Source organism: Falco rusticolus, chromosome 12, assembly GCF_015220075.1.
Source record: "Falco rusticolus isolate bFalRus1 chromosome 12, bFalRus1.pri, whole genome shotgun sequence".
NCBI lineage: Eukaryota > Metazoa > Chordata > Aves > Falconiformes > Falconidae > Falco > Falco rusticolus.
Window position 1 is genome coordinate 19734819 of NC_051198.1, and position 72089 is coordinate 19806907.

The 72089-nt window shown below is 39.7% G+C and overlaps 1 protein-coding gene and 1 non-coding gene across 4 annotated transcripts; one reads left to right on the forward strand and one right to left on the reverse strand.

Annotated features, from left to right (window-relative positions):
* Window positions 1–8679: 8679 nt before the first annotated feature.
* On the reverse strand, window positions 8680–8773 carry TRNAI-UAU. Its single transcript has 2 exons — window positions 8736–8773; window positions 8680–8715 (listed from the first exon to the last, which is right to left on the reverse strand). It is a non-coding gene; the product is annotated as a tRNA-Ile (tRNA).
* Window positions 8774–14675: 5902 nt separating this feature from the next.
* On the forward strand, window positions 14676–50550 carry HAAO (3-hydroxyanthranilate 3,4-dioxygenase). 3 transcript variants are annotated; one of them, XM_037406078.1, is made up of 11 exons: window positions 14678–14890; window positions 16278–16316; window positions 19021–19099; window positions 28153–28236; window positions 29877–29983; window positions 32879–32968; window positions 33729–33772; window positions 45292–45437; window positions 46584–46652; window positions 47803–47885; window positions 49276–50550. In XM_037406078.1, exons 1-11 carry the CDS (start codon window positions 14811–14813, stop codon window positions 49352–49354), a joined length of 900 nt encoding a protein of 299 aa, XP_037261975.1. In that variant the 5' UTR covers window positions 14678–14810; the 3' UTR covers window positions 49355–50550. The 3 variants fall into 3 exon arrangements, with proteins under 3 accessions (XP_037261977.1, XP_037261975.1, XP_037261976.1); XM_037406080.1 differs by lacking the exon at window positions 46584–46652 and having other exon boundaries at window positions 14676–14890; XM_037406079.1 differs by lacking the exon at window positions 16278–16316 and having other exon boundaries at window positions 14681–14890.
* The last annotated feature ends 21539 nt before the right edge of the window (window positions 50551–72089 follow it).

Genomic DNA, 72089 nt, shown 5'->3' on the forward strand with positions numbered 1-72089 from the left:
GTTATAATTTTCTTTCAGGATATGGCTCGTTAGTCTCCAATGCGTATTGTTCACATCTACTCTAAGACTATTACTTAGCCAATGCATGTACAATTGAATGTAAATGCGTTGTTCTTATTTCAACTATATCCAAACCACAATTGTTATTGGAAACTTCTGGTCTAAGTTACTTTCCAAATTGACCCTTAAAGCCCTTTCTTATATTGTCCAGCAGTCATTTAACGGAGTGAGATACAGGAATTTTCACCCCATTATCCCATGGATTAACTTCCAGAGAAAACAAACAATTTAATAAGTAGAAATATTCTGTATAAAAATTAAATACAGTCCAATTTATATTTCAAACCAGCATTCACTGGAGACATAAAGGAATTGCAGTTTTCTAATTATCACACTGCACATAGAAGCAATCTTAAAGCAACAGCTCACCATGGGTCACACCTGATCAGTGCTGCTAGCCATCCTGCTCAACTCCTGGCTCTACAGAGGTCACACAGCAATACCCCTCCTCATTGGGAAAAGCCTGGTATGCATTAAGCTAAGGCAATCTAAGCTCCAAGAGCTACTAAAAGATGCCCAGGCTAGAGAATTTACTGTGATAATGGTTCCTTCTATTATTTGCATTTCACTCATGGAAGGGACCTATTGATTTCTGAAGGTCCTCCTCATTCCAAATGAAGGAAACTGAAACCAGATCACTCAGTCACAGTGCTAGCCAAACACATCTGTTGGGACTACCTTGGTTCCATGTTTTAGCAGAAGGTAAAAATTTTATCGTATCAAATGACATGTAAGAATATTGCTAGGTGGCTCTCTAGGTACAGGGTAGAAGACAAGCACTGCCTAATGTCAGCAGACAAAGCTATCAATTTCTATACTAAATAAAATGCAAAGCGAAAGATGAGAAAAACAATTTAGTATAAAGAAGTTCTCCCAGTGCAGGATGCATCTAGCTCAATGACCGCAAAAAAAAAAAAAAAAGTTTTTAAAAGTCAAGTCACAGACATTTATTAGATCATCTACCAAAGCAGCACTATGCTGACTATATCCTCCAACCCAGCAGCCGCAGAACAGAAAGTCCCCTCCAAAATGGTGCCTGCCAAGTGCAGCAGTCTTCACACGATTTACTGGTCAGTACACATAAATACATACAAAGGAGGTGATTATGCCCTTCTAATTTCAGTTGTCATCCAGGAGGATCATTTCCACAGTTTTAGCAATGAATGTTCCAAACCGTTGCTGTTCTTCCCAGCAATTGTATTTTGTGGTTCTACTTCCATTTCCTTTACTATGTATGCATAAGCAGGAGGCCTCTCTTTGGCCTGAATTATTTACCCTGTAATTTGTGCTTCTGTTTTCAACTAGTATTTACTGCTGAATCACGCCAAAAATCACACATACTGAATATTGCAGTGGGTCATACTTTAAAGCCCCATGAATTTTCTGGTTTTCTCACAGCCAGACATAAGCTTCCCATTACTCTGGGCCAACCTTTATCCTCTTATGGAACATCAAGCAAGTTCACTGACATCCGTGAAAATGCACCCGTTTGTATTACACATTAATACTACATTTCAAAACCAGCCACCTCAGTTTTGATTCCTTGACAGTTTGGCTTTTACTTTCAGAGGTATTTAGATGACAGAGGATACTCCTGCAAGAATACTTCAAAAAACATTACATTTGCAATAAGAGGTCTATTTGATAGCTATCCTTTACAACATCCAGATGCTTAAAAGCAGGCAGACAAACATCAGCATCAGACAGGCATCCCTAAACAGCTCTGAAAATCTGTCTAAGTATTGAAAGAATCCTGTCAAAAGGCTACAGTTATTAGGAACCTAAAGGCAATGGCGCAAGTACCCTAATTCTGTATTAACAAATTTGCCTTCCAACACAAAGGCACACCATAGCACTCCTAGTAACCCCCATGAAACACAAGCCTACAACTTCAGGAAAAAAATGGATTTTCAAAGGTGCTGTATCTAAAAAACTTAAATAATGACACAGCCACACTGAACATTTCCTTTATCATGATAAATAGTGGTGAGCATATTTTTGGCTACATTACGCTACAGGCACAGAATAGCTAAATGAGAAGGACAGACACCATCAGATACACCCATCGGTCACAACAGTGTTTTAAACAGATGTAGGCTACTATAGGCCCTGCAAACAGTTCAATATTACACTCAAATCTTCACGTTAATAGGGTCTAAAATACAAGTGCAAGCACCTCTAAATCTCAATAGATTTGAATGTAGGCATTTTTTTACTGGCATTGATTTAAAGGGGTCACAGCCACCAAGCTGAACTGTCTTTGCAAGTCCAAAGAAGGGACAAGTACTCCTGGATTCAGGGCTGGAACCAACAAAGGACTTGGCCACTGAGTTGGCCCAAGCTGCTACCACCCTGCAGCCATTCACATCCACACAGCCCCTCCTGAGCTGCCTCAGGAAGGGGGTCCTCAACCTTTTTAACCAGGGGGCCGGTGCGCGGATGAAGCGGCAGGCAGTCATCTGCGGCTGCTTGGTTCCCCCCCCCAACCCCCAGCAGAGGGGTTCTGTAAATACGGGGGGGCAGACTGATGACCCTGGGGGGCTGCATCCGGCCCGTGGGCCATAGTTTGAGGACCCCTGATTTAGAGGAATGCGCTTGCAGCTGCACCGAGACAAGGTGGCTGGTGTGGGCCCTGCATTTCGGTGTGAAACCCTTGAAGCGCTTGACCAAAGCAGGAGACAAGTTGAGCCCTTCAGGAGGCAGTTGGGAGTGTGGGGAAGGAGGCACCTGAATGGCTGCTTCCTGCCTTCTGTGAAGCCACGCCAGCTCCAAGGCAGCCCTCTGCTGAGGCTGAGCCCCTCCATGAAGGGGAAGGTGGCACTGAAGCAAGGTCAGTGGAGAGAGATGCAAAGTGGCCCAGAGCGCTCTAAATTTAAAGGCGCTCAATACAGACACCACCCCTCACCTTGGCCAAAACCACCCTCCAACCCAGCATCAGCTTCCTAGAAAACTCACCTAAACCCCTTAAGCGAGCATATTTTCACTTCTAAGACATTTTCAGTTTGCCACAACAACGTACAAGTTTTTGTGAAAGTGACAGCCATTTTCTAGGAAGCAACTCACTGACAAAGCTACGCAAATAGTGGTATTAACTGCTTTTTAATATTAAATGGCTTTCGTACCTGCTGGCAAAAGTCTGATGTGACTTTCCTTAAAGACATATGTATATCCTTCTTTAAACTCTTCTTTCGAACAGGATGTAAATAGTTATTGAAATTAACATATATAGTTAGCCAACTCTCATCCCCATTTCAATAGGTAGGATACATGAAAAAATAGATGCAAACAGTGAAGTCAACTGACTCTTGAGACCTTGCAAATAATTTTGGATGTTCACATTCATGCTCTTCACAAAACCAGTAAACCATCTAAGTCTCTAAGTTACACCATACAGCCACATGACCTGCAGCACAATGGCCCCTTCAGAATTTCATACTCTTTTCAGAGGACAAACATTTAAGAATTGTTGCTTTGTCCTCCCCCTATTCTTCACATGTATAACTTCACAGTAAAGTTCTAGAAGTATTTCTTAGCACTGCTGTAAGTCTGCTATCCCATGTGTAAAGAGCTCTCAACAAAAGCAGTCAGTACAGGCTCAGATGCATCCTTCAAAGAAGCATCCCTCCTGCAAAATGTTTAATTACAGGCTCTTTGACTATCCCCTGCCATTTCAGCCACTTCCCCAGCTTGTTCCTTCTCTGAGTCTGCTATAGTTTGTTTTGCTGTGTTTTGAGCCTTTTCCAAGGTTTCAAATATTTGTGCTGCACCAAAACTATTTGAAGAAACCAAGAGTCTTTTTCCACCTTAAAAGCAGAGCCTAACACAGCAAACTCAGCATAAGCAAGAAAATTAAACGGGCACAAAACCCAGTACTGATTGTCCATTTCCTTCCTCTTCCAAACCAGAAAGCTGAGCTCTCTAGCCCTCCCAACACCAGCTCAAATCCCTAGAGAGACCCAGAGGTATCTTATATTGCCACACTAAAGTAACCACTCAAAACACAGAGAAGAAAAGCCTGCCTCTTGAGATCATTCTGCTCAAGCAAACTGTACGGGCCAATTTGCTTTCTATAGCAACTCCATCTTAGGTTGGTTCAACTGGCTAACACTTAGTCATTTGTTTTTCACTGCCCTAGGCATCACATTCATATAGCTATAGCCAGACGACCCGATTTTTTAAATTTTTCTTTAAAGCTTCCTTACCTATGTTCTTCTACATGTTCCCTCCTCCTTTTCTTTGTCTCCCTACCCTTTCTCTTCTTCTTGTTCCCCCCTTGTAAAATACCCTTCCCCAGTTTCAGAAAGCAATGCACGAATTCTTTGTGAGCTTGCTTTTCTACCAATCTTTTGAGTTCTTCTCACTTCTCCTGTCAACCTGCGTTCCAGCCCTTCTCTTCAGCAACCAAGCTTCCATGTGACCATCTGACTTTTTTTTTTTTTTTTTTTAAATCTTCCTCCCCACCCTTACCTTACCTTGCTCCCCACAAAAGTAGTGTACTTCTATTTGGTTTAAGAAAGTCCTTCCACACAGTTTACAAGCACCTACATTTTGTTCCTTTCATCCCAGCTGCTGCTTCCAAGCCTACTATCTCCATAGCATGGGCACCCTCAGTGGGAAGCAGCTGCCTGGACTTCGGGCAGCACTGCACAAAATCCTCTCACACCAGCTATTCTTTAAAAAAAAAAATAATAAAAAAAATAAAAATCAAGAGAATCTAAGCCAGGCCTGCTATGCTGGCACTTTGACACAGTACTGAATTAATACAGACTTCGAAAACATAATACACCCCGACCACCTCTGTTACTCCAAACACGACTATTCAATAAATTTTAATTTCAAAAAGGTCCTCAAAAGGGGAAGGAAGAACCCAAAACAAAACCCAAACGCATCTATACCTCCATGGACTTTGTTTTCTAAGCAACCCTTGGAATTTTTGCCTATTGTTCTCTGCTGTGCACAACGGAGCATTTAGCAAGTGGTTTCTATTTTTAGGATGTCTGGGAATGCTTTGCTTTGGTTTTTCTTTCTCGCTTTGTGGGACCACAGTGCCATCTATTGGAGAAAATATGAAGAGCAGACCCTTAGCTGCTATTTACTATTTGTAAAGACTTAAAACATTTATTACTTCGGTTTCAAAACAGTTAGGTGGGCTAAGACTTTATCACAGGCTTTCATATGCATTTCTTCGGATATGCAAGCCCCAGTATTACTGAAACTTTCAGTCTAATACATTCAAAGAAACTTAAGCAAACACTTAAGAGCCTCACAAACACTGAAACTGTACTAACATGCCAGAAACAAGAGCTACCATTTCCAGAAATAAACATTAGAAAGGGCTGTCCTGCATGAACCCGTCTTTGCTTCTCCTAGATCCTGCATCTCCCATTCCAGTGGGACTCCCTGTTTGAGCAAGATCATGTAAACAGAGTCTGCTCCCTAACCTAATTATTATTAATTCTCCAAGGTCAGGCAATAGCTAGATGTTTGTAAATTCTCCTTCCAGTAAAAAGAATCATGTGTGTAAAGTTTCTCTGCATCTATAAGCAACCCTTCATTCTTTCCACAGTCAGTGGAAACTCAGAACAGCCAGAATAAGCTTGTACAGTACATACAGTCTATACTCAACACTAAGCAAAGAACACAAGTTTTATGAAGAGGAGCCTTTTTTAAAATGGACCCTGTGAGGATTTCAAAGGAATTAGGGAGACATAGGCCTGCAGGCATGTCATCCCCACCAGGAAAACTAATAGAGAGAGAAAGAACATGGCACAGGCTAAAAGAGGCAGACCCATAAATAAACCAGGCAGTACAGAAGACTCATCATACAGAAACCTCCCGAGTGCACTTCCAGGAGCACTTACAGCCTGCCCAAGCCCCTTGCAAGCTGACAACAGTCCCCTAGCCACTACCTGCAAGGGCAGCAATGAACACCCAGCTCAGAGAGGGGAGCATGAGGTCTGGCAGTTGGTTTTCAAAAGGAAAACGAGGCACAGGTGAACCACATTATCATTTGGGGAAGAGGCAGAAGGGGGAAGGAGGGACTACCTCCCTCTAGATCACATTAGCACAGCTGGTACTTTGCTTCACTCACACACAGCTCTTTTCTAATTATGTCATCTGCATACATTAAAGACTTAGGAAAGAAGATAGCACTCACACGGTCATCGAGAGGTCTCCATAATCGTAGAAAGGTATCTTTACATGTATTGATACATGTACATATATATGTGTGTTTACACATATCTTTAAGCCACTAGCAACTAGCATTAAAGCATTAGCCAACAACTCAGGACCAAAAAGCCCAACATAATGGACCTTAGCAGAAAAAAAAAACCTCACCTAACTTTTTTTTCATATGCCTGTAAGACACGTAATGTTGAGGAAGAAGTTGCAGATACAAGCAGCAGCTTGGGACACCCCACACTTCAGCCCCTCAGAGCTGGTGAGGCCATGATGGCAGCACCATGGCTGCCCCAGGTCAGCACAGCACTCGTACACAGGAGAAATTCTGCAGAGGCCCAAGCCTGGTCTCCCTTCCCCAGGCACAGCTGCACCCCCAGGGGCACTTGGGCTCACCTCATCCCCACAGCAGCCTCCCAGCGAAGGAAATAAAACAGACTCACAAACCTCCGCCCCAACATGGCGCCCTCCCTCCTCAGGGCCTCCCCAGTGTCAGCCCCACAGCAGCCCCCTACGGGGACGGGGCAGGAGGCCCCTGCGCCACCCCGGTGCCCGCAGCCACAGCGAGCTGCGCAGGGCTGTTTCTTCTTATTTCGCAGCCCTGCTTCCCTGTCAGGAAGCCCTCATGTTATAGCAGCAATGCACCTTATTTTGTAAATACCCATTAGATAAATAACATTCTTGCACTGAGCAGGGATATCTAGTAAATCCCCACAAATTGTTCTGATTTATCACAATTTTCAGTGTGAAATCCCCATCTCAGAACGTGTTTCCCTCTGGTGTCAGGCATAGGAGTCAGTCAGGAGCTAAGGGCTCTGCTGCAAGGATGCAAAAAAGTGACGCTTCAAATGGTGATTTGTTTTTTATTCTTTCTTTCACCAGAGGCATGACAAAAATCATCTTGGAGTGAGAGTAAAAGCTCAGGTAGACCAGAGAGATGCAGAAGGCCATGGCACCACACAGTGCACACCACCTGTCCCGGCTGCTCTATGGCACTACAGAGGCAAGGAGCAAAAAAGCCATGAAGGCAACAAGCAACACCTGCTTCATCTGCCTCATATTTGGCAAAAAATTGCACAATCGCTCCCCCAGCATGCCAAGACAGGACTCCAAATACAAAACTAGGGGTTCCTCCTTGTCCAGGGAGCACAGGAGCCACTGCCTGTGCCTGGAGTCACACAGGGGATGGGGGAGAAGAAGCAGCACCATCTCCACTCAGGTTCTGAAAAGAGTGGTTTCTGACCAGGGAATGGAGTGCCTCTCCCTCTGCTAGGTGGTTTTTTTGGTTTTTTTTCCCCCAGTTAGACAAGAGCAGCATTTTTTTTTCTGTCATATTTTCAGCACCTCTGCAAATATTCCTCTGTACTGCTCAGCACTGGCACATGGTACTACTTATGAAGGAGAAAACACAGAACTCACTGCAAGCAAAGGATGAATTTTATTTACCCTTCCATATATTACAAATCTCTCCTGTTGATTTAGAGTTCCTTACATCAATATGGCGCATGTGTCAGGCGCGACCGCACATCACTGAAATCAATGAAGTTAATGTGAAATTCAGAGGGGACAAAGCGGTAACTAGAATGGGGAAGCAGTGATACTTTAAAACTTTGAAGTGGCCCATCAGGGAGTTAATACCTGTGGTACAGAGCCCAACAGGCTGATTTGGGTGATAAAGGCATCTCTGGCTGCATGAACTTGAGGGTCCCACGGATGTATCTCGCTAGTAACTTTTTGATATAAATTGTACTGTGAAAGCAGCACACTAGGCCTTAACACAGAAATGAGTTTGCAAGATCTGGGCCTAAATATTCAGGCAGTGTCCCCCACACTTCTCTTCCAGGAAGCTGCCCTTTCCCCACGGCTCTGCCGCCTGTCAGGTAACGAAAAGAATTCTGAAATTATTTGGATTATTTTCCTTCCTGCCACGGCCCACGCATTTGTGAAGCATTACCGAGGTAATGAGCAGTTACAAAGGGCATCACTGCCAAAGGTGGCAAGGTAAGGGGGGAGATTGTGTCACCCTCCAGCGGTACTGACCGCACAGTCAGTATTTACAAGCACGCTGTTTGAAACAACAAAGCACAGAACAATCCCCATGTTCTGCAAGTTACACAAGCAGCTCCTATGTGGAAGGCGCTCCCTGCCGCACTGACAGGCCGCGCTGACCATGGCGGGCCCCCTCAGCGCCGACCGCGGCCCCCCGCTCACAGCCCCACCGGCCGCCGATGGGCGGCCCCACGCACGCCCCCCTTCCCTCCCCCACCCCACGGCCAGCAGCCCGCCCGGGCCGAGGCGCGCCCCCGCTGCCGGCAGGGTGCACGCGTGGGAGCCCACGCTGCCGCCACGGCTGCATAATTTTTCCGTGAAGTTTTTTCTTTCTGCCGGCGGAGCGCGGTCAAGTCCCAAAAAAGCCCGTTTTCCCTCCAAAAAGCTCTGTGCTCCAGGTGAGGCTCGAACTCACAACCTCGGCATTGCTCGGCTTTGTACTGCTGTATAAGTACCGCGCGCTAACCGATTGCGCCACTGGAGCCCTGACACCAACTCCTCCCGAACGGTTTATCAAGGACTCGCCCGGCCCCGGCGGGGGAAGGGCGGCACGCCCGCCTGCGCCCCGCGCTGGGCAGCGGCCCTGGGCCGCCCCAGTTTTCTGCCGGGGCGGCGCTCTCGTCATTAACGCCCGCGTTAACCACAGCGCGGAGAGGGGAAAAGGGTGTCGGCGGGCGCTTGCGCACCCCCAGGGCGGGCGGCGCCCGCAAGCACGGCAGGCAGGGGCGCCCTGGCCGGGACAAAGCCCTCCCGCCCGCTGCCTCCCCAGGCATGGCGGGCAGCGCGGCGGGCCCGCGGCGGCGGGGAGTGCCCGGCCCCTCCGCTGCGCGGGCGGGGCCAGCGGCGCGGGCGGGGCAGGGAGCGCGGCCCGGAGGCGGCGGGGGGCCGCACCGCCCCCTGCGCTCCCCCCGGCCGGCGGCGGGGCGGGCGGGGCAGCGGGCTGTGCCGCGGCCTGCGCCCCCGGCCGCGCACGGGGCCCGCCGCCGGCTGCAGCGGCCTCTGCGTGGCCTGCTGCGGAGACCAGCCAGGGCGGGGCGGGACCGGGCCTCCGGGCGGCCCTCGGCAAGAGGCGGCGGCCCCCGCTCGGCGAGGCTCATCCGCACACCACGTTTACAGCGGCGGGGAGACAGGCAGTCGCCTGTCGTGCTCGGGTCCGAGCCTGGGGAAAAAGTAACTCGTTAGTGCCAATAAACGGTTGTCATTAGTGCCAATAAACGGTTCTCTCTAGCTGGCCGTGAGCCCTAGGGCTTTGTGGGCTGATTGCCGCTCCACCGCCATGGTGAGCCACACAAGGGATGCCCTGGCACCTTCAAAACAAGCAGTACAGGTTTAAAGGAACCATATACAACCATTTTTGCATGATGGTTAAAAGAAATAACCAAGAACATTTAGGTTTATCCTGGGTGGATAACTCATCAAGGGCTTACTTCACTTTAGTACAAGAACTTTACTATGGAGCATCTGTAATACAAAGATGTCACATATATAGGGTCTAAACTGCTTGTTTCAATACCTGAAGGTTTTGTCTTGCTTATTCCTGAAATTCATGGATGGAATCAGCTGCTGTAATGCGAAAATCCTGAATAGATCTAAAAGGCTAACGTTACTTTATATACAGAAACTACACTGTGGATATGATATATTTCCATGCTTCAAAACAGCTGCTAGGAGAAAACACACAGCCTAACACACTTATTGAAGTATACTGCTAATATGGATTTATTCTGCAGTCAGGTCTGCCTTTATGTGGCAGGAAGATGGTAAACATAACTGGCATCAGCACATATATCAACCCAAGCAGTGCTCCAACAGCTACATGGTTCAGACGGAGACGCTTTCTTTTCCACCCATGCTTAGGCATTGTCACCATATTTACTTTCCTAGACAGCTTTGTTGGGTTACCAACATAAGTACTAGAAAGCGTTTTCCTTTCTACAGCTACTTTACAGTGGGGCAAAGCAAAAAGCCCTGGGCATTGCATTACAGGGCAGGTGGCTGTAGAGAGTGCTACACAGCGCTTTGGGTTTCTACAGCCTCTAAAAATGAACTGTTGGTGGCCCAGCAGCAGGTGACAGGCACTCAGCCAGTTTTAAGTAAATAGCACTGATCTTCCAGCTACTTTTGGCAGCTTGAGTGGCAGCTATGTGTGACTTCATTACCTCCACCCCCCACCTCTGATCCATAAATGAGCTGAAACCTTTTGAGACCATTTTGGATGGAGATGAGGCACTTCTCACTTGTCAAGAAAGTTGTTATGCTGTTGGTATACTGTAGGCATTACTTGGAATATATTTCAGTGATATACACCATTGGCAGGTGAAGTAACATTCAGTTGCTGTATCTGACCATTGATGAAGGTGGCTGGCATGGAGAAAAAGAAAAAAAGTTCATTTCCTAAAGGAATTTTCCATTATCTCATAGGTTTAGTTAGCATACCAGAAAACAGCAGCTGCCTTCATTACCCTTAGCAGGGCATCATTACCCTAGAAAATGAGATATTCTGTACCATGTAAAGATTGCCGTGAACACAATTTCATCCAAACAAGTGGTTTTTTTGGAAATACAAGAACAATGGGAAGAACCAAAGCTGAAGCTGTGAATGTACAGACAAGCTCTTTATTGCAAATTTAACCTTAGACTCAGCCAAGACAGAGGACTCAGTGAGTCTAATTTTGGTGTTCATATAGATGATAATCACTGCTTGTTGTATTTTAATCAGCCTCTGCATAAAAACAACAGTGGTAATGGTGAAGATTCTAGTAGTCTTCATGGGATCTTTAACTCTTCTGTTGTGCTTTGTAGTTCACTTGCTTCTTATGTTGGTCCCCACAGAGACTGAGGCCCTTGATAATATGTTTCTGATATAGCAGGAAAATTGGCCACATGAATTAGTTTTTGGGCACATAAACTGTACTTGGGTTCAAGTAGTAGGTTTGTTACTGATTGGGTTTTTTGTTTTCAGCAACTATATAGAGTTTGTTAACATAAATAATTCTTCATTTTTTCAAAAGTACTTCATTTGTATTTGTTCTGAAAGTACAAACAGAAAAAGCATAGAATTGACCAAAAATAGGAAGCATGTTCAACCAAGTGAAGTGGATTATTTCATTATATCTATGTCTTCGTTTTTCCATTTCGTCACAATATTAAAAAAAAAAAACAAACAAAAAACCCACGGAAGTTAAAGTTTCCTAATGCTGCAGAATGCTTGCTTCCTGCTGCTTGCAGAATCTCCAGATTATCACTTCATTGTAGATCTTTAAAAATAAAGAATAATCTTTAACACCAATGTAGATAAATTGCTCTCTGTATTGCACAGGGATGGAAAAGCAAAGTTGAAATGATACTAAAAGGATTTTATTCTCAAATTGCTGGTGAATGCAGACCTCTCCTAGTGAAGATTTTTAAGAATACTTCTTAGTGCTAAGTATGAAAAACCCAAGGCTTAAGAGCCAATTTGCACTATGCTGTTTGCTTTCAAGAGTAGAATGAGCAGAGTGGAGCAAGTAGCATCCATGCTTGCTGGCTTTGTGGCCTGTTTCCCTCTTGCCTTCCCGGGAGCTCTAAACCATTCTAGGTCTTTATTATCAGTTCTTTAGGTGAAAAAAAATAACATAGTAATGGAAAAATGACTAAATATCACTTTAACACAGATAAAAATCCTGCCCAACAAACCTGAATCACTCTTCTAAACAGAAACACAGTAATTTAGCTTATGTGCTTTTTGTTAACATACCCTGTTTGCTGGACACCAGCTAGTAAATATAAATCTCTAATAGGTCTGATGGTTGGTGAAGGTAGGAAAATAGAATAGGTACTGTCCTAAACTCATTTTTCCACACTACCACTTTTTTCGTGCATGGTTAATGCAAAATGTGGATTTTTGTGTAGCAGTTTTGTGCTTCAGTAGTCTTGCACTTCTCTGGCAGCAAAAGCTGACAAATTGAGTCCTTACCTTTGTGTAAAGGGAAGGATCTGAACCAAAAGCAAGAGCAGACACTCCAGCTGCTGGAACAGGCTTTGATGGATGTGAAGAGTCATTGCAAAGTAGACTAGCAGGAAAAATTCAGGCCCCAGTCAGGTCACGAGACTTACGTATTTACTTGAGTCTTACAGAGAATGCAATGCTGGCTCTTTTCCTTGCCTCTCAAATACACTTCACAGAAATAGGGTTTCGTGGCCCAGTACTTCCAGGTCATGCAGACCATTTCTTAGCTCACCTAGAAAAAAAAAAAAAAAAAAAAAAAAAAAAAGCAATGTTCCATTATACCTGTTATACACATGGAGAGGCCATTAACTATATTCTGTATTTTTGAAAACCTATTGATTTCAGAAGGTTGCAGAAAATTCTACCCTGTGATAATAACATCAGCTTCATAATAATGGTGAATTTTATAAGTGAACTTCATTTGTTTCCTCCCTGAGTAGGTCTAGCTATTGGGTTTTCATACCTCCCTCTAACCATAAAATGGATTTATGAGCCTGCAACGGAGACACTTTTCTCTGCAGGTAATAGTACCTTGTATTCTGCCTAGTGGAAAAAAGTGGAGACTAAGGATTAGAGTAGGGGTTGTGAACAACAGCCCTGCAGTTAAAACTGGCACATTAATATTGAGGTGAGCAAGGCTTGGCTCTATCAGTTCCAGGGTCTGTGCTTTTTCCTACTGTGGCTTTGTACAATCTCTTGGGTTTCATGCCCGGCAAATCGGAGTCCTGCTCTGCAATACACGCTACTAATGATGAGGTAGAGCTCAAAACCACAAACTGTGGTCATTAAAATAGAGTGTCTTCTATTCTCCTGGTTCTGCCAGGCTGGGTCACAATTCCCCTAAGGGAAAATGCATTTTGAGCAGAAGATCTCTTTCCTTCATAGCTAAATAGTGTGCCAGCAGCCTACAGTACAAAAAGCACTGAAATATTCCTGTCTGTAGGTTCAAAACAAGGCCTAATGACTTTGCTATGCACTGGTGTCTCACCACAGCCATTCTGATGGTAGAAATTTGGTGTCCTAAATAAATAATGTGGATTTTTTTATAATTCAGAGAAATAATAATTATTCTGGCCTTATTTCAGAGGAAATGATTGCCATTCCCATTGTGATTGTACTAATATAGCGGAACTGTAATCCACATGTGGATCTTTTTATCCCATAATAAATGGATTTTCTTTTACCAATTATGCAATTAAACTAAACTGCAAAGAAGTGATAGAGATGAAGGTAAAACAGAGTCACCCTTACTGGAATAAGAGCATGGTATTAGTTCAAACTCACACTGCATTGCTTTTTTCCATTGGAAATTTATAATGGTATAAGGTAAAGAACTCCCAAAGTTGTACTGTTCCAGCATGCTGACTCTTCAGTCCAGCAGCTGCACTGCTTATATGAGCAAGCCATGGAGGATGTACCAGTCACTTTTAAACAAACCATATTATAACTCTATACCCATAAGCATTCATCCACTAAGCATAGTGTAGATACAAGCAAAAGACTAAGCTATGTCAAGAGCAACTGGAAATGCTAAAATTTTGTAATGTCTTGGGGGTTTTTTGATTACCACCCATTTCATGTATTTTAGGTCTGAAAATAAATGTTTACACATTTGCTTGTTAAAAAAATGGAAGTGGCAGGGAACAGAATGAGCAATCCTGTAGGAACTATGTAGATGTTGATCAGAAACTAATGAGGGAATAAAGACTAATATGGATCTGGAAATCCTGGAAGTTGTCAGTTTCTTGTTTGCATAATTTGACGACAATATGCTGCGCTTTCCCAAAAGGCATCACTGCAGCAGGTTCAGCTCTGCAGCAAGCCCTGCTACAACATTGGCAAAGAGTGGCTCAAATTAAAACGAGCATTTATGGAGAGCTGCTTTGGGTTTTACAAATGCAAGAGACATCTTTATTTTTGTTATTTGGCAGAAGAAGATGGCAATATTTTTAAACACACACCCCCAAAAATTCAGCCTAAGGAGGTTGAGGGGAGGTGGTGAAGAGGAAATGGGCCTCTTTTATGAAGCCTGCAATACCTATATATAGTAATACATGTATATTTTTTTATATATTATATGTAACTAAACTTTGAGCAACTGTTCTCAACTTGCATTTAGCTTTGAAACCTGATTCTGTGTTAGACTTAAAGGGTGTGGATGCCCATGTCTTGCCCATTTTCCTAACTCTCAGTTTGCCTATGCAACAAGGCAGTTTTTGTGGAGAGGTACCGGACACACGGTAGTTGATGCAGTAAAGAGAAATAAGAAACCTCCTGTGGGCAGAATCAGTCTCTGATGAGAACAGATATTTAAAAACACAAGTCAATTATTAGCTAAGCTGCTGAAGCATTAGTACTCGTTACGCAGTAACCTTTGGCTGATGGACCTGTCCCTTTGACACTGAAGCCTGGAGACACCTCTTCTACCAACCAATCCCCTGGGCTCTGGGGATGGAATCGCACGCAGTTTGCTCATGGGAAGAGCAACTCTGCGAACTAATATCTCTGTCAGAACTTTCATAGCTGGTGGACCATGGAGCTTCTTGTAAATGTAAGAAAATGGATAGAAGAAAACAAAACTGCGTTTTTGCCACCTGTGTGTAATAAGCTTATGTAAGTAAATGAAGGTTACGATTTTTTACCCAGTTCTTAGATATATAAATATTTCTAGCTATAAGAGGAAGCTGCTAAAATGTGTACATGGTAAAGATTAGTAAGGAACTGTAGTTCCTCTCAGACTGCAGGCAGGCAGAGTGCTGTTTCAAAGAACAGAAAGTGACTGAAATCTGTTTTGCAGTAACACAGCAGAAGCTGTAAAAATCAACTTAAATGTAAGATATTTGCCTTAACTCAAAGTCTCTTGTAGGCAATTAGACAGGGTTACGGGAATTTGTGTCAGGCCCTGTGACAATAAACTCACAGAAATCAAAGGAGATGGCATCATATCCACAAATTATAAGATTTAGCTAACAGATTGAGTGCTACCAAATTACAACCTGAAACAGGTGTCAGAGCTTCTGAGAGTCATTCCAGCATTGCAGAGGAACCATAGCTGCAGGAGTGCTCAAAAACCTAAAAAAACCCAACTAGCAGGACATATCGCTGAAAGATAAGGAGAAAGGAGTGGCAGGGACACTGGTGGAGCAGGTTTCCAGGGCACTTCCAAAGCTGTCAGGGCAGGATAGGGAGGCTGAAGAGGCAGCTTAAATCTGTTAACCATATTCTGAATGAGAAGCTAATATAAGAAAAAAGTGTGGGCGTTATACAGTTGTACAGCATGCACATTTTCACTGTGAAAGCTTGTGAACAAATTCCAGTGTAAATAACCCAATATGTGGTACCTTCTAGTCGCAGTATTAGCAAGGATGTCTTTTGTCAGTGAAGCTGAGGACAATATATTTTGCCTAAAACTCTATATACAGGCAGCTTTAGTGAGAAAGGATTCTCTTTAAAGAGTGATATAAGCACAGTTTTTATTTAGAAAATAAAAAGCATTTTTCTTGCTTTTAATTAAAAAAAACCCAACCAACTTCACAATTTTAATCATTAAAAAAGTATCAAAGCATATACCTCTTGCCCTACCCTGAAGTGCTACCTCTAATCAAAAGCCAAATGGGCAGCACTGTAGCAGAGATATTCATTTCCATTTACAGGTGCAAGAGTTACTTTTCAAAGTAATGGTTGCAAGACAAAGATATGGTAAAGGGCATGTCCTGACTGAGATATCTGTGTTGAAACCACAGTTGTATGTTTAACTGAGAAATTATGAAACTTGAATCACTTACAGTAGTTTCGTAGTGGGAGAGAATGAGGAAAGTGTCTTCTTATAAGTGTTTTCATTTATTTTGTTTTCAAAATGGATTTAGGAAGCATTTTGTAAAACATATCCATTTCTAAGACTTACCAACTATGGTGATAAAATTTTACCATTTTGCGTATATGGAATATTCATGGTTTTTTTTCTCATCAGTAAGATGACCCTTTTTTGTTATTATTGCAGTGTTCCCTATGCCTGCCAGCAGTTCTGTGTAATCCCGAGGTAACTCTGGAACATGACATCTATCATAGGTCTTCCCTATAAACTTTGCAAGAAGCCACAGTGAAACAAGGAACTTTTTTTGTGATAAAAATTGCATAGATATAAAAAAAAAGTAATCCATTTTTCCAATGTAGCTTCAGCCTATGAAGGAAAGGAAAGCCATCTACTATAGGGATTCTAGGTCTCTAACCACCTGCTCTGTGTGCTACCTAAATGTTTTCAGGGTCTTCCAATAAGTTTTTAGGCGATTTTCCAAGAAATTACTAATAGATATACAACATCTTTTCAAAAGCTTGATCCTTTACATGCTCAATAGAGATCTATAAGTCAATCTTCTCACTACTTTCTACATCACTGTAAGGCAACCACCTCAAAACATTTAAGTAACTTACAATCTTATATTTCAAGAGAAAATTAATGGTTAAAATCTAGGTCTTACAGCAAATCAGTAGGACTCCTGGTGTCTAAATTTATTATGGCTTTCAAGATTTTATTTAGTTGTATTCCATACACTGGAGAAGATCAAAAGTTTCGAATACCTATTTGGGATTTCAAAACAAAACCTCAGTTCCTGAAGCACTACTTGTTTAGATTTTTACCAAAGTCAAGAAAAGGATACAATGTAAGAGCTGCAAGTTAATTAGATGTATCTTAATGACACTACCTTGCAAATTTAAATGCTTTTTAACCTCAACAATGAGCAATTAGTGCAAAATCAGAACTCTTGACATAGCTGGTTTTTACAGGGTAGCTATGGCAGTTTTAAAGCCCTTTTTTGAGTTCAGAATATGATACTTACCATAGGGAGACCTGACAGTTATCATGGAGTATTTGATTCTTCATGGTCTTGAGACGTTTTTAAAAGGTTGCCTGCTGGTACCATTTTCTTTATGTGGTTAAAAAGAGAAATGTAAGAGTATATAAAACTTAAGAGGCCATTGATTAGCACCTCATTCTAAAAATAGTACAACCAAGTCATTCTCACACCCCTGAAACCTTTATGATACTCTTAACTGCATTTTGGCAGTCTTAACTGAAACTGCTTTCTGTTCTTATGATTTTTCTTCTTAACTTAATGCAACTGTATTAACCAGACAACTTTATTAAGTAATATGAACAAATAAACATATTGGAGTTTCTGCTTGTATTTCATAGCTGGAATTTTTTGACGATGTCATTATATAATTGTTAATGATGGGAATGATTAACACATAGTTGCCTGTTTGTTATGTAAAACTCAGCTAAATCCATAGGGTAACAGATTGGGAGATTTCCCAAACAAAAAGTTAAGCAACAATGATTTTTAGAGCAAGATTTTCACCTTTAGTTATTGAACTACTAACAAAACTGTCTGGGTTCCTATTAAAAAATTAACTCGTCTTAACAGTGGGCTACTAATTGTAAACTAATTGGATATTTGTAGACATTGATAAGATCCCCTCTCTGTCATCTCTTCTCCAGGCTAAGCAGACCCAGCTCTCTCAGCCTTTCCTCAGAAGGGAGATGCTCCATTTCCCCCTTCACTGGACCTTCACAGCCCTCCACTGGACCCTCTCCATTAGTTCCCTGCCTCTCCTGAACTGGGGAGCCCAGAACTGGACACAGCATTCCAGATGTGGCCTCACCAGGGCAGAGTAGAGGTTCCTTCTCATGCACCCCAGGATCCCATTGGCCTTCTTGGCCACCAGGGCACACTGCTGGCCTGTGGGCAACTTGCTGCCCACCAGAACTCCCAGGTCCTTCTGAGAATAAGCTGAGAATAGCTTCTCTTAATTAAGGCTTTTAATTAAGGCTTAGGAGGTGCTGCCATAGAGGCACATCATTCTTCCCCATGTTGCAGGGGAGTGTTGCTCTGCTGGTTCTTTGTCACTAGGATCTCCTGTTAGCCCAAGTATTGCCCAGAATTTCCTCACTAAAAAGTAGAGGTCAACACACCTCAATTCACATGTCAAAAAGAGCTTAAGAACAAATTCTGAATCACAGCTAAAAGGCCTGATTTATAGGGGTTTTTAGCAAATGAAAACCTGGTACCTTACCTCTTTATTAGTGTAAGTGGACTGACAGATACTTGGGGTGATACCTATTTTTTGTGGTAGCTGAGAGAAGTGTTCACTGGGGCTTTTAAAAAGGGCAGTTATGATAAAGGGCCTGAATTTCCTTTTCTGAATTAGCCATAGCCACAGTGAAAGCATTGTAATACTGTTCCACCTTAGCAAAACCAGTATAAATAGAAGAGAAATTAGCTGATAATTCCTACCATCAGTATCTCAGTAATTCTGCCAACGAGAAAAAAACACAACCTGGTTTTACCTTTATTAACCTTTAAAAGTGTTTTACCTTTACAGATCCTGATCTGATCAGCTGAGGTTGAAAAGACATTTTCCTGTTGTTCCTCTCTTACACAGCATTCTTTATCTTTACAGTTCAAAGCTCTTTCCACAGCTGGTAACTATTGTTGTCCCCTTTCAATAGCTGGAGGCACTGAAACACCATAGTGGGATGTAGCTGGCCTCAAGTCACCCAGCAAGACAGTAGCACAGGGAAGAGATGCATCCAAGGTCTTCTGAGTTCTCATTCTGGATGTGGCTTGTCACTCAGCATTGTTTGATTGACTCACTGTCCTCAAAGAATTAAAAAAAATACTTATAGGAAATAAAGAACATCATGAGTGGAGGTAGCTTTAAAATCTCACTTTCTTTCCTAGGCATCGCCATCAATTAAATGTGATGTTTGTTGGAGGGCCAAATGAAAGGAAGGATTATCATATTGAAGAAGGCGAGGAGGTAACCTATAGGCTGTTTATATTTTGTTGTTTTAATTGATTTAGTGATTAAAATCCAGCTACTTTTGAAGCTACAGCTACAGATTAACAATGCCAGGCTCAGTGATGTTGTATTTATTAGATCTGTTCAAAGACTTAAACAGAATCATTCACCAGAACCACACACCATCTGTGCACTCCTTTGAAACAAGCTCATGAGATCAGAACTGTTTGGCTATAATTCATTTCCAACAGGAAACAAGAGAAAATGTTCTGACACATCAAAATGTCTCATTTCAACATTTTGGAACAAAACTTTGGAAAGGTAACAATATTTTTAAAGTGATATTTTGTTGCAGAAGATTGATCTGTATTTCAAAATTTCAAAAGTACCTTTGAAATTTAAAAATTAAAACTAAATATTTTGAGTGGCTTGAAATTGTATTTTTCTGGACTTTGTGAAAGTAGTCAGCATTTTCAGCTTTCATTCAGGTTTGGAAGGTTAAGGAACAGAGTCTCTAAATAATATTCAAAGCTGTGCCCTCTACTGCGCATCTTCTGTACCAAAGGAAAGCCACCCCACTGCTTTGAGTGGTGAGTAGCCATTGTGTCCAATACAGAATATAGGAAAAAAGAGTAGAAACCTATTTTTTGAGTTTTTGATGGAACTGTCTGCTTGGCCTGAGGACTCCTCTGAGTCAGAGCTATCGCAGCTGGCTCTGAAGGAACCCTAAGGGAAGGGGGACACTAGAGGCCTGGCAGTAAGAATTTCAGGGTGGGAGACAATTTCCCATGCTTCCCAGCAGAGTAATTTAATTTCATATAATTACAATAAAATTTGGCCACCTGATTTTAAGTACCTTTGGAAACCCAAGCCTAAGCATCTACATAGTTCAAGGCAGAAATGAGTTAAGTTTAGTAAATCCTTTCACAAATAAACAAAAAATTCTGTTTACTTACCATTGAATCATTTCTCACAAAACCAACCCAGCCATTTCACAATAGGCTTCATTTTCTGTTACAGTTGTGCTGAGCAGGTGTTGTAGTCACCATAACCGCACCGCTCTGAAAGAGCAGATGTTATCACTGAGTCATGCCAGCTTTGGGTTGCCACCATGGTCTCACAGCCTACCCGTGGCGGTGGGCACAGGCACGTCCGTCACTTACCAGGTTACCCAACATGGTCCATTATGTCCCTCATCATCATCTGCTGTGCAGGGGGAGCTCTGGCAACACCCATGACAATGAGGTCAGGTTGTTTGGGCTGGTAAGAAGGTAAGCCAGGTTTCAGGGCAGTGTGTGTAAAGTGACTGTTGCTAACCAGAAGGATTTAGCATCCATCATATATTTACAAGGAAATTCCAGAGATACTTAGTTGAGAGAAACAAAATGTGGTTTTGTCAACATCATTATGTCCCTGGGGAAGAAGCAATCCCATCTGTAGCATGACTGCACAGAAAGCACTGAGAAGATGATGTGCACTGATGTTACGGTATATTAAGTGCTGTATGTTAGATTAAAAAAGAGTTAATTTTGTTATCAAGGTCAACTACATCAAGGTTTGGCAAAGCATTAAATGAAGGTACATGAAGGTATATAAGGAAGTTAATGATTCCAAATATTTTTTCTGTAACTTAACCTTTTTGGTTTTATACAAGTAATTTTCTTGCTCTGAAGAATACATTAGAGCTATACACTAAGGGAGAACATACAAAAATGAGCTTAATTTAACTGGTATGATGATTTCCACTACAATATTAAACATATGGTATTTTTTTTTTAGCTTTCTTTACAATCTTGCCTCTCCCTGCATCTCTGAGTTCATACCAGATTATCCTTGGTCCCTCACCCATTCCTGTACCGTTTCATTAAAAAAAAAATAAATCTATCTTATCCTCCCCTTCCCTTAAAATGAAAGTTAGAGTAATATAATTTACCTCTTTTTTTATTATTATTTTGCAAGATATTCCTGTGTTCAAAAATAATCTGGCCTACCATTAGTAAACCTAAACCTATTGTATGACTTCCCAACAGTATAAATAGTTAGCCGTATCTATAAAGACACAATTTAGATCAGTATGCAACAGTATAGTAAAATATTGCTAATTCAACTGGAAACAAGACTTTTTAGGTATCAATACATCCTCATTTACATAAAAAATTTTCCACAATTACTCATCAACCAAATAATGGAAACATAAAATTCCTGTCAGACAGGAAAACTGGAAACATACCCATCAGAAGCGTTATCAGTTACGTATCGGTTTCACATATGGGCCAATTTTGTCCACTTTTCTGGAGGTACAATGTAGTGATAGCCAGGTACGGCTTTTTGTCAGACACATTTGCACCTTCCTGTGATCTAATTTAGATCCATGTTTTTCATTAGAGAAGAACTGTGAGGCAGAGAGTAACCTCATAAAAGGGCATACTCCTAAATTAGGCTTGAGATTAAAAAAACATTCAAAACCATGTTCGGCTCATTATTTTGGCAGACAAAAGGTCATTTATAGTTCTGAGTGATAATTCAAAAGACAAATTATATAGGCATGCTGTTAGCAGGCCAAATCATGAATGCAAAACCCCACAAACTTTTTACGCAAATTTAGCTGATGTTATTCTGCTAATATTCTGATAGCAAAGAAGGGTTGGTTTAGAAAAGGAAGTTAAATTTAGGATTGTTTATAACTGTTCATTCATTATTTTATGCCTGTTATCACACAGCTTGTAGCATGCCCTGTGGCATAACTTGCACTTGTCAGCCTGCAGTTCACAGCAGTGAAGGGTTCATGTGCAGCAATAAGGGCTTTGGAGCATCCTCCTGCTCCCAAGCTGTTCTCTGCTGGTGCTGTTAACGTGCAGGTGTATCAGGAAGATCACCCTGGCTGGACAATTATGAGAAAAACAGAGGCTTGATTTGGATGCTCTTCAAAGCCTTTTAGGATTGTCTCCTGAACAAGTAATTTAGGCTGAAATGACAGCTAGTCTCACACACTATTTTTCCTCCTCTCAACAAGCAGGAGTTTTCTAAATATGTAACTCAACATGTTCTTCCTTCTTCGTTTTCTCTGTACTACTTAACTTCTTTCTTAATTTTCTGTGCACTACTTATTTGCCATCCCTCTGCACAGAAGAGATACCCGAGACATTGTTTTCAGTTGGACAGGTTTTACACGGAGCAAGCTGCACCTTGCAAGAGATAAAACATTCACATTCTTTGGCTTGACTTTACCACTATGTCATATTCATTCTTTTTCCTATTTGTAAGTGTTAAGTTCCCCTGTGCTCCTTTCTCCATCAGAACAGAGAGAGAGTCAACAAACATCGACTCAGGTGTTTTCTGCCTCTAAATCAGACTCCTCCTCAAAATGAAACTGAATTGCTTTGGGAAATGCATCTTCTGTTGAAACATGCAAAATCCTGCTGTGACAATGCAGCCATATAGCTATACAGACAAAACTTTCTTAATATGCACTAAAAAGAAAGTGTCTGTGCTATACAGCTAGTTTTGTGAGGTTTTCATACGAATAATTCTTCCAATGTACCGCATTTGCCAAGAAAGCTTTGGATTACACGGACTAGCGACTACAGTTCTTGTGTAGTCAACTTGCTGAGACCACTGAAAGTGTATGTGGCGGCCCTGATGTGATGCTCAGCCTTGGTAGCAGGTAACTTGGTAGCAGGTGCATGCCAGGTACCAGGGAACAGTCCTCAATATACCTTTGTCTCTTGAACTTTGCATCATACAGTAGCATTTGTAACAAGAAGAGTTTCGGCACTTAGCTCACAGATATCATGGTACATTTATTGCATTTTTCCTTACTTACAAAGCCTGAGGGGGGAAAAGATGTTCTAATCTTACCTTAAAAAAATTCATGATAAAACTTCCAAAGAAATAAAGAGAAGAAGATGACTGAAGGGGACTACATTTTGGAGGAAGTTAGTGACAGGCAAAAACTATAATCATAGCAAAGCTTAGCTGTAGTAAAGCAATTTCAGATTTTCTTTACTAATTGCATAGGCTGCTTTGGGGGAAAGTGAGATATGCTAACAGGTAAATCTAGGATCACAAAAGCAGTTAGGCTTCTGTCTCTTTGCCCACTTCACCACTTAAACACAAGGAATCTCAACTAGTTAACTTTGATTTCTTAAGAATTTATATTCTGACATTGAGTGTACATAAAAGAGTGCAGTTCCATGCAGAGGAATTCAAATCAGCCTTTCATCTGCCACCTGCAACACATTTGCATTGGCACAATATTATGCTTGGTTGTTAAAAGCCCTGCTTCTCATCATGCTGTGTATATCTTACCCTGGTTTTGCACTCAACATCTAGGTTGTTTTCTATAGATGGAGCCACCTGAGTACTGATACAGCCCCACAGATCACAGCACTTAACACTGCAGGCCTAAAGAGGACTCTCAGAACAGAAATTCCCTCTCCTTTGATCATCTTGGCCAATCTCTTCAGCTTCTTCTAGCATATTTACATGGTCTGACAGATACAGCAACATCTCTGAACAGCTCTGAAACGTGATACAGATTTCGAGTCACATCTGCCACAGCTCATCTGAGTTTTCTAACCTCAGTTTTGATTTCTGTTTGTCCCCCTCACACACACACTACAAGTAAGACTTGGCTCCGGTTTCTGACAAATTACCTGCTTAAATGAAGCCTGGCCCCTTCTTGTAGCACATGCTGCTCTAATCAGCTTGCTTTTGAGAAACCCTCCCCTGGCAGCTCAATTCTCCCTTTACATTGCATGGTGATACTGGATGCCTAAGAAAGAGGGGAAAAGAGGGGCTAGGTGAGCATCCCAGTAGGTAGTTTGGCGGTGCTTATCTCCCCAATAAAACTGAGAACGAGTTGCAGCAAAGCAAGAGAAAACGTTTTGCTTCTTTACTTTTTAAACCCCCCATATTTACCTGATGAAAACTTTTTGAATATTTTAATAAGAAACAAAGCACCTATTACAAAGTAATGAGTGATGGTCCTTTTGCATCAGAAAGATATTGTGGCTTCAGAAGTAAGTTTGCTGCATAGACTTGGGGTGAGTTTTTGCTAGTGTTGAAGTTGTTTCACAGATGACCGGTAACTGAGCAGAGAAAAAACTGAAACCCAAACCCCACAACAGTGTTTTCTCTACCTTCCTTATCTGTTTGCCTTCCAGACTTCTGATGGCTAAAAAACCTTGTGATGAGAGAGGGAGAAAATAGTTTTTCTGTGCTTAAAGAGATCAGTCGCCACCGACCTCTGGAGAGCACCTAGGCTCTACTCCCACATCAGAATTCGATTTGCTCTGCAAATTAATTTAGCACCTAGCAGTCTGACAAGGAACACAAGCCAGGATATGCCAAGTCAGAGCCTAATTCCAGAAGTGGCTGGACAATTCCAAATTCCGCTTTCAGAATCAGTCAGTACGCAAAGTACACTGCAAATTGCAGGTATCTTTAGAGGCCTGTGAATAAGCTCTCAGCTAGAAAAGCCCTCACAGAGCTCTGGGCTCCTACATCTAGGCAGAGGTTGATAGCCAGGGTGGATCTAAATTTAATTGTATACATTGCTGTACATAAGATAAAATAGACTTGCTTTTTTATTGGCCTATACAAATCAACTATAAATACTGTGTTCTTCCCCTACTACATGCTTCCTTTACTCTGCTAGGATACACATACCTGGATGAAGGAACAATACAATTCTCACCATGTTAATGTGGTGGGGATAATAGTTCTATTTTTAAGGTGATATCCACACTTTCTACTATACGGTTGAAATTAATTTCTACCAAGACAAACAGCTTCAGCTATGCTTCCACTAAAGGCAACAGTGAGCTCCCACCTCTTTGCACATCCACCTATTGTCTCCAGAAATGCTGGCATAATTTATTTTATGAGTCTTTGTAAATGACTGAAATACCCCTTTACAGACTTGACTAAGATTCAGCAGTAGTTATGCTGCCTTTCAGTGCGGCTTAACAAAATACTATCAGGTTTGAAGCATGATCAAGAAGGGTGAAGCAGACTAAGGAAGGAGGATGCAATTTTCCTATAGTAAGTAGAGTTTAAGGAAAATTTTAAAACCAAACTTTCAATCTTAAGGTGCTTTCAGGTTAGTTTTCATAGGTATAACTGCAGTTTTAATGATCATATTGAGCAATGTCATGAAAACATATTATGCTTAGGCTTAGGGTAAAGAATGACTTCTAGGTGGCTCATAACATCTAGAGTTAAGTGAGAATTAATAAGAGGATGTGTTTTTAGTATAATCATAACAAGAAGTGCCACATAGTAAAAAAGAAAGCAAAACAAAAGGCAAAAGTCTGGGAAATGGAAGGAAGAAAAGAAGGTATAATTATAAATAAGCACATTTAGCAACAAAAGGGATAAAAAGACTAGTGAACAATCTTTGTTTCTTTCTTGATCCATATATTCACTCAGAAAGACAAATCCATGTCCATTTTGACCCATTATGCAGTAGTAACGTACAAATATAGGCTTTTCTACAAGGATAAATATATGTGTGTATATAGATATATCGTATGTAACAAGATGCCTTGTCATTAATAAGGTGCTAATAGATTGAAAATGTTGCACATTTTCTCAGTTTTCAGTACTATGGTGGAGAATGGATACCAGATTATCCCAGTATAAACAGACCAATTAGAAAAGCTCATATTTTCAGGTGGCATGAACTGTACTGACTTACTAGCTATATATATATATGCATACAGATTTGTGTATACATATATACGTGTATGCACACCACACACCCCCACCTCCCCAGTACTTCTTTAGTTAGGCCTTGATTTTTCCAGGAGGTGCTTAGGAAAAGGTTAGATTTGCCTGGGAGGCAAAGCTCAGTCAGCATTTAGAAAAAACATTCCAGCAAAAAGAGGCTATGATACCGTATTGGGCATGGACTGTAACTCACTGAGATATTAAACAGTTGACAGTTTTCTTGATAAAAGTTCAGGGTACAACATAAACACAGCAGTAGATTCAGTAATTATTAGCATTTGTATTAATCACAGTTATGTCAGATGATTTACGGAAGACTGAAGGACTCAGATATTTCTCAAAAAAAAGTTTTAAAGAACAGACCATAATTTGCAGTGAAAGGTACTATTTAAATTCAGTCAGAAAACCACTTTTATTGGTAATGTGCAACCCACTTCATTTCTCTTTTCCCATTGCAAAACAATTCTTTTAATTCAAAATCTAGTGTTCAGAATCTTTCCTGATGACGGTGATGCTCGACTACTGAACTGGACGGCTCCTTTCCCTTCTCCAGTCTTTCATTACCAGAAAGTTTGCTTAGCTCTGTGATCCATGGTCACAAGGATAATAAAACCCTGCCTCTCTTGTCCTTTCCCTCATCTACATGACCTGTGCAAGTGTTCAGTAACAACTCCCTCAGCAGCTATAGGGAAGACAGACTCCAAAGCTCAACGTTTCAAAAAGCATCTTTCAATTTCAGCATTACCAGTTCCGTATTACCAATGGCTTGTGTGATAATCCATCAGGATCTTATGGTCTTAAATAAGTCTTTTTTTTGAAATGAAGGAGAGACCATTTCCCCACTCAAATCACTATGTTGTACAATGAGCAGTTAGCCCTGCCAGATGTGCTCTGTAATGAGGGTTGCTATAGCATTTCATACGGTCATTCAGTAACACCAAAGCAAATGACAGGAAAAGAACATGGGGAGATGAGTGCAAGGAGGATAAGTAGCCTGGCGCTGTGGCCATCTAGGAGAGTTATAATTTACCCGTGGTGATGCCCCTGGCACAAGGTGGACTTTCAGTTGTGTAAGAGCTCTCAGCATGAGCTCTTTTCCAATATAACTTCAGTTCTCCCTACTGTGTCATTCCCTTGGGAGCATATTTATTCTTTATGTTCATAGAGGCGATTCTTGAATTCTCAGCGGAATGTATTAATATTTCAACACTCTCAGAAATAATCCCAATTAAAAAAAAAACAATTAAGCTTTTCTAATGTTAGAAATAGGGGGGTTATATACTTTGGTGGTTTCTTCTTTCCCCTATTTATTTTTTGTTTTGCTAAAATTTTAGTGAATTACTGTAAATAAAATTATTTTAATTCTAGTTCTAAATTTTAATGAGATTTCAGACAATTTCAGCTGCACTAGCAATTATATGAATTCATCTGTTTGATTTCTAGATAGGGCAACCAGATCACGGAAAGTATAGAGAAGCTTGGCAGAGTGGCAGAAAAGTAAAGTTGACTTTTTGAAGTATTATGGTTCTGTATTATATAAAATGAGGAAAACCATGCCCATTATTCCAGGTCAAAGAGAGACCTGCTTACAGCTCACAGCACAGTTCTGCCGTGAAACAAGAAGCTAGGTCTGAGCACCTCAGAGCCCCTACAAAGCTGCTCTGAAGACAAAGCTGTGGAAAGGTCACTGAAGACAGAATTATGAGTTCAGTGGTTCTGTCCTTATACATGCCTCAAATGTAATCCTTTTACACACACAGTAGGAAGAGGAGCAGCTGTTGCTGGGCTTTGAGAGTATCCACAGAAATAAAGCAGTACAGCTTCCAAATTGGCAATTATTCCCACATGAGAAAGCTCCATTACAAAATGAAAAAACACATCCAAAAAACCTGTGCATGCATATTTGGAGCTTATTTGGAAAAGTGACATTTAATTTGACTGGATGTAATAGTGAAGACCTGATACATGTAAAATGAAGCTTTATATATAGTGTAATTCACGGATATCTGAACCATAACATCCCAGCTCTACAAAGAGTAATCCCCAGGAGTAAAGACAGAGCAATGGAATTCCATTGGGTTCACAGAATAGCCCTATAAGCAGTTACAGGCTCTTAGACTGTCAAATGTATGTAAGATAATGGAAATAATACATATTTAGTAACCTTTCCAAAATGCAAGCAAAAATTGGAAGCCTGTTGTTTATTGTTAGAAAAAAATATCTGTAAATATTTGCAATTACAGATTGAATGTATTTATACATGTATTCTTTATATATAGAATACAAAGTAAAGAATGTTTTGGAGTAGTCACCTTAATGTTATTTTCCTATTCCTTCAGCTTTTTTACCAGGTTAAAGGAGATATGTGTTTGAAGATAATTGAAAACGGGAAACAAAAAGACATTGTCATCCGAGAAGGGGAGGTAAAATAGGGTTGGTTTTGTGTTGTAGTATGTATGTATATTAAATGAATATTCTATGAAGTATTTAAAAATCAATGTATCCCTGCTGTGCAAGAAATGGCATCAGGATTAAAAAAAAACACCAAAAAACCCAACAACACAAAACTGGATGCAATATAGCAAAGTCCATGTAATTACAGCAAACAACAATACAGAGTGTTCAACATTTCATGATTTCAATAACAGAAAAAAGTATCTGTGAGCATTTGGGATACCCATTCAGACAGTCAGGAATATACTGAGAGGAGTTCTTACTCCCCCGCATGGCATGGAATCTGCCATGTGAATTCAGGTGGGTCATTCTTTTATTTACACATTGTCAGTTACGTACTGCCCACCCACCCAAACTCGCCATTAAGCAAACTGCCTAGAACTTCAAAAGTTCAGAGATTCAGCTATTTTCAGCCTTCTTTAGTCCTCACAGCTACCCTTCACAGCCATCACAATATAAGAACAGTTTTAAAAGAGCAATTTATGGATAAAATGTATCCCGCTGCACTCAGTTATTTTCCCTGATAGTAGTGGACTTGCTGAAGTATAGATTGCAGTGCTCTTATGAGAGTGTGACTGGGTATTTTACTTGGTGTCACTACAAGTTATTAAATGTGCTACAACTGCTACTCATTATTGTCACAAGCCTGAACTGCACTGTCTTTGAATGGATTATTAGATCTAGTAGGGCCAGCCGCTAAAAAGGAAGATATACATTAGACCATATAGCTTGATGTCATTAAAAGTATTACAACATTTTCAATGAAGAAATGGATCTATGTTTTCAAACCTAAAGACAGGGAGATTCTGGTCACAATGGAGACGTACATCCAGCTGAGATCTTGGCGTGTACCAGAAGCATTAATGAAAAGGAGCACACAATATCCTTAGTGGGAAGACTGACACTAGTCTGGGTGAAGCACTGCTTCATTAGCTCTGTTTTGCAGACAGAGAAATTGTAATGACTTGCCCAAACTTGAATAAGGAATCTGTACTGCTGAAGAACAGTATAGGCTTACCACCTTCCTACACAGTCAGACAGGTGCTAGTAAAAGGGTTGTTCTCAAACTTCAGTAATAGGCTTCTAACCAAATGCTTATTCACTTCATCATTTGCATGAGTAATTAGCTCCTCATTTATTATTTCTGGAGAGAATAACACTCCTCATCATGCAATCACAGGTGCTTCCTGTGTTGCGGGGATGCACATGGTTGATTAGTTCACACGTTTTCGTGAGCTGACAACAACCTTGCTTTTTATTTCCATTTCTGCTACTGAGAAATTGCAGTACCTGTATAAATTCCGGGTGACTTAACTGTTTAGCTTTTCATTTCATTGTGTCTAGCAATGACGATCAAACTGGGAGGAGACCACCTGAATGCCACAGAGGCGGTGCTGATGGCAGTCAGTGGTCATTCACTGAAAAAGCAAGCAACAGTGTCTGCTAAGCTGTTGGTACCAAAGTGGGTGCAGCTGCAAAGGACCACCACAGGATCAACAAAGAGCAGGGGAAGAGTGGGGCAAGGATTTTGCAGGCTGGGGGGCAGGGGAAGGGCAACACAAAGAACAGAGACTTCCTGATACTGATGCTTTCTCATTCCTTTGAACAGATGTTCCTCCTACCTGCTAGGATACCTCATTCTCCTCAGAGATACACAGACACTGTGGGTCTTGTGATTGAGAGGGAAAGATTAAAGACAGAAATTGATGGGCTCAGGTGAAGTATAAACTGCTGGCTAATCTGTTAGGATTTGTAATATAAACTAATTTCTCATGTAAATACAATACTGTACTGTACTTTCCTGATATCTTATCAGATTCCCCCTGGCAATTTTGTACTAATATTATTCCACACATCTATTTATCTATATACACATAACCAGAGATCTCATTTAACATTTGATTTAGTTAAGGAACATGTTGAAATGTCTTAACTGCATGTTGTAGTTATAACTATCTGCTTATGTATTGCCTACTACTATCACCTTAAGTTTTAAAATCTCAGAGCTCTGTAACAATCCAAATTGAAAAAAAATAAATTATCAATTCTGGCAAGCAGAACTTTAATTGCTTTGTAAGCACTGAAAGCAGAGAGATGAAGAAGAGCTTTCTTGGCAGATGTGTGGGAAGCTGGAAACAAAAGTCAATTTTCTTAACACTAGCCCCTCTACATCGTACACACCTCTGCCCAGCTTTTATTGCCTTTTGAGAACAACATCTTCAAAGAAATGAGATGTTTTCTTTGTATTCTAGTGGAAGCAGGACTCAGCCTTGTCCTGTGGTCATACAGAATTCATAAGTCTAAGGCAGCAAGTCACAGCAGTAACATTAGCCAAGTTAGAAAAGCTGTTTTGATATTAACTAGATACAACTGACCAAGGAGAGTGTACAGCTGTTCATGCACTTTATAAAGATTTAAAATGGAGGTAATATCTGTAACATACTGTTCTTTTGCCTACAGCTTTGAATGCAACATAGGTGGTGTCACAGCAGGAAGATTGCAAATATGCAGAGCTAGGAAGATACACTTTTTCATTCAAACAAAACAAAAAAAAAACAAAACTAAAGAAAGAAATAAGAAACTAAGAAAGGGACCATTCAGAAAAACATGTGATTGGAATTCCAAGCTAAAGACAAATCCAGTTCCTTTAAAGCACTGTTCATCTTTTGGCACTTGCCTCTTTTTTCCTTTCATTACAGGTCTGTGAATTGTGAGCACTTACGTTATTAAAATGATATTTTGATCCAGAAACAATTACCCAGTGATTCAGATAACAATGTTTATTTGTAATAAAGCAACATAATTAGCTTTAGGTAACTTTAAGTAAAATAACCTACCTTGTACATGAAGTCTGTGAATGGTAAGAGTTAAAAAGATGCTGAATGCCTTTTTAGGAATCCCAAGTAGATCTAGAGAGTGGCACTCTATCAATATAGTCATGCCTCTGTGGAGAAATGAAACTAAAAGCTACCATATGGTTTGCAGGTGGGAAAAAATAATTGGATTAACAAAGCATAGTCTTAATTGAAAATATCTCATCAGGTGCCTGAAAATAATTTACTCAGAGGTTTTCACACAGATGTGATGAACCTGAAGTTTTGCAAGTGAACAATCATGTCATACTTTTGAACCTACGTTGTCTTTCTGTGTGCTCCTGGGAGAGGTGGGGATTTACAACCAGAACCTCTCATCTTCTCAAACATTTTTCACTCCTAGCCACCTGCAGCAAAGACTGTACAAGAGGCAGTCATAATGAACTTCGAAGTATGCTGACTCAAGGTCTACTATTATGTTACTGTTCCATTATTAATCATGCCTGTAAGACTCGGTCATAGAGTCATAAATCAGAGCCCCCAGCATACCGATTACTGTACAAGTGAAGAATAAGTAACCTGACTCAGTGTTCCAGCCCAAGTAATGATTACATGGTTTGTACTATAAGAAAAATGCACTAGCTAATGTTAATCCTATGGCAAACAAGGACAGAAACAACTAAGTTTGATGTTAGTTGTGTGGTTGAATTCTTTACCCTTAGTAAGATGCAAAGTCCTTGCCAAGTACAAAGCCTTTTCCCAGCTGAGACATCTGTAGCATCTCCCTTCTCTGTAGATTCTCTGTGTTCAAAATCTGTGCTTGCAGCACAGCTTTTTCCTTATTGGAGCCATTAGTAATGCTATTGTATTCTGAGTAGCCTGTGTTTGCAAAACTCGAGGAGCCAAAGAGCTCTTAGAAAGTTTCTGGACAATACATATATAGATACGTAAGACAGACACAAATACACAAATATGCACAGTATAATTATATACTCCTTGTTTCCCTCTTCAAACACACATGCCAGTGACTAACTCAAAGGATGTACAGGACCTATTCACATCCTATGCAACCTATGAGTCACGATATAAGTGCCTGAACTGGAGCATCACTCCCTTACCAGTACACAAACTCTTTTTAAAATCTGTAGGTAAATTTTGTATTTGCTATTCCACAGATTACAGCAACCTTGACCTGTTGATCTCAGCACAATTTATTTGTTAAGACATAAAGTAACACAAGAGAAATGCTAAGTTCCTCTTCAGAATGGTGGCTAAACAACACTTCCCAGATTTACACAGCTGACAACCATCTATTTTTTGCAAAATGAGTCCATAAACCACCTTGATTTCTTATCAGTCCACGCATGGGCAATAAGCAAGTTGACTCTCTGAAATATGAGCATTTATCTCACAGTTGCATGGAAGCAGTTACTGGAAATGGTATTTGGGTCCAGTTATTTTTGCAATAACTACGTCCAAAGTGCAAGTTCTTGGTCCCAAGGGATATGGCAGCAATCATTCCCAGTATTAAATCTGGAGAGTTGGTAAAGGACTTTGGTGACTTAATCTGTGGCTGATCAACAGGACTACAAGGTCCTCCATAGAAGTCTGAGGCTCCCCCCCCCCAAGTCAGCTAACCAAGGAAACAGAAAGCTTCCCTAAATAACCATTCTTCAGAGTCAAGTACACCAGGCTTGAGAATAACACGCTCTCACACATCAAATAGCTGTTTTCTTGAAAAGACTGAAACTGCCTGATCACTTAATAAAAGGATTGACTAATGTTTTTACTTTGTCAGGTACTATGTTGGAGAATCAACTAATGTCCTCTTTGAAAAATGGTTTCACTGTGAAGATCTTGGCACTCAACTTCTACCAATAATTCAAGAGTAAGCTTTTTTCTGTGTAAATTTTAAAAGAAGAGTTAAAATGGTCTAATAGATCTTCATCAGTCTGTGACTTACATAGTGAATTTTCTATTTATGCTGCATTTTACACAGACTTGTTAAAAGTTAATTGGTGCTCTAGGAATTTTTAATCATATCTTGTATACCCCAAACTCATTAAATCAGATTTTAAAAAAATATAAAAATCAGGTGCTCCTCACATCTACCTGGAACATACTTTTTGAACAAGTAAAAGCACAATGCTGCTAAGTGCAAAAAGAATTGAATGAGGAATTACCACTGGTTGATGCAAGGTTAACATAATCCAATTAATTGCCTTAGGGCTTCTTTTGCTTTAATCTAAGTACTTTTAATCGATATTATTCATGAATAATAGGACTGTGGCATATTTGGAAGACAGCTGCTTTCTAGGAAATATGTGAATGTCATCAACAAACAGCAACTGTTTAACAGATCGATTAAAGTGAACAAGGAAATTGTTTAGTGACATGAATTTTGGTGGACTTTAAGAAAAACCCTGTCAATAAAATAGGTACGGCCCTATTTTATTATATATATGTGTGTGTAACGTATATATGCACACATATGTATGCGTGTATATATATTGTGAATACATGTGATAGTAGCTGAGGATGTGGCACATCAACACAAAGCTTAATGGCCAGCATTACTGCCTGTTCTTTGTTAACCTACAGAACATGAACGTGACTTTTTACTGGTGTTTAAATGTTTATTATTCCAGGTTTTTCAATTCAAGACAATATCAAACTGGAAAACCAAATCCAGGTAATGCAAATTAATTATAGAATTAGAACAATTACCACATTTATCAAATATCAAATTATAACAACATCGGGTTGAACAGCAATGATCATCACATAAAATGACTAAGTTTCTGTTTTTCTTTCTGATTATGTAAATTAAAGTTACTTTGGGAAGTAATTCCTTCCATTACCCCAACCACAATAAAACCAACCATATACATGATTATCAACAGTTTTTCATGTGATGCCACCATAATGATCTGTCAGGTAAGCATACAGTGTGAAATCTCATTATCTCTATCCTTGCGTGCTATTCAAGTCTTATAGTAACAAAATTTCATTTCTGACTGCAGAATGAGATTTTTTTGCAAGTTGAGTCTATACACTCTATACCTACTTGTACTCCTTTAGCTATAACTACACACTGTGATCTACTCTTGGCAAATAAGGGTACCTAGAGAAAGACAGATACTTTTAGTTCATGTAGGGTCTATTTAAATCCATTTAACATTTTATTTCCATGCTGTCTTGCCTTATTTTTTATTTTGCCTCTACTTGTGGGTACTGATTGCATCTTCCACACTGAAGCAGATATTCCACTCGTAACTCCAACGCAAGTCTGTTGGACAGAGACATAGGACATAGAGAGAATGACTTAAAAGAAAACTAGTTTATTAGTACCTTTAGGATCAAACACGATGGTTGCTTTCCATATGACAACCAAAGTCTCTATTGCAAGGATACTTGCAACAACACCTTCACTGGGAATCTTGTTTCACTGAAATCTTACAGTCCTGTTGATCCACAGCTGTACATGAACATCCAGCACATGCATGATCCATTGCAATTGATTCACATAAATTATCTGCGAAATACCACCCACTTGTCTTAACTAGATACAAAAGACTACACTATGTGACCATTTCTGCACCTGCAGGAACAGTTTCTATGGACTATTTGTGAGTGGTTTAGGTGCAACTTGGTCAGTTCTGCTGCAGGAACTAACTGGAAAGTTTTCGTGACATTGCCAGGCTCTTAATTGACACATGGAAAATTGCAAATCAGCATAAGCACAGCATTATGTTGTACCCCACACATGTGGGATCTCCAGGACAGCCTTAGATTCCCACCCGGACAGTTCCTGCAGCAGTTGGCCAAATGCTGTTTTGAAGGCCACCGTTGTCTCGACCAGGCGTGCAAAGAGCCAACATACTTATTGCGTGTCTGCGCAGAGATGGGTGCTAGGTGGTAAACCCACAAAGCTAACACACCTCTTAAAACACAGTAAACCATTTTAGATGCTTTGAAGAACCATTTACAATCACATTTAGTCACATTTAATTCTCTTTGGTTCTTAAAGTCCTTGCCTCCATTTAAAGGTACAGAATTCTTTTTTTTTCCCACCCACATGTTCTGTGGGGAGGGGGCTTTGTTAGTAGGGGGCTTGCTTTGATCGAGGGTGGATCTTTTAGTATGCTGATTAAAATAATTCACACATAGTTCAATTAATTTTCTGTTTGCTCTCATTAACCATTTGATTCTCTTTGAGCTTATTTTGTTATGCCCCAGTTTGATCTATTTATGGTGTCTATTACCTCTCCCAGGGCCATGCTTTGTTAACTATTTGTAACAGTCTCTGGTTTTCAAATTCTTTCTTGTTTTTTCATCATAGATATTTACATATTTTGTCTAAATTTCAGCAGACTGACCTTCTATTAAGCACATACATGCACACATCTGATCCAATACTGAGCCAGCTGACCACACCACCAGTTCAGTCAATCCCATTGCTCACCTAGGTTTGCTGTTTCAGATCAGTCTGTTGTCTCATCTGTGCAGATGACTGATGGGGGGACATCCTGCACCAACCAGGAAATTTATGGCTCAGGTGCACTTCATGCGCACACATGAACAGCCATAACACCCAGCTATGATACTCTTATAACTCCATGACAAACTTGAATGCCATCCTTCGGTCACATCCATAACTTGTATTCCATGCCTCTTGCCACAAATTAAAATTTTAGCTCCTCTAAGAAATTTTTAGAACCAGTTGTCTTTAATCTGCATATTCATTCCCAAATGTCTTAAAATGTCTTTTTATGAATTACTCCAATAGAGACAAAAGTTCTAATGTGGAAATGATTTTTCATTATCCCATTTCTCAGCTTGATAGTAACTATAAAAATGTCACTGCCTGCTGTTTCAATCAATAACAAATATCTTACTCAAATCATAAAATCAAGGAAAGATTGTTTTTTGCACATCTTTTTTTTTATTTTCCTAAATATCACTTTTCTTAAAAATAGCTAAGTCATTGTCACCAAAAATAAAAGTTCACAGAAATGTTGTATAGGATAACAACCTTACAAGCCCTTGCAATTAGGAAATGGTAAACCAGTCAGAAACCCTGCCTGAAAGACTTTGCAGCTGAACCAGCTTTTGGCATTGGCTCTTTGATGGACAAGGAAATTTAAGTCTCAGAAAGATCTCCGTTTCTTACAAACAAAATGTTGTCATCCCCAACATCTTATTTTTCTTTATATGCATCATCAGAATGTGTTTATTTTTTAATTTTTTTTTTAAATGAGCTTATTTTAATTGGAACATGTCACCTGTGTGACGTTTGGGTGTTGCTGGTTTGATTTTTGTTGGTTTGGTTGGGTTTTTGGTTGTTTTTTTTTTTTGTTTTTTTTTTTTTTTTTATGTGCGGGGGGATGTAGGTAAGTGCAGCTACTGTCTCTCACTGTGTGTTCATACAGTACTGAGCAGAGGAAATATAATTTCAGATGAAGCCTCTAGATGCTGCTGTAATAAAAAAAATACTATCTTACACATACTATCATTGTTCAATACAGTGATTTCCAATAGGCATCCTTCACCAGTTTGAGCTAAGAGCTTATACATCAGTAACAATTACATCAGTGCAGAAAAGAACATTAAAGATTTATACTGTTAATATTTTTGAGAAGATTAGAGCTAAAGAACAAACCTGATAATCAATCAGAAGCTGTGGTACATCTTGATGCTTTTCTTTTTTTTTAACACAGAACTCTGAGAAATTGTTATTGATAAATCCAGTACAGAAGTTCTTTCCTTGTAATTTATTCAAAAGCTGTAAAAAGGCCAAAAGGCATGAGACATTTCCATTAAAGCTGAAAAAAGTTTTTTTCAAGACATAAAAAATAAAGCATGTAAACATAGTTACTTTGCTCAGAGCTCAATGCACCTTTTTCTCCTGAATGGACACTCCTCTTGGATTAGCTGCTAAGTCAAAACAACAAAAATTTGAGATGCCCTTGGCCTAACTCTTGCTATAAGCAAAAAGCAGTCAACAAATTATATGGCAGGCTTTCAGCATGGGGAATGGCTCCATTTTTCCAGTTTTCAGTTCTCACGGACAATAAGAAGCTCAAATTCTCAGTAATGTCTTACACATGAGGAAAATACCCGACATTTTTAGTTACAGAAGTTTTAGCTAGCAGCTCCTGTAACTGTCAGTGAGACTTGTGTTAAAAAAAAAATTAAAAAAAATAATCCATCAAACAAAGTTTGACTGAGATATGAGTAAGCTGGTAATATGTTCCTTCTGGAGATATACCCAACTGAGACAGAAATAATGCTTCGGATTTATTCCCTCAGCAGCTCTCCTTTTTTTCTCTTCAGAAGTATAATTCAACAACCAGCATGACACTTGTAACATATAACAAGCTACCACCAGTTTCGCATGATGTTTCACTGAAAAAAATATTTTAACAAGGTTTGAGCTGACCTATGCAGAGGTCTGGGTTTCAGCCTCCTCCTGGCTGAAACTCCAGCATCTCCTCAGTTTAAAAGTGCCAGCTGAAGCACTCTCAGGCTCATCTCTACATAAGCCTGAACTAGCACCTCACCTTTTTAGAGAGAAATGGAATAAAATTGAAGAAAAACATCTTGAAAGAAACCCCTTGATAGCAGCTCACTCATAGAGGAAAGCTATAAATGGAATCAATCAAGCTCCAATTGCTTTAAAAGAAACACCACCACTCCTAAAAATATCTAAAGTCCAGACTTATTCTTGATTTATTTATGGTTTCTGGTTCAGCCAACAGTAGAGCAAGTCCCTCTGAAAGCAGGGCATTCCAAATATATGAAGAGACAGCAGTATCCAAACCAATTAATCTACTTCTAATTATCAATGAAATTTTAATTCCCATAAAAGCTTTCTTGTCAGTGGACATACAGATATATAATTAAAAACCAGTCCTGTAGTGACTTCACTAGCAAAACTTTCATCAGTTCTAGGTGTATCTATGGTAATTTACAGTCTGAACTTAAAATTTGGTTTGTGTTGTTAGGATACAGCACAGTTCTCTGCTTGTGATTCAGAGCAGACAAAACCTCAGGATCTGAATCAGTATGAAAAATTGAGTGGTTTCTTCAGTCAGTTGAGTAGGAATACCATACAGCCTCGGGCACAGTCTATAAACAAATGTTTTCTGGTTTCAGTAGTGCTATTAAGCAAGTTATAAAGGTGAGCTCAGCACTATAAAAATCAGCTTCTGTACTGTCAATCCTCTGTAGCTAATCCAGTGCAGCCTCTGTAGACAGTATTAGCTGTTCAGTCTTGTTTCACTGGTGTATAAAAAACAGCAGATCAAAAGAAAAGAGTGTTAATAACTGAAAATAAGAAAAAGCTAAATAATAAAGGTAAGTGGCTAGTGGGCAATATTATTAAATTAAAACTACCTCAGAAAAATAAAACCAAGGAGCAGAACAAATTGTGTCTTCATTTACACTACAGCAAATACAGGACCATTCTTTTGAACTTAAAATAACTGTATGTATATGCCTGTGTTGTAGGTATCCTGAAATAATTCTAAAGATACTATCACTGTGTGTTTAATTAAATAAGAATCATTATTCTGGAAATAAATTTGATTTGCTATAGAGCCATTTAGAAAACTGAATATTTTATTCTCTTTTCTCTCATCTATTAAGGACTTCCCACGTATCTAGATAGATAGATCCTTCTATAATGTAATTTCTTTCTGCTTTGAGTACTGGTATTAAAAGAAAAAACATGAGCATTGAGATATTAAGAAGTGTTCCTCTAGGGAATTTATCTTGAAAATAGCCACCAGGAGGTCTCCAGGACAGAAGGCTACTCAAACAGACACAGAGCCTCAGTCATTTAGATTTAGACAGTCAAACTGTCTAGACCCACCATAATTGTACAATTCTCCGAGACACTGTCTGTAACTTCTATCAACAACTTGAATCTACTCCTTTTTCATACCGTCCTCACTGTCTCTGTTCTGGCAAAAATGCCCACATAAATGCACTATTGATCTTTATCCCATCATGCCTGAATCCTTTAAGTAACTTCCAAGTCATGTTCATATCTCTCCCGAAGCCCACCTGAACTGCAAAGGGCACATGAATCACTGGGTTCATCCACTTCCCCTCCCTTCATATTTAACAACTTTCCACACCACACCAGTTCCACTGAGCACAGAGCCAGCACTGGAGATGAAGAACTCGGACAAACCAGCCTAAATCAGCAACATTTAATACACAAATAAAGTAGCATTACAATGTATGGAGCATGGCTGCTATAATTTGCCATATGAAAACTTCCACTAAACTTTTTAATCTGAAACTACAATATATAATCCAAAACCCTGGACTGCAGGCTACACATCCCTTGGAGCCACGAATGCTCTGAGCCCAGAACAGCTAATGACAACAGTCACCAAACAAAAACCAAAGTCTCCAGGAACAAGCTTACTTCTCCCACAATATTCTCTGCTGAGCCTCCTCAAAAAGAGGCAGAATATAAACTGCAATCTCCATCTCCTCTCCTAATGCTTCTCCATGGGAACGAAGCCACTACTGACCTTTAGTACATAATGTATATAATAAACCTATCAGGGAAATTGGAAGAAATGCCCTATAAAGTTGTTTTTCTTTCTGTTCAGACTTTAGTGGGGAAAAATATCTGGTATTTTTGAGAGCCCTAAAGCTCAGAGCAGTTTCACAGCAGGTATGTCTTTTCTAATAAGGCATCTTCTTTCTTCCTTATGCTCTTAAATGCTCCCCAAACAGCAACATCTGAAACAGAAAACTCACTAATGGAGTCAATCTGACATTTTCACTAGTGTTTCTAAGGCTATTTAGTAGTAATAGCTCACACATGCTGTACAAATCCTTGTCTCACAAATGTAGTGAGGTCTCAACACTTGTTATAATGAAATATCCTATTCCTCTTCTATGGAAGCAGAAGTTATACACAAAGACAATTAAGGAAATGCCCACAGTCATATAAAAGGCAGATTCAGAAACCAAAATTAAGATTCCTGGTTGTAGGATTGGAACAGTGGTCAGTATTTCTAAATACAATATGACTTATCTATACCATGAAGAGCCTTTAAACATAATTATGACCTAAATCTTGCAATTTCTTGGTTCCAATTTATTCCCTTCCATCTGGCTGCTGACACCTCTTTTTGAAGAGGCTGTATTTCTTTATTACAAAAATATTTTTCAAGGCTTTCCTCAAACTTCTTTGTTTCAATTAGGAAAAAAAAAAAATTGTTGTTTAGTTTCCAGCATAGATTTAATGACACAAAGAAAAATGTGCCTAGAAATAATTACAGGGACAAATCATAAATTTGCAGTCATGCCAACTCTCAGGGCATGCTACAAAACCAAATACAGTTACACGGGGAAATGTATGATTACACTGAGTGAGTGCTGAATTTTCAGCTGTTTCTGCATGTATACTCAACAGCAGTGAAATGAACTAACTACCCCCAAAGTAATCAGTCACTGTCAGTGCTTTCACTCTGGATTTTTATATGCAGTGAGCTAACTACTTGCTTTTTCAAACCCAGATGCCTGAAATTACATCCCTCAGTCCACAAGTTTTATCTACAGAGGTATTAAACTCCTACTAGTCTCATTGACATTTCTGTTGACATGGAGAATAAAGCAGACTTTTCATAAGAATTAGGTAGGCACATATAGGAAAAACATTCCAGGGTATATATTATTGCTGGCATTGGAAATTAAACATGAAATGCTGCAAAATGGTCACATCAGAACTATTCATTATGATATAGCAGTCTTTCAAAAATGGAAGGGATAATTAGAAAGTGGACAGAAATAAATGAATACATAATTCTAAAATAACTTGTGAGCTCTTTATCCCATCTGGACCATTTTATGCTCAGTTAAAGAGTAAGAAAACAGAAAGCATCCAACTGCTCCACTTCGGTTAAGCATGTCTTCTGCTTTTGCAGAGAGGGAGACACCATTTGTAAGGAACTTCCTCATGTCTTTGCATGGAGATAAGGCCACAGCATACAGGGACAGACTGTTTCTGAGGCAGCACAGTGACTTAGGATGGAGGGGCTTTCACAATTAGTAACAACATATAAGGCGATTTAAAGATTTGAAATCTAGAATGTGCTGCCTAGAACTGAAGGATGGCATGTCAGCAAAAAATAGTTTTTCATAAAGCCAACATGTAATCAGTTTGATAGCTGACACTATTTCAGTATATCATATTTCATGTGCTTTACTGCTCTTCTCTTTTGCAACAAATCTTGAAGAAACAAGGTTTGCAAGACAGCTATGGAAAGAGCTTGGGGACAGAAGGCTCAAGAAACACTCTGGGAGAATGAGATGGTCTGATTTCTTGACAGGAAAGCTTAGGCACATCCCTGGGGCGGGGAGAGGGGGGTTACCATCTAACATGTCTGGAAAAGCAAATACACTCCCATATACCTGGTATGCCAGGGGCAGTCCTCTTTTACCTGCCCTCTTTATTGCTATCAGAAGTACAGTACTCCCAGCAAGTTCCAACTCTTCCTTAGGTGATGTCTGTGGAGGCTGTAACCACCTGTATGTTCACCGGCTGTTTTCCTGCAAGCCGCGCTCTCCATTTTTGCACACCTTCATATTCTCAGCCTTAGTACAGTCTCTATTGCTGAACTGAAATCAACTTCCTCCAAAACCTGTAATTCCTTTTTTTAAATATTTACAAAGTCATTCAGTAAACATGATGTATTTTTCAGCTTAACATGATACCATCAGATTCTAATTTAAAGCTGAACAGAGCTATAAAGTCCATAAATAACACATTGCTCTGATACAAATATTTAACAGCTACAAAAATGGATGTTATTATTGAACTATTGAAATAGATCTGCTGAACATGTAAGAAAATACTAGATTCGATGTTCCATTTAGTGATATGTTACCTGGAGATACATACAAAAGGCTTTTAGCTGACTAGCTTAGAATTGCCATCTTCCATTTTGCTGCCGTATTTTTTACCTTTACCATCCTTAAACATGCTGTGTCCTTGCCTCACGGTATTACTAGAACATAAGAGCTCTGGAAACACACCAATTCGCACTTCCTGAGATATTGTTGAAAGCCAATGTACAGGCCAAGATGAAATATACGCAACAATGTCTAAATATAAGCCATTAGCCTGATAAGAAATGCTCGGTTCCTTTGGAAGCACAAAGCTTCAACTCTGACATGTGTGGGATCCCAAAATATTGGATCCTTCTCATCATAGCTCATTATCTCAAGTTCACAAGCACTAGGGCAGCTGCAGCTTTCATACAAGGGATAAGTATTAGGGTTAAATGAGGACTCGGTCACGTAGGCTATTAATAATGTCAGATACATGCCATATACTTCATCATTAAAGAGGTCTCTGCTCTGCAGTAACAGGTAATCAAATCATCATCCTGGATCACACTGAAGGTTCATTTCATGCAGACACAGTTTTCAAACTGCTGTTATGCTATCAATGGGCAAGTGTCATTAACATCAAAATCAGTAACGAGCTAAAACCCCACCACAGGCCAGGGCCTGCTGACAAGTGTCAAAATACAGCTCTTGTCCTGAAGTACTTAAAGCCTAAATACATTTTTTTTTTTTTATGTCCATCTTTACCTGAAAGTAAATGAAACTGTTAGAAAGTGCCTGTATATCACAAGCAAGAAAGGACAGTGCTCTGTAGTAAGCGTAGGATGTATGACACTTTACATTGGCCCTAAGTATGCATAGGTCACTTTACTATTGTCCTGTGCACGTTGTCCCTGTTTTGCGGTACAGCTGGAGTTCTCCAGAAAGAGGAAAACTAGCAAAGTTATGTTTACAGGTAGCACTGACAGAAGTTAAGCTGCAAACTTAGAAGTTTACAGTTGCTTCTCATTGTTAGATTCGTGTTGCTTCTTTGTCAGAATACAAACAAGTACTTTGACTTTTTTGTACCCCAAGTTCCTTGCAACTCACGGAGAACGTTCATAGTTCTGCTTGCCTAAAAGATCACACTGCCCATCCTGGAGACTTGGCTGTTTGCTGTCCTTTCTCCAGCACATGAAGTCTGAACTTACTTGTTAGCTTGACACTGGAATTCTTGACCTGTGGAGACATGTATTCCCTTGAGCTGAGCAGGATACTCAGGGCCTCTCAGTATTTGTCTCTTATCCTACAGGTGCTATATACCTTTATTTATTTATTGTGAAAAAACCCAACAATTTCAACAAGGACATGCATTTTAGTAGAAAGCCCTACCAATGGCTTTCTTGTATTCCAACAGGCTTTTCTAAATTCAAGTGATCTGTTTTATTCTGATAATAGAAAAAAAAACCACCTCTATCATCTTTGTATTACTTTAGAAGGTAAAGATTGCTACTATACATGAAACAAAACATTTAAAAATCTATTGGAATACTAATTGCACCGAGTACCTTCTGATGAAATGTCTTAATATGTTATTCTCCTCTGCTGTGTGTGAATATATATAATAATATTCTAGACCTTTATTTTATATCTCACCCTAGCCAAAAAATAACTTTCCAATACAGCTGTAGTTAAGCATATCCATAATTACAGGACAAAGTATATATAAATATTTCTAATTACCTGCAAAGTGAGTTTGATGAACCTGTGAAAATTAAGAAAAAAAAGAACAAACAAACAAACAAAACCCAAACCAAAACAACCAGAAATATTGCAGTGTGGAAATAAATCACCAATGACCTTAACACTGATTTTTAGTGTTATCCAAAAATAAAATATGGAATGTTCAGACCAGATCTTTTTAATGTTTCCAGGCCCAGATTAGAATAAATCTAATGTAAAGATTTTCTTTTTCTTTGTGGTGTTTCTTAATTTCTCTGGAGGAGCTTGCTTTTCAATAAACTGTATTAAGTATTTAGGTTAAATAATGGAAAAGTAGGAATCTTTTTCTTAAAAGCTTGAAAGACAAAAAAGCTTTCAAAACAAAAAATTCCCTTCTTTTCCTGCAGATTTCTTCAGATTGCTTTCAGTGTTTCCTGAAAGTGGCATTGCTGAGACAAATCATTTGCAGAAACATTTGCTTCTTCCACTTAATTCAATAAAATGGAAAAGAAATTTGAATGGCAAAACCTTTATCTACAATAAAAGGGTTAGCATCCCATCCAGATTGTCTGGAGATGGGTGTAGATACTCGGTGCTTTTTAATCTGTTAAACAGCAGTAGCTTATTCAGTCCACCGCCATCCCGTGGACACACGGACCTTCTCACACATTGTTCTAAGACTGCGTACAAAATGGCCTTCCATTGAAAACTGAAATGATACATTCAAAACACTGCAGAGCAGAGAAAAACAGCTTTAGCTTTTTAACTTTAGTGAGTTTTTCCAGCACCTAGTTGGCATTATTGCTTGAAATTACTCCATGGGTGTTCCCCCATGGTATCTCAGAACAAACTACTCGGGATCACCAAGGTGATTGCGCTGTCTCTGCACATCACTCTGAGCTGGTAAACAACTACAGCTAATTCCATATACTAGCAACACACAGCACAAATCTTGAATTTCACCACCTACACTGAAACGTCATTCAGTCCTCCAGCTCTTTTAAATCAAATCAGTTATGAAGGAGAATTACTGGAAATTAAATCCAGCTATAACTCCAAGATCACCACACAAAAAAAAAAAAAAAAAAAGGCATTTTATTAAATTTAAGGTTGTGATAACTGGTTTGCTTCACTGTGGTCAGTGTTTTAAAAACACATAGGGGAGAAGAAATGTAACAGCCAGTACTAACTATATGAAAGATATAAAGTAAGCTGGTTCTACAGTCCTAATTCCACTTACATTAGGATATGTAAGGGATGACTTGGCAAAGGCTCAGAGATGACACATCAGATTTTACCAGTTCAAAAGCTGGTCTCAGAACGAAGAATATGCCAGCAAGAACTAGGTGGTCTATTGCATGCTGTTTGAATGCATTTTTAACAGGTGTGGATGAAAAACACTTCTGAAAACACCTTTAAAAAGCAACTCCATAAAGATACACAAATAATACATGCATCTTACAATCTCAGGTAAAAAGTCCTGATAATAACCATAGTACTGTTTCCTGTTACAACTCACTTTTGACTAGATAATATCTGTAAACTGAACCCTTCAAGCTTTAAACAACGATAAAATGCTTGCAAAGATCAAGGGAAAAAAGCATCACTGACAGCCCTCTGCCTTACTTACAGATGAACTCCTGAAAGAAACACCTTTCCCACTAAATTCCACTTCTGTTATGGAGCCGTTTTCCTTCTCAGGCTGGTTAAATGATCATCGCAGAGAAATAAAACAGAAAAAATCCTTGAGTATGTTTGGAGATAACTTTGAAACAGAGGTAGGGGGGAAACAGGGTGGGGTGGGGCGTGTGTCTAATTTCTCTGGCTGTTCAGACTGACTGAATCCAGACCTGGGAATAGTATGTAGTCAGCAGAGAAAGTTACGTACCCCTAGAGAACAACTGTCTTAGCCTGACCTGCCCTTCAGAAGTGCCTGCCTTCATCCACTGATTTCACTAGCTTAAGGCAGGAGCTTCCTAGCTCAGAAACTTCCATTCATGGAATCAACTTGAACCTTATTTCCACTGGGATTAAGCCAGCTCACTCTCTCCATAGCCCTATCCCTCCATATCTCACAAATCAGAAACGCCGCCATGATACAAATACTACTCGCAACCATGTTTGGCTTCCCTATGTGTTTGAACAGCATTCTTGGTGCCAAGTCTAATCTGGGATCTGGGTGTGGAAATACACTTTTTTTTTTTTCCCCTCCCTCCCCCTCAATCTACATAAAGTGGAAACAAGGAAAACTGGACAGCACCCGAGAGCCTGGGCTGTGCTAAAGCATCGCATTTCTCAGTTTAGTCAAACACAGACTAGCTTGGGTGTAAATAAAGCTGTCACCCGTTTGCTATCTGTGTTATATGCACAATAGTTTACAAAACATATTCTTTCCCTGGGTTACTTCGAGTCACACTCTGAAGGATCCAATATATTTGACAGCAAAGTGACAGAGAGCGTGGGACTGTCTCGAAGAACACAGAAAGGGCAGATAATGAGAAAAATCAGGTCCATTCTGCAACTTTTTTAATGGTAATGGAAGAATCTTCTCTACTTCGACAGGCTCTTGACAGGGCCCAGAGTTCATGAGGAGGAAGTGCCTGTTCCAAGAACAGAAGCAGGAAGGATATAGATGCAAAGCTGAGAGTGGGAGGAGGCAGAAGGAGTAGATAAGTGAGGATGCAGAGAAGCATAAGGAGTGGCAGGTGTGATCAGTTCCCTTTTTATCAGTAGGAATCAATATGAGAATACCAAACGTAATGTGAATTTTAATGTCTGTAAAAATAACATCATCATCTATGAATATTTTTGCATAAAAATAGAACGTTTTAAATGCTGTTGGAAGATGAATATGTACACTTTGGTCACTGGGATGAATCCATTACTTTTCTTACCTTTTTCTTTTCATTTGGGTTTTTTTAAAGGTTATAGCTTACGGACCAGGAACAACTGAGAAAAGTAAAAAGAATTCAGATATCTGGATATGGCAGCTGGTATGTGGCACATTTCTTAACCAATGAGTTCATGTTTCAGTTCAAACTGAACAGTAGTAAAGCCTTCTAGCACCAGCAACAGAAATTAAAATTATTACCTTCTTTCTCATATAAAAGATCATCAACCATCCTTCAGCTTTAAACTATCATGAAAAATAACTGTAAACTACTGCCACCATAAAAATAGTCTCTTTTTTTCCTTGTCTTGTACACTTCCTCCATCAGGTCTGGGTGGGGATTTTAATATACCCTACCTAAGGTATATCCTGTAAATATACCAGAACACCTCCAAGTGATAAAAAAGCATCACCTATTACTTCTGCCTTGAGGCATTTGTCCTCCTACTGCAGTCAAACTGGAATCAGGTAGAATGAGCTAATAACCAAGTTCTCAGACTTTTTTATACTAAAGCACAATGGTAGATCATCCAGAGGCTCTTCATTCAGCTGGCTTCTAGGAAACACGTGCAGCCCAAGAGAGAAACAGAGAAAAGCTAGTTTTCATTTACACAATTCAGGCCAGTTTGGGAGGCAGATATTTCTATCAGTTCCTGTTCTTTTGACATTCACAGGGACTATGAAATACTGATTTGACATAACAATCTTGAAAGACATTTGTTTACACTGCAGCTGACAGCAGCCTATGCAATCAAGACCTCGTTGCTGGCAAGAACCTGGCTCCTCTGCTTGAAAGATAATGACAAGTCCATTCCCGTGTGGATGGGCTCCTGTTTGTGATTTCTGTCAGCTCGCTGCTGACTTGTGAACTGCTTCCAAGACTTGAAAAGATATTAGGAATCAGAAAAGTAGAAGAGGAGCTTGTAGTACTCCAGGAGGTTACCTCCGTAATTCTCAGCGCCATACCAACTTGCAGCCGGTGAGGTTAGACGGGTAGCAGGGTAGCCCCAAGAGTCAGGCAATGGGTTGCTGCTTTATGATGAGGAACAACGAACCGTGAAGCATGTTTTCATTGATGCTAATAGTGTCAGACAGGAAAGATCAGCTGAATATTTAGCTAGCCCTCATGAAAGAGAGCAGGTTTGAAGTGCTCTTTCAGTGGGAAAGATCTGCATACTTACCTGCAGCACGCACTTTCTGCTAGTGACAGGACATGGAAAATCAAAAGTTGGTTATCTGTCGTTTCCCTTCAGGAGGGCACATCGACTGTTACCATGGATGGCAAAACCCTGACTCTGTCTGCTGGTGACAGCCTGCTTGTCCGTGCCCAGTCTGTGTGAGTAGAGATGAACAGTGGTTCAATGATGATTTCCGTGCTTCCAACAACATAAATTCTCTGTATTTGGTCCACACCAGGCTGGGCATCAGCTGCTGCAGAAAGACAGCATCTGTGAATGCAGGATTTGCAATAGCCTCCATTATACCTCAGGGCAGAAGTTCTTCAGAAGGAAACAAAGTCAGACATTCATTCTAGTTCACCTCTTACAATTGAAGCTGGGGAAAATAAAAAAGATAAACACTACCAAGAAAAAGCAGCAATCAAAAGACCAGGCATAAAGGTAGATGGCACGGATACACCAATCAGCAATTCACAGCAGATCCTCTAAGCTTCAGACCAGGCTTAATCAACATCAATGCAGCGATATTTGGGGTTCAGACTAAGAACACAGCCCTCTTCCTGGAATAGGATGCATATGGCTGTTTCATAATCGTGACACATGTGATATATGTAAAGGAAAAAAAAAAAAAAAAAAACAGTGAAAATAGTTCCCAGCGAGAACGGAGAGGGAAAATACTCGCCAAATCTTGTGAAGCATGGCATAAGCTGATAAAGTGCCCACCGTCAAGAAGATGAAGGATGATGTAAACTAACTGGTAACGCAATGCAGCAGATTATAGGGAGGTGATAAAAGTTGCTGCCTTTCCTACAGGAAAAAAAAAAAATGTAATAAGTAGTAGTGCTGACATTTGCACCTTTTGTACAGCACTGACAACAGTTGCTGAAAGATCTGAGACCATCCAGCTGTGCACAGAACTGTTCTCTGCACTTGTGATTCCAACACATAGCCATGTCCTCCCTTTACCATTAATTCCATCACTTCTGTGAATCAGTTAAATTAATTCCCAGTCCTGCAGTCCAATCAATGAGCATGTGTTTTCAAAATCATGGCATAATGCATGTGCAGAGATCTGCCAGCACAGTCCATATTGCATTAAGATGTTCATCAGATCTGTACAGCAGACACCTTTTATTGTATGCATCACCACTGCACACTGATTGATCTCTGGCTGTCTGTGCAACTGGCACAGAAACAGCTAGTAAAAAAGTGATGGCCACAAGAAAAATACTATTGAGTTCATACTTATTTCATTAAAATAGTATCTGTATCGAGGCGATTCTGTTCCAATCCTCATGTCACCGAGATCAGAATAGATGTCTTCCCCCTTGGCTCAGGTAGATATACATTCTTCCCCACCATGTCATGATGTCTGGTTTATGTTAGTGATGGTGAAGAGTAATTCCCTGAAACATCACAAGATATACCAGTATGGAAAGAACGAGTGTAATCAGAAAAGAACCTGTTTGTTTTCCCCTACTTTTCAGCAGTGTCAATGTTTAGTTCTCCCCCATACACACTGGATTATCTCTCCTTCTATTTTTCCAGGTACTGCTGGAAGAGAACAGAAGAATGTGTTGCACTCTGCATTGCTCAGGATCCAAATCGCAAGCAGCCTTATACCTAGCTCCTCTCCCAGCTGACTTCAATGATAACTATGTTTTAACCTAGTTGCCTTATTTTAATGATCTTTTTAGTCAAAATGCCTAGAAATTTGAGTAGTCAAATACGATTACACTGAATTAAGTGGAATCAAGTGCTGTGCCAAGTTAAAACTTCCCCCCCCCCCCCCAAGTGGAGTTTCAGCAAAATCTACAATCAATAGGGTTTTTTTAAAACAATATTTCATATCTGAAAGAAGATGAAAACATCTAAGTAGCAGGATTACTTATGTGATAATATATATGATATTATCTAGAATAAGTTAAAGACTTTTCAAATGAAGTCTCTGCCACAAAATGTAGAAAAAGATAGGATGGATACTGGCATGCCTGCTTAGGAAACAGTCTTAATTTCTTTGTCTCAGTTTTGTCATTTGTAATAAATTGGGTATAACGCTAGTTACCTAGCCCACAGTATGACAGCTTTAATTGGCAGTGGCTCACAGATGTCCTGAGATCTCTGGCTAAAAAGCCCTTTAAAAAACAAAACAAACTATCTGCTGCTGTGCTCAAGGATCTCAGGGAAAGAGCCTGCAACATCAAGCATTACTTAGATCACCACCTGCACTTACTTCAGGTAATTTACTAGCAGTTTACCAAATCCAGCAATGCAGTAGCAATCACAGTTATCAGTACCATGCCACACTGGATGCTGTCTATACACTACACTATCAATAACACAGCACTGCAATATGACTAACACAAGAGCATCTGGGCCCTGAGTGTTCCTGTGCAGCAGAAATCTCAAGTCAAAGTAGCCCAAGAAGTGTGTTGGGAGAAAAGGGAACAGAAAAATTACTATAATCAGTTCCTACTGAGTGCTGCTTCTTTTTGAACAGAGGTTTCCTGCAGAAATAACAAGTGTCAAATTATCTTTTCCTGCTTTTATTCCATGAACTCTCCAGAGGGGGATTTGTTTTGTTTGTTTTTCGGTTGTTTTGTTTGGTTGGTTGTTTTTTTTTTTAAATTGTCCTTCACATTATCATCATCAGAAAACAGGTTGCTTAAATGTCTGCAGCTAATATCAATTACATGTTTGAGAAAGCAAAAAGTTACCATTTCTTGATTTTTAAAATAATTCTAATTAAGTTCAGAAAAAATATTTCTTTAATATATCTATCACCTACAAAGCTCATTAAACTGAGTTGTCATGTGTGTTTTATTCAAATGTTCATTCTTTTGATAAGAAAGACTCAGATGGTTTGACTTTAATTTATAGCTTATATTTAAGTTCACTAGCTTTTCTAGTAAAGCATACAGCAGAGTTTTGCTATATCCTCCTAATAACAGGGGCCCTAATTTAAGGAATTGAGCCTAGTCCTTAATGCTGTTATAGGTGTGAGCTGTCACACATGAAGAGGAGCTGTAACACCCCCTTCAAACAAGGGAGTCATTTATCCGATTACCATTGGTATTGGTGTGCTGCAGAATTGCCTACTCCTTCAGTGAACATCTATGGTTGAGGGATCTAGGGTACCAAAGTGTTACATTTTTAGTCCACCAGTTAGAGGGTAACCACAGAAATATTTCTATATTTCATACTGAATGATAAGTGAATAAAACACAGTAACAGGTAGAACAGTGTCCAGAAAAATCAACAGTTCTTCACCCACCCAGGGGCACTAACTGCCATGAAAATTTCAGAATAAAAATTAATGTACCTCTGGTTAGGTACCTCCCAGGATTTAAAATTAAAACTCGACTCAAAATACATTTGTGATGAAGTTGGTTTTTTATGATAACTTGTGCTTGAACACCTGAATTCTACCCAAGTCCTGTGCTAGGCACCTGAAATCAGAGCAAGAACCAGACCAGAAGCATTAAGCCAGAGCTGCACCACCCACAGTTCTGCCACTGCCTGTGCTCAGAAACCAGAACTGAGCAGGTCGTCAGTAATCTTCTTGTGATGAGCTGCTGTCGTGTAAAAACTGGGTAAAAGGTGTCCAGTCCCATAAGTATGAGTAAGAATCAAGATCAAACAAGCATGAGAATATTTGTAACAAGGTTTACGCACCAAGTACTAGGAGAAAAGATTTTTGTGTTCTAGTGTCTCTTTTGACTATTGCAGTTCTTTTTCTTCCCCTCACCTTGCACTCCCAATCAATAATTACTTGGTAGCCAGAGCACAAATGGAAGCACAGAGAGAACCTGTGATTTACTCATTTCCAAGATGCTTAACAGTGCAATTTAGAAACCTGCAATTTCTCTTTTTCCAAGACTTCAAATAGTTCCAGGAGGCTCCTTATCAGTCAGTGAATCTTTTATTCTTCTTCTGTATTATGGATATTGTAAACTGCCCCAACAATGGTACATTTTAATTAGAAGCACCCATGTTCCTCTGCTTGTGACGAAGCTGCCCAGGTAAGAGTTTGATTCCCAGAGCCCTTTTAGCTGCCAGGTGCTGTTTCTGTGTATGTGTGGTCAGCTCAGTAGATATTTGGCATCAGGTTGTTGGGATCACAGTCTGAGGACTCCAATGCTAATCTCGCCTCATAAAGAAGGATTCCAGGTTTAGGTCCAGTGGCGAAGGCTTAGTTAGGTGCCTAAATTGTCTGCAGAGTGCCCTAATGCACCCCTGTTGACAGTGTGCTTGTATGCATGGCCATGAAACACACCAGCACAAAACCATGCCCTATGCCTATACATATGCCATGCCCTATGCCTTCTTTACAGCCCTTTTTATGCAAGGTGCACCCGCACCCTGACTTGGGCACTCATTTTCTGTCTGAATTGTACAGATATTATGTCACCTCATACTTAATAAATTTACTACATTTTTGGCAGGAGCCAAACTAACCAACTAGCCAACTAACCTCACTAGTACAGTACTGCATAGACAATCCACTGTTGCTCACTGTTTCTTCAAGACTCAGAAGCCTTTAGACAAATGTATATGCTAAGCAGTATTACAATAAAGCCTACACAGAGCAGAAGCCATTCATTGATTAATTGTTACTTTTAACACATGCAGGATTGTCTGGAGTCACAAGTTGGAGCTGACTTGAAAGCTTAGAAACACACACAAAGGAGTTTGAGCCTACCTACATGCATCCACAGAGAGTTACTCCAAGCCTGAATCTCACCCACCCTGGAAGTCAGCAGCATCCTTTCACTTCAAATGCAGCCCAGTCTTGCCAGTTGTTAAATATAAAGAGAGGCTACAGATGTTCAGTGTCCTTAAAATGTTTAATCCCAATGAGAAAACTGGTAAGTTTTGTAAAGATAATGCTCCTTTTTAGCTATATAGATCAAAACTATTTAAAATTACTGTCTCCTATTGCCACTAGGCTAGACAGGTCTGACCTGATAGAGTACTTAAGTTCTTATTTTTGAGCAATGCTGACTTACATGAATTATGGAAATAAACTGATAATATCTAACTATACTCCTGCTTATTAAGCGTTGAAATATGAGACCATAACAAAAATATGTTGATTAGCAAGGTTCATTATACACCAACACCAGTTCAAAACAACTGATATTGCCTGAAGTAATCATAATACTTAAAAAAGAAATAATCCTATTACAGTAAATAAAGCTTAAGTTTTCACTAGCTATTTCTGTAATATTGAAATAAGACCTACAAAAAGCAAGTTTATGCAAAACACATATGTTTATGGTTCTGAGAGAACTACAGAAGATAACAATGACCCTCACAGATCACGTAGTAAACATATTGGAGATCAATAGAAGAACTCAAGATTGTTCCATTAAAAAAAAACCCAACAAAACCAAACAAAAACACCAAAAACACCAACCAAAACACAAAACTCAAACACAAACCAACAAAACCCAACCCCTCCCCCCAAAAAAACAAACACAGAACAGTTAAGGCAAGATAATGATCTAAGGGTAACTACCTTTCATCCTGCAATGCATAAATTGACAGCTTATAAAAGTCAAGAAAGGAACTCTTCTTCCTCCATGCTTGCTTTAATTTTAGATCTTGCTTGTTCCTTTGAAATTACAAACCTTAGCAGAGGCAGAAAACTAAACTAGGTGGATGAGTAAACTGGTAAAATCAGGTGTGTTGTAGTAAACTCTTTCCTCAAACCTACACGGTATTTACTCACACCTGTAAACCAACCTTATCTTACTCCATGAGGATAATAAATGCTTTCATTCTGTTGTTAAAAACATCCATTGTGCTGTTTTCTCTCCAGGCAAATATATATGTTATAGAACAGATGCACAGAAAGCAACCCTCCCACCACCATTGCACATAAGTAAAGGAAGAAAAATTACTTAAGCTATTTAACAAATTCCTACAAAAACAGCTTCTGTTCATAATGCAGACATTTCAGGGCTTTGGGGCTTCTTTTTAGGTGTTTTATTTTCAGTTAGCAATCCGGAGTGTGCTTGAATGAACACTTCAGGCTAATGAAGGCCATCACCTTCTGGTCTGTATCTGATTGAATACACAAGTACTTGTAGAGCTGCTCTCCAACATCAAAGGACAGAGAATAATAGCTGGTTGGAACCAAAGTGAAACCCTTGATTTTAAAGCAATAATGAAGACAAAGTTAATATCTACCCTGCAGCTCAGAGTAAATACCTGACCTACAGGTCCTAGTGCTATCTGGTACAGAAAGATCTTATGCTGGGTCCAGTGAGCAATATTTTCAGTGATGGTCCAGAAAGTGTGGAAATGCATAAAACCTCTCCTTTTTAAATGCTACTGGAATTTTGATTGAAGCTTGAAAGCTAGGGTAATACACACACACATGAAGTCAGTTTATATTCAGCACCCTTCCAGAAACAAGCCCTGAAAAAGCAAAGTCATTAGGCAAATCAATCCTAATGCACACATCAGATTCCCCTCTGCAGACAGCTCTCCTGTTTGGGGTCTATAAATCGTAGAACAGTTCTTTCTAAATTGCTGTTGCTCTAGGTTAAATACATCTCCAAGATCTTTGGCCTGATCATTCATTATAAGTTCCATCAGAACCACATGCTGGAAGATTTGAACACTGCTTTGTATTTTTAGAGTTGATAAACAGGTGCACATACATGACCATTACACAGCTAAATAAAAAAAATATGTCCTTGATTTGGGAGATAAATTACACTTAAGTTGCAGCAAAATTATTGCCTTTTTTTTTTTTATGAAGCACCCCACACTTCACTTTTTCCAAAAGCCAAGCAAAGCTTATTCTCTTCTTGCAAATCACAGCTGGAGAGTGATAAACCCATTTTACCCAGTAGCCCCAAGAAAAGAGCAGTCTCGCAAGAAACAGAAGCCCCAGAACAGCTCCCACCCCTACCAAGGGGAAGCAGGTTAAACTCAGATCTTTGCTGTCCTGCAGGAGCATCCCAGTGACAGGATCTGCTGTTAGAGGCTTTTCCACCCCATCCTGGTACGGCTTCACAGTATTACAAGGTCAACTAGGCCACGTGGGAAGCACCACAGTGTTGCTAGCAAGCTGGAAGATAATTCCTGCTCCCCAAATACAGAAAACAGTACTCTATAAAACAGAAGCAAGTGCTGACAAAAAGCACATATCGTAACACCTCAGCCGCTGTTCCATGGCGATCGTTTGCCTGAACACATTTGTGATCTGTCTATATCATCTTGGCATACATTACAAAAAGAAGGTGAACAACACATTTTGACTTGGGGGAAAAAAAAAAAAATCATCAACAGATTGTCAAACCACAAATAGATCAGCTTTGTTTATGACAACCTGAGAAAAAAAGTTAACAGTTGCTTATTGCTTCCTGATACTGGTGATAAACAACACAATGGTTCAAACCCTACATGCTTTATTACTGAGTGGCAAATAAACAGTCAACGGACAGGTTGCCTTATCAGACAATATCTTGTTATTCTCTTCAGAAGGAGAGCAGTAAACACTGAACAAAACTGAGTAAGCTTCACAGAATGATGAGAATTCATTTTTTTTTTATCCACCAAAACCTATTAGATTATCTTTACTTTTAAACCAAGATAGGAAACTACATGCCAGCACTGGAATCAGGAGTCAGATTGCCTTATTCCATCAGACTTAGAGTTTAAAACGAAAATTAACCAACTCTGGCTTCTATTTCCAATATGGATGACAACGTTCAGTTGTCTGAAGCTATTTATTTCATCTTTCAGATATAAGCTAGGCAATTTACACCCAATTCTTCAGTGAAAGTAATTTGCCACTACTTACATCTTTGCCGTTTTAGATGCAGCTGCCCTGATTTATGCCAGTATGTTAACAGCATCAGACTGCTACACGACAATGAAGAAACGTGGCTGTGCAGTGTTCTGCACCCCCTAAAATACAATTGTATCATTACATAGAGTTTACTTATATTGTATATATGCGCACATACATTATAAACACACACACAAACAGACCTATATATGCCTTAAGAGTATTTTTATGCAGGAATGGGTTGTATTTTGCCCATATTGGTGAAATTAGTGCCAAGCATACTGTATGTGCTTGGCATTTTGTAACACAACCAGCCCATTATTGGCAGAGACAGAGATTGATACTAAAGGTCATTTTTATTTATGTCAGACACAGGATGTTTCAGGAGCTTTTATGAAGCAGCTACATCTGTGCTCTCTGTGGGTTGGATCCACTCCATACATACTGCTGGAGGACAGAAAAAGCAGATCATACAGGAGGGAAGCACTATCCTGGGCTTCACTGGAAGCCAACTACACTAAATGCTCCACCTAACCCAGCCTTTTCAGGGGGGCTGTGCAGCTCACAGCTGCTCCTCATGGAGGGCCAAAGGTTGTTTTTCATTATCAATTTTAATCTAACAGAAAGGTTTCATGGTATTTATTTCCTCTACAGCAAAATTAACTCTACTTGCAAAGCTTCCTCCCCCTCAGAGGGAAGTAAGATGTAGGCTCGGAAGCCCAAATCCGCAATGATATTTAAGTGCCTGAGGAACTGTGCCAGAGTGTCTGGCAGGGGAAGCTAAACAGACTTAATTTTAAAAGGGAACATAGTGATTGGAGAGACAGGCTGAAAGCTCAGGAGAATGAAGTACTCCTTTTATCTACTATGGGGGGAGCTGTTAAGTGGCAAAGCACACTTCTTTTCTGTTCTTGCTCATCTGTGTGCTTTAACAGAGCGTGAGTGCCACCTCCACCTGCATTGGAGACTGGCCTCAGCTGCAGCTGGCACCAAGTTAGTCACAGATGCTATTTCCAGGACATCAACATCAATGCAGTGGGAGCTGGACAGAGATACATACAGTTTGTATGATCACGTGAACAGTCATCTTCAAGTTCCTTGCCCTGCAGGACTAATAAAAATACTCTTTGTGAAAGGTACCAATACTCATCTTGCTTAAAACCAAGACACACAGAAACAGTAGAAAATATTTTGAAACGTGTTACTGTTTATTTTCTAAAGTTTGTGTGTTTTGTCATTAAACTGCTATTTTCCATATTTATTTCTTTACATTTTGCAATGAACCCATTTTATTAATTTCCTCATATGTCTATATTGGTACAAATGCTATTCTGAGCTGTATTTGTATAAATATGCAGCTAATGGAATTACCCTGATGTCACAGCACTGCAACAGAGGACAATTTGGCTCTCTATCTATGTAGGCATTATAGCTAAAGCCAGACACAATGATGGAACTGCATTAGCACATGAAGGTTGCTGAACACAAGGTACACTCCAGTATGACATATATCTGCAGGTTATAACTTCACTCTAATAGTGTACCTTATTCAAGATAATAGAACAAAACTCTTGGGGCTTTAACACCCTTATTACAGCTGAGTTAGTCTTTATAGAAATGCTAGAAAACCAGAAATTATTAACTGTATTCTGCTGAAAAAGAACAGCTTCCAGATGTCAATGTTAACATCTAGAGAGGTGGAGAAGACAGCACTGGAAAGCAATGAGATCATCTCAAAAAAAAAACACCAACAAAAATTCTGTTAACTAAATTCTTTCTCATTCTGGAATTCAACTAAAAAGTGTAATCCAAAGCAATCTCTAAAATAAGCTTGTTAAGCATCTAAAAACAACAAAAAAGTAATTATAAACTGAAATTGAAAGACTATTCATACCTTTCATTTTTTTAGATTTGACCCTGCCCTAGCAAAGATTACACCGCTCAGAGCACAGTACAGCAGTAGAAAGCATTCAAATGCTTTCCAAAATTATGGGAGACAAAAATGTTCCTAAAACCTCAGCATACAGAGGTCTTTAAAAAAAAAAAAAAAAAAAAAGAAAGAAAAAGGAAAGAGGTTCATCTGAAAATATTTTAGGGTACTAGGATCTAAAAGAGATGTCTTTAATTCATTGTGCCGCTTTCTCAAATCAATGCACGCTATTAGATTCTGACATTCATTTGTTTGATTTAAAGAAGTTGGGAAACGTATGCTAGAACAAGCAAGTAGTAGTTCTTGTGCATGTGTTTTAAAGGCACGCAAAACCCCTTTCACTCTAGTGCCTGATGTGTTTAAGGAAATAATAGACATAATTTAAGTTATCTGCCATAAGGTCTTCACTGAAGAGGTTCATGCTGTGAGGATTTCCATGGCAACTACTTGACGTGACATAAGTGTTCATTTTTGAAATTGAGAGCCCAGGGACATGATTAGCTACAGTAATAATACCACGTAAACCACCTAAACAGAGATCTTTTGTTCAGGGCCAAGTAAACTAACTTTCCTTTTCCTCTATGGGGACCACAGTTCACCAAGTTAAAAAAAAACCCTTCTGGTTTCTAGCAAATTCTTACAAGAAGCAATAATGCATTTACTTATACACATATAACGAAAGTAACGAATTCCTTAAATTACCCAGTATACAGTACATCAAGTAGTCTATAGACAGTCTACATGAGGACGATTATACCAGGGGCAGCCCAAAGAGGCACAAATACAAATATTTCAGAACATTTTCAAGTCTATTGAAATTCACCTGCAAAGAGATGCCAAAGACATAAGTGCTCAATCGCCATGAAAGTATTTAAAAATAAGTACTCATCAGTATATTGAAGATGATACAGCAAATTAAAGCTCTAGCATAACATAGCAGTAAAGGGGGAGCCTAAATTAATAAGCATTGCTCCACAGTGAAGAAGGAAAAAAAAATACCCACCTTAGGAAACACAAAACTAGAGCAGCCAGATCCTTTATACCTGTTTCCCTGCCCGCCAGGTATGGTCTTGATTTTACCAGGTATGAGCTAGGGGCAGGAATTAAGCACCCTCTGCCAATCCCAACCTGCAGACTCTTCAGAGATCACAATCAGCCAGCACAGGTGCAATCCAAGGTTGATTTATAATGGGATGGGGCTGATGGGGAACAAGTCCTAAAACCACTTGGCCTCAATTAACTCTTCTCAGCCCTGGTGTTCATGTTGATTGCCCGATCCAGCTGAATGTATTCAGCTCAGGGCTGATGGCTGATACCTTTACTCATCAGCTGTAGTCGTACTTTCAAAGCTCTCCTTCTGCAATATGGTGTGCAGTCGATATAGATCACTAAAGCCACCTTGAAAAAACAGTTTACTTTTATGCAATCATCTGAGAGAATTTTATATCTACTAGAGTAAGGCTCCGCATAACACCTAGTTTTTATATTCTCTTTAATTCTCACATCTATTTCAGACCTCCATTAAAACTGCATAACATTAATTTATTCAGGAAAGCTTAATAGTCTCCTGTTGGAATATTCCTCCATTAAGTTGATATTATGTCACTTCATGGAAGGCCTGAACAGATGTCCATTTTTTCCTGGAGGGATTATTATTCAGAGCTATGCTCACAGATGCACTTTCTTACAGTAAAAGTGCCTGGAAATGAACATTCTCTGTGATATACCATCTCATCTTCTTAACTGACTGGTCAAACAATGACAAAACTGTATTGTTCGTTTTAAAGGATGTTTAAGGACTCATTCATGAAAGACCTAATACTGGTGGAGAAACGATTCGAGGAAGAGCAATGAGTCAGACCACTGGCAGCCACCTTCGGCTGGAGGAAGCCACAGATATCCAGGCTGCACATGAACTCCCTGAACAATTCTACTCTGCCTATTTTTAGCACTGAAAAACAGTTTAACTTCTACTTCCTTGGGAAAAAGGAAAATGGCAAGGTTTGAAGGGACTTGTCCTGGGATTGCGGTGATAGGCAGCAGAGCCTTTGCTATGGGTGCCCTTCACATGGGACAAAGGAAAAGATGAGCTGAGCTAGAGGAGAACAAAGGCAGAGCTAATGCACAAATTCTGACACCTGCCCATCAGCTAGTGTCCTGAAAGGAGAGACCCAGCACAGAAACAACCCCATTGCTAGAGCTGAGCGCCGAGGGGATATTTATTCTCCCCGCCCCCGCAGCTAATGTTACTGCCTCTCAACCTGGGCACCGGAGAATGACATATCCTCCTTGTCTTTATTTGTTCCCACTGAGTTCATTAAGTGTTTTTCTTCATCAGAGATGAAAATACTGAGTTCTTGAATATGCCGTGTGTAGGGGTTTTACTGCATTTGCTACCACACACAGCTACGAAGCATGTGGATAAAAACATAGTGTGCTCTTGTGTGACTCAGATATTGCTGTTGCTGCATACTCGGAGAAGTTTTTCTTTAGAATTCTCTGTCCTCTGAGAGAAAGCTAACCCTCTCTCTGCTTAGGCTTGTGCTGTTGCTGGAAACCAGGAAGGAAAAGCAAAGCTGCACAGAAGGCAAATCCCACTATATTTCAGTGGTCAACAAAGGAAATACTCCTTGGTGTAAGGCTCCCATGTTCAGCAAGGCACAGTAAAAACTGAGGTTGAGACAATCTGTTCCCGAGAGGCTTGTAGGCTAAATGGCAAGCTAGAGAAAGGGAGCTACACAGCAAGCAGAGAAAGGCGTCTGAAAAAAGCCTCATTAGCCCTCCAGTTCCTTCACCCACAGCATCTGTTTGTTTCTTCTCAGAGCTGGCATTTCTGAAGGTCTGTATGCTCAGTACTTATCCCAAGTATCCAGCAGTGAGAAATAAAGACTGCATAGTCCTCTGAGTTAAGGAGTTATTGTGTTAAAACTTTGCTTCTCTAATCAGTCTGTGTTGTGAAAATTCAGGTGCTGAACTGAGAAAAAGACATCTAGAGTAGAACAGAGATGACTAAGAAAAAGATTCCTGCTGTTTTAATTGCTTTTGTACCAAGGTATTACCTCTTGATGGGTAAACATCAAATCAGCAGTATTCTCAGGGTGAGCAGTAAAACAGCAATCAAATAATTCCTTCCAGCTATACAGCAACAACTATGTGCTGTCCTGTCCTGCTCTTTTCCTCAGTATTTGGCACACTGCACATTGAATATACTTAAAAATAGCCCTATGCTGTAGACACTATTAAATTCCAATTATTCTATCCCTTTGTACTAACTTCATAACTTTGAAGCTTATCAGCACTTGTGTTTCCATGTTATAGAGAGAACTGTATGCCATGGCTGGCAGCAGCAACGTGGGAGTCAGCGAGCCAAAATGTTACTTCAAGACCTGTGTTTATACACCGATGGCTCTCTCACACATTCCACTGGCATCTGTTACAGGGAATTTGAAATCCAGCATTATCCAAACAAGTTTTAAAATAATCCTAATATTTCTTAGCATTAAAAAATAAAAAAACTTTTATGTAATTTTCTTTTTTTTAACCCATATTTCTACTTTAATCAGATCAGTTTCTGCATTACTGTCCTGTCACTACCTCACACTTTACTATCCTTCATAATCTGAGTACATACTTAACCATCAGTTTAGACATTTTCTAGGGGATCTTAATTCCCATTGCAAAAAGGAAAGTATTCACACTTTGGAACTGTATGACACAAGTTCATTCAGTAAATTGTCTTGGATTTACCTGGTGATTCAGGATGCACCTCTGTTGCCGAACAGGCAAGTACTGGAGATGAAACTGACAGCTATTCCTCGTCTCATCCTGCAGCTCTGTTGTGGGGCCTCCTAAGGACCACTCCCTGCAGGATGAATGAGGTTACAGGTTTGCCTCCCTCCAGCCTCTGGCATTACCCCACCGTAGTTTGCATTCTCCATCAGTCCTGGCATACCCTCATAACACAACCCAGACCATAACACGTGGCACAAGCTCCTCAAGTGCACCATGTCCTCTCAGTAAACACTACCTTTTAGGACCTTCTCATTTAGACCATCTCGTTTTCAAGTCAAACCAAGCCTGCATTATTATTATCCACAGCTAATTTCCTGCTTCCCCCAGAACCACAGATCTATACGTTTATCCTCTTCCTATGAGGTATAAATTTACCTGACTACGCTAATTACACATAGCCACATTTGAATGAATATTTACAATGAAAATGTTGTTTCAGTGAATGCTAGGGATGAGTTCTCTGAGTTCCATCAGCAAAAACTCAATAGATGTCAACAGAGTCAGTTGGGATTTTCATCTGTATAAACAGGAGCAGGATCTGACAGCCATACAAATTACATCTGTTCCATTGCAGCCATCTGTAATTCAATCTCCAAAATATTAATCAAGTTTATCTGACATGATTTTTCCTCCTTCATCAGCTCATTCTGCTTATTGCTTCTTGGTCTGTTACCCTTATACGCTAGATTTTTATTCCCCTTAATATTTATGCCTTTAAGAGAGATTGCTAGATTTACTGGACAACTTTTAGTGATCAATACCACATTACCTTCTCTTTAATCATTCTGTACATATAATTTGTTTGCTATATGGTTCTCTAAGGTCTGGTCTTTCTTTGCACTGCTAACCTAACACAATACGCTTAGGCTTAGCAGTACATTTAAGTATTATAACTCACTGTACACTCAAAAACTAGTAGGTCAAGCACTATCTTGATTTTTATGCCAATTTCTTAGGAGTTTCATTTTATTATCCTGAATTCTCAGGCCTTACTCTGAAGTGAGGTCACAGTTCATTTTTCTCTACACCACAACAAGGACTAGAGTACTTGACTAGAGTACTTCTCCCTCTTTTAATAAAAGCTTTGATTTCCTTAAGCATTTCATTTCTCTAGAATTCAGAAAAACACCGCCTGTTTTGAGGTCTGACAGAAATGGCTATACTATAAAGTCTTTTTGAAAACCTATTGATACGTTTAAGTTTTTCTACAGTAAAATACTGCAGCTGCACTCTCACATCATTTTACCTTACTGTCTTCTCCAGGGGTGACTGGCTGTCCCACTTTTTTCCTGTGCATTTGTTCAGCTGTACTTTATATTATTTTTTCCTAGAATTAATAAACACGATATCAAAACACTTCTATACTCCAGTCTTGGCTACTGAATCCACTTAGATAAATATGGGATTGTTTTACCCCAATTTAATTTTGCAACTTCCAGATATTAGGTACTTATGAAAAGCCTCCACTGAGCTTCCTGAAAGTATTTTCTTTCCAATTTTTATTAGATCTCATTAACTATTCTAAAGACTATTTCAATAGAATCAAAGAAAATGATCCAGGTGTCCTAGATATTTAATAATCATCTTTGACTCCCCTCTAGGACCTGGAAGAGTCCACCTTCCTTGATCTTTGGGTCTTACTGATGCTATGTATTTTACATGGAAATCTCTGTTTTTCTTAGAGAATCTTCTATATCTTGCTAGTTTTCTCATTACCCAGCATAGAACCGTGTACCAGAACAATTCTTTACAAAAATACATATAGTGTATAAGTCTACAATTGCTTGCATAGGTTAACAACTAACATTGGATTGAGACAATCTAATTTCCTTCTAGAAACAAAGTAAATAAAGGAGAAACAGTAACTGTCATATTTTGACCAACTAAGGCCCTAGTTCACATAAGACAGAAGCAAATCAAGGAAATATTGTCTAGGTGAAAATACTCTCAGTTGAACTTCAAGCAATACTTACAACTAGCTGAATAAAGTATTGCAGAGAACTGTTAGCTATTGACTGGCAAAATGGTTTTGCATTCAGTGCTGTATAAATCACAGTAATCTGGATGATACAATAGGCAGCATATGAATTTAAAATATATACAATCCCAAACCAGGTAGAATTCCAGTATCCTAGAGGTCAGGATTAGAAATCAAAACTTTCTTGATACATTTGTAGAAAGTTCTAAAAACAACAAAGTGAATCTCAGTGGGGACAACTGAACAACAACGAACACACACAAGCACAAACCAATCAACTGCATAAAAACATGGGCAACAACTTGCAATGCAAATGTTCTGCTGAAAAACATCTGGAGGTTGTTCTGGATCACAAGATGAAAATGGATCATCAGCAGGGCATTTAAAAGGAAAGAACAAACGGTACAGAGATGCACAAACAAAATCCTGAAGGAATTCCTTCCAGTCTGTGGAGGACTCGCAAGGCTGCAGGCAAAGTCTTGCTATCAGTTGTGAGCACCACATCTCAGGAGTGAGGTAGGCAATACATAGTTACACCCACCCCCCTCCAACCAACCACCCTGCAAAAAAGTCAGGCTAGTTTTTTTAATTAATACGCAACATCTGAATACTTTCTTCACCAAGACAGAAGAGATACTTGCTCGTAAGTCTTCACATAAAGTTTATGTGTTAGACTTCTCAAAGCAAAGCACCTTTCAAAGATTCCCACAATATCCAATGCGGGTTTTAAAATTTTATTTTTAGATTTTAAAAATTTGTCTAATCAGTTTTGGAGGAAAAAAATTAAACACATGCTAATTCTTCATGGGAATGTTGATTTTAAGCATGGTTGACAAAATCTGAAAGACTGAGATGAGTAAAGCAGTGTCCATGTATCAGGTGCTTATTATTTTTATCACTCTTCGAAAAGAGACTTCAAATTAGAAAGGCTTGACCTATTCATCCCCTGATACGGATACCAAGGAAGTCATAACAGATGAGGAGAGCACTGTTTCTACCCAACATTACCAAGAAAAAGTCAAGAATCTTAAACAAAAATTACCTCAAAGTGACCAAAGGACAGACAGTGTTAATGCTGAATTATAATTAAATCTCTGTAGAAGTTTTCTACTTCTGGCACTACAGCTCAAGAAGACATAAGTTACTGTTTCATTCCCCAGAGGGCAATTTAGCCTTCTTTTTAATGGAGTTTTAAAACCTTGTAAACTCTAGAAAAGATTCTTCACATTTTGCCACTACTCTGCAAATATTAAGGGTGCCTAGATTTTAAATATTTTTAGGCACATTGATTTGGCATACAGCAAGATGTAAATGATCTTATTTTGGCTTCACTGTTGGGCCCAACTTTTTATTAAAGTAAATCTAAAGTAATACCAGGTAAAGTTAGGGGAATTGGTACTGATTTCAGCAGCAGCAAGTTGTATCAGCATCAGTAAACAAAGGACACACGCACAAAGGTTTTGTTGTATCTGATACAATGCCTATTATTTCAGATGGAACCAGTTACCTTCTGCAAAATTTTGAGAGTTTACCCCTTAACAGCCAAAATTGCTACTTTCAGATACTAACAATCCTAATCACAAAACTGATGTAAAAATCATATTTTGTAAAAAAAAAAAAAGTATTTCAGATTTCCATTTTTACCCATCTAATTTAAGGTTTAACTCACCTAATTTACATACTTTAAAGCATTATCTCAAGAGCTAGAGACATCTAGGAAGCAGGAAATACGCTGGGAAAAAAAGAATCCCTCCATCCCTCGCTGTCTCGCTGCCAAGTATTATAAGACTGAAGAAGAGCTTGCAATCCTGGTTATCAGAATTAAAATGACCAACTGAGTGTCTAGGGTTCAAGACCACAACCTAGCCAAGCTGTTGCTCCTTCCCCTTTCATGTGTTTATAACAGCACCTGTACCTTTCATCTTCATAGCAAGTAGCAAAGTTGAAGAAATGAGGCAATTTTCCCTTTTTTTTTTACTCACCTGCGTGACCTCTTGCCTAACCACTGCCTGCCACTCAGTACACACAACATGTGAAGCCCACCTTGAGAAGACATGAGCCGCTACCATGTTATTTTTGATGGAAAGAAGAGAAGGAATTTTCCTATTGCAGTGAGGGGGGATGATTACACAAGGCACAACTGCTGCCCGCTTTGCAGAACTTGCCTTAGTGAAAGAAAGACAAGCCCATGAAATGTTTCATCGTTGAGTTCTCCTGCCTTTTCCTTATCAGTAATTAGTGAGCAGCAGAATGTGTACACTTCCTCAAAGGAAGTAATTACTGTGTAGAGGGCCAGAAGTTTTCAAAACAAAGCTTAAAAGACATCAAAATTACATAGGCCTTCTGCAGGATTTCTAGAGGGGCAATTTTTTTCCTCTCTCATTCCAAAAATAAATCATAACTGTGTAATAATTTTGTTACCAGTCTCTATTGATAACAGACAGCATAATAGTGACTAGGCATCCTCAAGGCTGGACCAAAATTCCTGCACTGTCGTGATGAACTATGACACAAACAACAGGTAACCAGCACTGCTGTCCAGATCTTGAAGCATTTTTGCTGTCACTGATGAGTGACCCTTTCCAACTTTACTCCTGCTTTTCTTAAACTAGCTTTTCATTTCAGGCAGGAAAAGACTGCAGTCTCTGGAAGCAAGAAAATATGAAATTTGTAACCAGGCAAGAAATTTAAAATAACTCTTAAGTTAAGGTTAAAGGCAAAACTCCCACCTGCCCCTTCACCAGTTAAATCCGGTAACGGTGCTTTCTCTCAGCCTGCGTCTTCAAGTCACACCAACACCCTTCAGTCTCAGGCAGAAGAGTAGAAGAGATCACTGAGGTCAGTGTGAGAGGGGTTTTGCCTTTCACGGGACTACTGAAGACACTGAAGCACACCCAGCAGTCCTGTGTTCATGCTTGTCGGTCATTCGTGAAAGGTAACCGGAAACATTTTCAGCGGGAATAACTCATGATGCTCAAGGTTGAACAGAAGAAAGAGAACAAGCACAGGCTGACGATAATATGTGAAGAAGGGAATAAAAAAAGGTAACAGTAATAAAGAAGGAGGGACAAAAATACCCACTGAAAATAATTACATCCCCAAAACAGTTGCTCTCAGAAGAGGCTTTTCTACTGGTTCTACAGGGCTGAAGGGAGCAATTATTACTGACAAATATTGCAGAATATCCTACTGCCATAACTATGAACAGATGTTCCCTTTCCAGTAACTTGAAAAGTGCAGCTAAATGTTTGAGAGAGATGGAAGTTTCCAAGCCCCAGACACTAGGGTGTCGTGCCCTCCTGGCATTCTAGCAGGTAAGTGACAGTGCTATTTTGGACGCCACATTCAGCATGTACCCAAACTAACAGCATCACAGAGAATACATTTCCTCTACAGTGTTCTAGGAAAGTTTCAGAAACTGAGATGACAACATGATACCAGAATGCAGCCAAGTATCTCTAGTCTTAGACTATTTTAAAATAGTAAAGAGTCTCCTTACAGCCACAGAAACAGTTGTTCCACACCACATGCCAGAGAAACATGCTAATAAGTCCATCATTTTACCTGTGGTTCAGGATCACAGATTTGAGTGGTGAAGGACTTTGGTTTTGATAACATGTTTTGTGTTCAGCAGAGAACGGTAAAGCAAGGGGACTTGTGGTTCAGTCTGGAGGAGACAGGCATTGGTGTGCCTTGCCCCCATAGTGTGCATGCTACATGCTGGAAGAGAGCTTCAGATACAAGGTCTATCGATATTGTCATTGGGCACGATTCACTGATTTAATCTTGGTCATTGTCTCTATCATCACAACAAAATCAAACAGTTTTTGAAAAGGGCCAAAAAAGCTAGGTACTTAATTCCGAGGTCTTTGGGGAAAGTATCTCAGTATCATTGAACAAAGATCAAATTAAAACAGATCAAGAATTTCCCCATATTTGTAAGCGGGAACAGTTTTTAGAGTAAGCTGGTTTTGAACAGTCATGGCAGATAATCAGGTTTGTGGGGCAGGGTCTCTGGCTTCAGAGTACAATTAATACATGAATAACATTTGAAACATAGACCATTGGCAAAATTACTCATCTGCCTCCTCATGGATCCATCCATCCGTGGATGACCAAGCAAGTTATTTTTCTTTTTTTACTCTGTGTAATTAAATCAGTTCACTGGAAACTGAGTGATTCATACTTTATACAGAAAATTTTCTCATATAGTTTACCACTAATTTTTTTCCCTCCCATTACTCTACAAAGAATTTGACAAGGATGGACTTACTTGATCCTTCGGCTTTTAGTTCTGTTCATGAAAAAGGTGCGAGGATCAAATCTCCTGTTCAGTCACCCAGTGCTTTCTATGGATACTACCCAGCTAACATCAACAGCTACATCAATTCTTAGCCTTTCTGCACCTCTTGTAATGCTAAACCAGGCACATTCCACAAGACCTGGAAAGGTCTCCTTAACTCCATTTGTTTTCTGGAAGGGGCTCCATTAATCACACACACAGATGGGCTCACATTTTGGACTATAGTCCTACCTGACACGGCTTTCTTTGGCTTTCATAGCAAGACATTAATTATTACTAATGTCCAGGGAATAGTGGGTATGCCAGGGCTCCTGTAGTGTCCAAGTGTCTCCTTGAAAAATTACATGCTCCTGAAAGAATCCATGTCTGCTCTATGAGTTCCTTTCCTGAGAACCTTCCAGCGTTTTTCTTCTCAATGATGTTTGAAAAATTAAATTAATGTTCTGGGTACCTGGCGACATCATTTCTGAAAATGCTTCTTCCTGAAAGCACTATATGTTTCCAGCACTCATTGGAGTGCGCTCACATAAATGAGTGTGTGTATATTCCCCACCTTATATCTTAGCCAGCCTATCTGACTCCAGTTTTGCCATCCTGAAAGGTGACAGTTAATTCCTGTTGGAAAGTCTGGGGACTCCAAGTGCATAATAATGCAGGTACAATTTAGGGCAGGCCAGACAGAAACTTTTTTAACTGTGAACAGTGGGACAGCATCTCTCCCTCTGCTCCTCAGTTCTCTGCCAAGTGTTCGTGGACACCCAGCCTATACACCGTTTCAGAAGAAAACTGAGAGGTGAGGAATAACAATCATTTAAGTGTTAACAAAGCCAGGTATCCATCCCCCAAGGGATGAACTCCTTAAGTTGCTTGATAACTGCCCTGTTTCTAAGGAACGAAACAGTAAATAACATGACAATAATGAGAGATGTCTCTTAGTGGAGTCTATAGGAGTGGCACACCCAGTATTAGCTTAGCTCAGAAGCAGTGAGTTGGAAACAATCAGAGACTGTCACCTTTTAGTTGAAAGAAATGTTCTTTAAATAAAAGTTGCTTCTTAGCCAGACTTCCCAATCTTAAATATTAATGATTTTACCAACACACTCTTTCCCCTGCCCCCAGCATCATAGACTATAAATTTTCTCAGCATGTGGGGCATATTTTGTAGGTGTTGGAAGTTACTGTTCTGGATTCCAAGAACACACTAGCTGTTCCTTCAGCAAGAATCACTACCAATGGACTTTAACTTGCCATACAACACGCTGCAGTGGATTCCCTATACTGTTCTGTAAAGACACTGTACTTCCTGATGGGCAAAGGGTTCCCTCCTCAGTGAGAAAAACCAGCTGAGAGGAGGTAAGACTACACCACAGATCAGATTGCCAAACTTGCAAAAGACTAACTGCTTTAACAGCCAGATTTCAGAAAAACGCAGGGACCTTGAGAATAGGACTTTAAAAATAAATCTTGCGACCTATAACACATGATAGTTTTACAGCATCCCATAAAAGCTGTCCTTCCTTTCAATGAGAAGTAAAGTTTATAGGAAGAGAGCTGCAATTTTTTTTTATTTTTTTTTTTTTTTTAGCAACACAGATAAATTCTGCTCATCCTACAAAGGCTCACAACTCAAGGTAGTGATTTCCTTGTCCTCAGACTAAACATGGGGTTCTTCTCTCAGTTCCTTCTGCCCATATTCCTCTCCCTCTGTATCTGACTAGTCACGTTCATAAACTACCAGGTGTGCCAAGCATACGCCTGTGACCCTAGAACACCATTTTACTGGGAGCAACAGTGGAGGCCGTGCTGGCACGCCAGCCTTCTAATGGCACATCAGAGGCAGATCACACCATAGCATAACCCTGTGCAAGATGAGAGAGAGGCTAACTTTCGTGTCAGCAAGAATCCCAGTTTGCCGATCAGAGGAGGGCAGCAGCCCATGACATGCTTCACAACACTGGCAGCACACAAATATGAGAAAGATGAGGATCCTCAGCACCATCCGTTTTGATCTACTGTTCCACTACTGTGTGCTGAATTACAAACGTAGATAGAGCCCAAGGGAACTAATTAGTTCCCTCCAGAAGAGAGCTGGGGATTAAACTAACATACCCAGAAGCGTGTATAATCAGGGAACCAGGAACCAGGTCAGGATGCTGTGTTATATGACAGCATAGATATACCCTTCATCATCAATTTGTGCAATGATATCCACTGGTCCTGTAAGGGCACAGCAACTTACAGCAGCTGGTAACACCAAGGTAACACCATTTGTTTAAAAGAATAGATGATGTACTACATTCTCTCTTTTTCTTTCTTACCTACCCCTCCTACATCAATAAAAGACATAAAAATTCAGTCAGATTGCTGGTTGCTGTTGATGAGATACAAAGGCACAAGTGATACTGCAGCAAAAGAGGAGTGAGGCATTACAGATGTGGGATTTCTTAGAAAAAAATTTAAAAGTAGAGAAAACCCAGTTTGACTTAGACCCTTCTGTGAGAAGAACATTTAAAATCTGTCAGTTGAATGTTATTAATATTGTAAATCAGAAGCAAAGTCCCAGTAAAAGCTGTGACTGGACACAAGCATGGTGGGAGCTGAAGAATGAGGAGCCATCAAGCAAGTTACATGGGTCCCCATTGCATTGCAACTGGAAGTCTGGTGAGCAAGGCTGTGAAGAATAAATTATTAATCCCACATGCAATTCACATTGTTTTATTTAATCTGGCAATATACTAGTGTATAGCCAGAACAGTCTGGGTCCTTATGTTGCCTGCCCACCTGGTATACAAGTCCAAGGAGAGATACCACCTTCCCTACAAGCTTTGTATCTCCTAGATCTTCAGTCATGTTTACAACAGCAATGTAACTGTCTCTATCTCACAACTACTGTTAAAAGCCACAAAAATGTGTTGTGTATTAATATTTTTATTTCACAAGAACATTGTATTGACCCAGATTAATTCCTTATGCATTTTGCTTACCGTTCAAAGGGCTGAAAACTTTACACTCATGTGGTAGTTGTTTTCTCCATGGTACTAACATCTCATTTACTACACACAGAGAAAGCTAATTTCTGGAGAGCTAACATCACTAATTTGTTCCTTGTGCTACTGTTGATTTTTTCCTTGTATATCTACTGTCTAGAGCCCACAAGAGCTCCCCAAATCCAGGAAAACACTGTGCCTCTTCTCTCCAAGTCTAATTTTATTTGGTTTACTGTCTAAGAAAGGAGATTATTACATTATTACATTATTCTTGAAGATAAGACATTTACCACAGATTTACATTTTTTTAATACTTTGCTTTTTAGAAAGAGAAGGATGTAACCCACAAGCTTTAAAAGCTTGATGTACGCTGAATATAAAGACTCTCAGGAGATGAATTACAATAATGAATACCCCCTCAATATAAACACATAAAACTCCACTAATGAAAACTGTAAACAGTATTGAAGTATGAACTGAAATTGCCATATGTAGTTATTGCATATATGAGGCAGAGACAGTCATGTCACGCATTCTTAGAAAAAAGTGATCATTTCTGCTTGTTCTCAGGCCAAAGAGGGAAATGGCTTCTGAATTTGAGGCTCTTCCAAGGCTAAGTGATGGGGTTTTTTTCCCTATCAGACACTGAAAGTCTTTTTTAGATTTAGTCCTACTTCTGGATGAAATCAGTCATGCAAACACAAAGGCACAGAAATAAGCTTACTGTGAGGGAAGTTCACTAAACGATTGGATACCTGGAAGCCTCTGATAGTTGTATGAATGTATTTTATCATCTTGAAGTGTTTCATAAAACTTCAGAGGAGAGGTGAAGGACTTAGAGTCTGTGTCTAAAAAATGGCAGGCATTCTTACGAAATATTTACGCCAAATTTTCAGCAAAACCAGTGGGAGTTAAAGACTCCCACCAGCTCCCAGAAAAGCTTAGCATCTTGCAGTAAACCATAAATGAGCAAAAAGATAAAATATCTTCCTTACACTGTATTTCAGTGCTTTTAGATGAGAGTTAAATATAGGCATACTGGCTAGATAGAAAAGAAACGCGTGTTACCTCTGCCAGCGGTATGAAGACTGTCAGTTTGGCAGCTTCCAAGAGTATAATTTTGTACATGGACTTCTATCAAGAAAGTTTCCTATTCTAGATCAACAGTGGAAACAGTACACAGAAATACATGTAGTCGCCAGTGTCTCTGTGCTTCTTATCTGCGTGACTCATCTCTCAGAAGATATTTTATGCCTGTGAGATCCTCAGACTTTCTGCTCTGAATTTCCAGCTAACGTGCCAAATACAATTAGTGTCAAACACCTGATGGCTGTTTCTGAGACCATGAAGGTGTGGTCAACTAACTGCTAATAGTTAGCCAGTCGTTTTCACTGAGGTTGTTGGGCCTTTTACTTCTTTCCTGAGCAGATAAAGCTATTATCGGTTTGTGTAACACAGGAGTGGTCAGGACCCTCAGCAAGGTAGCACAATATATAGAGTGCCTGTGCGGTAACAAACATGAAGGCACGATCCTAGCCACCAACATTTTCCAAATCTAGGGCCCT

Coding starts and splice junctions, on each gene's coding strand:
- HAAO (XM_037406078.1), top strand. CDS start 14,811: ATGGAGCTTCTTGTAAATGTAAGAAAATGGATAGAAGAAAACAAAACT. Junction 46,653..47,802: donor ATATCTGGATATGGCAGCTG/GTATGTGGCACA, acceptor GTTTCCCTTCAG/GAGGGCACATCGACTGTTAC. Junction 47,886..49,275: donor CTTGTCCGTGCCCAGTCTGT/GTGAGTAGAGAT, acceptor CTATTTTTCCAG/GTACTGCTGGAAGAGAACAG.